We start from the raw sequence: 72,089 nt of genomic DNA on the forward strand, positions 1-72,089 counted from the left end.
GCTTTGTAATTATGGGGTATTGTATGTAGATTGATGAGAAAAAAAGGAATTTAATCCATTTTGGAATAGGGCTGTAACATAACAAAATGTGGGGAAAGTGAAGGGGTGTGAATACTTTCCAGATGCACTGTATCTCACTCCTCATACTTTTACTGGCGTATGACACAGTGGCATGTAGAGTTCCACTCACAGGAATAGGATTCCCTCAGTAACTCACAAGTTTCAGTGTCGGTGTACTCAGTGGGGCGTGTAATATTCTCTGGAATATAATAGCCCGTTTGGCTATAAGGCTGATGTGATACAAGCACTCCTATTGGCTGTTAAGTTAGCTGCAAGCTGATTGGTCCATCTGACGCATGAGGACGCAGGGGAACCACATAATCGTCAGTCTATGTTTAGCACTCAGACGAGTCACTACTGCGGAGCTAGCTACTGTATGATTGTAACCGTCACCTTTGAAATAAAGACACTGAACTATAAAGTCGTCGTCGGATCCCTCCATATAGACAGAAAGTCAGACATGGTGTCAGAGTAAAAGCGTGAAAAGGAGAAGAAAGAAGAAACAGAAAAGTCAGAATGGACGTCGCTGTTGTTCCTGCACCCCGCATGGACTGGGAAGCTAGCAGTCTGCCCGAAGCATGGCGCAAGTTTAAACTGCACGTCGAGTTGATGTTTTCTGGACCTTTAAAGAGGAAATCGGAGGAAGAAAAATGCAGCTACCTACTGATTTGGGTAGGAGAAAATGGACGGGACATTTACAATACATGGACGCTCTCAGAAGCGGAAGGAAAGTTGTTGGAAACATACTATGGTCGTTTTGAACAGTATGTAAAACCCAAAGCAAATGTGATCTTTGCGCGCTATAAGTTCCATGGAAGGGCACAGGCAGCTAGCGAGCCTTTCGAACAGTTTGTGACTGATTTGAGACTGCTTGTGAAGGACTGTAATTATAGAGAGAGTGAAGAGGAGATCAGAGACCGTATCGTTTTCGGAGTTCATTCACCAAGAGTGAGAGAGAAACTACTGAACATCGGTTCCGAGCTAACATTGGAAAAAGCAATAGACGTTGCTAGGTCTCATGAACTATCACAAGCACAGCTCAAAACCATTGCTAGCACCAGCACGGGCACGCACGAACAGGCTGTGCATGCAATCGGTCGGAATGCGACAAAGAAGAAGCATTGGAAAAGGCGCGAGGACGACACAAAAGGGCGCGCAGCGTCAGACAATGCCTCATGGAGAGCGAGAGACAACAACTGCAGTAAAGGATGCGAATGCTGTGGGAACAAGACTCACAGTGGAAACGAAACCTGCCCAGCAAAAGGCAAGCAATGCAAACGCTGCAGCAAATGGAACCATTTCACTAAAGTGTGTCTCCAGACCAGGAAAAGGCGTACACACTGTGGAGGAAAATGAGTCTGACAGATGCTCAGACAATGAAGAACTGTTCATCGACGCATTGACACAAGGTAAAGACAGTAAAAATATGGATCAAGTTTTCACTGATATGCAAGTAGGTCCAAACAAAAACACAGTCAGTTTTAAAGTAGACACTGGGTCCTCAGCTAATGTCATTCCCACACAAGCTTTCAGAAGACTGGGAATACAGAGTGCATTGCAGCCCTCCACTCGCCCACTATATGGCTATGGTGGTGAGCGGCTCGTCGTTCAAGGTAAATGTGACCTGAAATGCCACTACAAAGGCACCCAGTCAATGTTGAAGTTCTACGTTGTTGACACACAGGCACCACCTGTGCTAGAATTAAAAGCATGCCTAGACTTTGGACTGATCAAGCTCATACTGTCTGTATCCAACACACCTGAGGTGTCACTCATTGAGGAGTACTCAGATGTTTTCAAAGGAATAGGACTGTTTCCTGGTGAATGCATAATCCACGTTGACCCAAATGTAACACCTGTGGTCCACCCACCGAGGCGCGTTCCAGTAGCCTTATGCGACCGTCTCAAAGAGGAGCTACAGAACATGGAGAAGCGACAGATTATTGTGAAAGTCACCGAACCGACTGAATGGGTCAACTCAATGGTGGCAGCAGAAAAGCTACGCACTGGAAAGCTCAGAGTGTGCCTCGACCCGAAGGACCTGAACAAGGCTGTGAAACGACCTCATTATCCTCAACCTACCCTCGACGACATCACCTCCAAACTGGCAGGGGCCTGCTATTTCAGTGTCATGGATGCTCACTCAGGGTACTGCACGATAAAACTCGCAGAAGAGTCATCCAAGTTGACAACATTCAACACGGTGTTCGGAAGATACCGTTTCCTTCGTCTACCCTTTGGGTTGATCTCCGCCCAGGACGAGTTTCAACGGAAGGTTGATGAGACCTACGAAGGTCTGCAAGGAGTCACAGCCATAGTGGATGATGTCCTCGTATATGGAAAGAGCAAGGAGGAGCACGACAGCAACCTCCGAGCCATGTTGCAGTGCTCCAGAGAGCGAGGAGTGAAACTCAACCCGGAGAAGAGCACGATCTGCGCCACCGAGGTCAGCTATTTCGGGCATCGCATCACAAAGGATGGAGTCAAGCCTGACCCAGCCAAGATTGCAGCTGTGAGAGACATGGAGCCACCCAAGGACAAGGGTGACAAGGGTTGAAACAGCAGAGCCCGTGTCCAGCATAAGTTCCACATTTTGTGTTGTCTGCCCCTCAACAGTATCTTCGGCCTATACCTTTCAAGTAAGCTCCACAGCAATGGAATGTACCAATGAGGATGATGTGCTTTTTATATTTTTCAGGTTCATTCCATATTAGAGGGAAGGCTTTCATGCAAACACCTAGGTCAAATGTACTGATGGTGTACTCTTGTCCAGCTTCAGAGGATGCGACTTGGCTGCATCTAAGGCATTCTTGAATGGTTGTCAAATCGGTTATGGGAGCATTGATCGTGGGATAATACCCAATTGTGGTGAGGCATTTTGGAGAACGGCCAGTAACAGACACCCAACCTGACAGACCAGGGATGTGCTGATCGCCGTAGTTGATTTTACGAGCAATGACCCAAATTATATCACTATCTGATGATTTTGAGTGGTATGTGGATGTGTTATTTGAATTGGATGACTCCAAGTTAGCTGGTTCAGATCGTTTCCGCTTGTAGTAAGTTGGCAACTCCTGAGCAGGACTTTTAAATGATCGTTGTTTTTTTGGAGGTTGAGTGTTCGGATTAGTGTAGGCTGACTCTTGTGTAGGCTGTGTTGTGGCCAGGGCTGCTGCATCTGCACAGGACCCTTGATCTTGCAGGTAGATGCCTACAGCGGTATGAATGGACCCTGCCCCATATACATCTGACACTAGCTGATCAAAATTGTCCCAGTCACAATGGAAGACTGCTCCATCAGGTTGTCTCTTGATAACATCTGAGTTGCTGATTAATGAAGCACTTTCCACAATTGAATTTGCCAGAGCCGTTTCAAGTTCTATTGAGTATGTGTAGGACTCACAGTGGCCAAGTCTATTTATCAGAGTGGTGATGCTCTTGGATCGGAAGAGATGGCGTAGTGTCATACATAGTAAGATGTGTTTCTTCATCTTCCATTGACCTGCTGTAACTGCTCTGCAGATGTCTTGAGAAATTGATGATGCCAGATTGTCCTCCCGATATGATGGCTTCCTCTCACCGCAGATTAGGTTTAAAACAAATTGCAAAACCTCAGAAGGAATCTCCTCTTTTGGGTCAGGGAGATCCTGAGCTCTAGGAGGCCAAGGGAGTGGTTCAGAATTTTTGAAGGCTTTTAGGATTTTCTTGTGAAGATCATGGCTGATCTCTTTACTCCAATCAGTAATTCCCATCTCCTAAGCTGAACGCACTGTCGTCTTCATAGATTCACCATAAAGTGCTGAAGAATAATCATTTTGATGATAATTTGTCAGGCGGACAGTACTTTTTTTTGTCTTTTTGGGGATGGTGTGGGTGATATCTTAAAATTGAGTTGCAGCAAGCCCCAGAATCATATTTTCCTGCTTCCCCCTATGTATCAGGATACTCTGCCAAATTTCATTCTTGTATGACTATTTATGCCATTGTAGTACCTTAATATTTGCATGTACATAATTTCGCCAGGAACATGGCTCAAAAATTGGGTTTTTGGCCCCCTGTGGCCAAACGGGGCCGTGTTGGGGGTGCTCGTTATCAACTTCTGATGGCCCAAGGTATAGGCTAACAAGAAATAATAGTGAAAAAAAGGTAGCAGAAAACATCCTGAGGGCTGGTCCTGGCTCCCGGCCTATATCCGATTTGAGTTAGTCTTTTCCACCAACTGGTCCCGTAGCATGTCATCCTCAAACGTTTTAAAGTCGCACGTAGCAGCGAGTTCTCTCAGCGCGGACACGCACTGTGCCACTGATTCTCTGTGATACTGACTCCGTAGTCTAAACTTGTATCTTTCAGCCACCACGCTGACGGCAGGAACGAAAAACGTCGTCAATGCAGCTACCGTTGCATCATAAGATTCATCTTCGCAAGTCAAGTGTATAAAATAGTCTCTGCCCCTCAGCACCCAGGCTATGGATGAGAAGCGCGCGTATTCTAGCTTCCGACATTTTCTCCGCCGAAGCTAGCAGATACTTTTCAAAAGCACGTAGCCAGCTTGAAAAGCTTATCGAAGGCGCACCCGGAGACATGAGGAAAGGTGGCATTGGGTTCACATTCACAGCCATCGTCGCCAATATGTTGTGTTGCTAAGGGACTACTCGAAGACACACGCCTGTTAGCATACGCTTCTTTACTTAAACCCACGTCACACTCCTTCTCCCCTTTTACAGTCACTTACATCCTATTTTGCCCTCTAGCTCCCCCTACTGTCATCCAACGGTATCAACTCAAGACGTCACGGTGGAGTTAGGCTCAGACCTGAGGGAGAATTTACACTTTAAGTACACTTTAAGTATTATTTTAAATAAAATTGTTCGTTTAGTTCGCAAAAGGTATACTAAAAAAAAGTCTTTATTGAATTGCTCTGCTTGCCCGTGTTAATGGCCTCTCGTGCCACTGTGGGTACACATGCCATAGGTTGCTGACCACTGGATAAGAATACAGAAACCCTGCTAGGCTGTAATTTTCCACCAACTGACGTCACTTGATGGCCAGATGAAAACTCAGTTAATTGCCGGGCCAGAGATGCAGGAACAATTGGGAGCAACTTCAGGTAATTTTCATGTGCTATGCCTATAGCAGATAGACAGAGATAAGGCTGAAAAGCTGAATTTTCCTTTCAATAAATCTCAAGGAACTTGACACTGTGACACTGTATGATACCATAATTCACCTGTAATATGTTAATGTGAGGTTAGTATTACTTAACACTTTGGTGCAAAAGTCTGCGGAACCTCAAACTTAACACACGGTGGTCTAAAAGACTATTAGAACCAATGTATTTTTTGTATTTTTATATCATAATAAAGTTTTTTTATTCTAATAAATCTAACTTAATTGGACCACAGTTATTTGGTTTACATGTGCAATACATTTTATGTGATAGTATTTATGGATAAATTCAAAACATTGTCAACCCTAACAAATTGCAAAAAAATGAAATAAACAGTTGCCAAAATGATCATCCAATGCATTGATTTTTTCTAAATCTATGTTAATGCATGCATAGTTGAGGAAACAATTTAAATGCATCAGTCAGTAGAATTTCGAACCCAGCCACTGAGGATGCACAAGACAGTGCATCTTAGTGCCAGTCCCAAGCCATGATAAATGGGAAGGGTTGCGTCAGGAAGGGCATCCGGCGTAAAACCTTTGCCAAATCAAATGTGCGGATTATAAATCCGTTTTCCATACTGGATTGGTCGAGGCCTAGGTTACCAATAACTGCCACCGGTGCTGTTGGCCAGCAGGGTGCCGGCGGAAACTATGCTACTGTTGGGCAAAGGAGGAGTGGAGGAACGCACGTCCAGAGGCATTGGGAGAGGAGGAAGGCAGGAGTGTGGAGATGAGAGTCAGAACTTTGAATATTGGCACTATGACTGGTAAAGGGAGAGAGCTGGCTGATGTGATAGAGAAAAGGAAGGTATATTTTATGATATATTGTGTGTGCAAGAGACAAGGTGGAAGGGGAGAATGGCCAGGAGCATCGGAGCTGCATTCAAACTCTTCTACCATGGTGCAGATGGGTGGAGAGGCCCACTGCTCTTATACAATAGGATAGGTTAAGTGCTCAAGACAAATTTAATTGCAACCTCTACAATGACAAAAAGGAAGTGGCTTTCTAAAGGAAATGAAGGATGAATATGTCAAGAATATGATAGAGGTGAAGAGAGTGTCAGACAGTGATGAGTATGAAGCTGGAAATCAAAGGTGTGATGATGAATGTTATCAGCGCATATACCCCACAAGTTGGGCGTGAGAAGGAAGAGAAAGAAGAATTCTGGGGTGAGTTGGATGAAGTCATGGAGAGTTTACCAAAGGAAGAGAGAGTGGTGATTGGAATGGACTTCAATGGGCATGTTGGTGAAGGAAACAGTGGTGATGAGGGGGTGATGGGTAGGTATGGTATTAAGGGGAAGAATGTGGGAGGACAGATGGTGATGAAAAGAATGGAAATGGCTGTTGTGAATACATATTTCAAGAAGAGGGAGAAAAGCAGGGTGACGTATAAGAGTAGAGAAAGGTGGACTATATATTGTGCAGTGAATCCCTGAAAGGGATTGGAGACTGCAAGGTGGTGTGACAGGGGAGAATGTTGCTAGGCAGCATCAGATGGTGGTCTGTAGAATGACTTTGGAGATCAAGAAGAGGACAAGAGTGAAAGCAGAGCCAAGGAACAAATGGTGGAAGTTGAAGAAGGAAGACTGTTATGTGGAGTTCAGGGAGGAGTTCAGACAGGCAATGGGTCATAGTGAAGAGTTGCCGGATGGCCGGGCAACCGTTGCAGAAATGGTGAGGGAGACAGCTAGGAAGGTTCTTGGTGTGGCATCTGGACAGAGGAAGGAAGACAAGGAGACTTGCTTGTGTAATGAGGAAGTACAGGAAAGTATACAGGGGAAGAGGCTGGCAAAGAAGAAGTGGGATAATCAGAGAGATGAAGAAAGTAGACAGGAGTACAAGGAGATGCAGCATAGTGATGACAGAGATGGTGAAGGCAAAGGAAAAGGTGTATGGTGAGTCATATGAGACGTTGGACACTAAGGAAGGAGAAAAGGACTTGTACTGATTGGCTAGACAAAGGGACTGAGCTGGAAGGGATGTGCAGCAGGTTAGGGTGATAAAGGATACAGATGAAAATGTGCTGACAAGCGAGGAGAGTGTGTTGAGAAGATGGAGAGAGTACTTTGAGGAGCTGATGAATGAAGAAAATAAAAGAGAGAACAGGTTGGATGATCTGGGGATAGTGAATCAGGAAGTCCGGTGGATTAGCAAGGAGGAAGTGAGGGCAGCTATAAAGAGGATGAAGAGTGGAAAGGCAGTCTGTCCAAATGGTTGGTCCTGTGGAGGCATGGAGATGTTTAGGAGATGGCAGTGGAGTTTTTAACTAGATTGTTTAACACAATCTTGGAAAGTGAGAGGATGCCTGAGGAGTGGAGAAGTATACTGGTACCGATTTTCAAGAATAAGGGTGATGTGCAGAGCTGTAGTAACTACAGAGGTATAAAGTTGATCAGCCACAGTATGAAGATAGGGGAAAGAGTAATAGAAGCTAGGTTAAGAGGAAAGGTGATGATTAGTGCGCAGCAGTATGGTTTCATGCCCTGAAAGAGCACCACAGATGCAATGATTGCTTTGAGAATGTTGATGGAGAAGTATAGAGAAGGTCAGAAGGAGTTACATTGTGTCTTTGCGGATTAAGAGAGCATATGACAGGGTGCCGAGAGAGGAGGTGTGGTATTGTATGAGGAAGTTAGGAGTGACAGAGAAGTATGTAAGAGTGGTACAGGATATGTATGAGGGCAGTGTGACTGGTGAGGTATGCAGTAGGAATGACGGATGGGTTCAAGGTGGAGGTGGGATTACATCAAGCCTACATCAAGTTCTGAGCCCTTTCTTGTTTGCATTAGTGATGGACAGGTTGATGGACAAGATCAGGAAGGAGACTCCGTGGACTATGATGTTTGCGGATGACATTGTGATCTGTAGTGAGAGTAGGGTGCAGGTTGAGGAGAACCTGGAGAGGTGGAGGTATGCACTGGACAGAAGAGGAATGAAAGTAGGAGCAAGACGGAATACATATGCGTGAACGAGAGGGAGGATAGCAGAATGGTAAGGATGCAAGGAGCAGAGGTGATGAAGGTGGATGAGTTTAAATACTTGGGGTCAACTGTCCAAAGTAGACTGAAGATGTCACTTAGATGAGTGATGAAACATTTCTCTCAATAAACGTATCCATATGAACTGATTCAACCTTCTTTGACCTCAGAAAAGTTTCTTGAGTAATTAATGAAATTGTCAGGAGCAAAATATTTCTTTTGCAGAGATTTTAACAATCATGCAACAGGGTATTGAGTACATCCTTTATCCACAGAATAATTAGATTAGAGCAAACCCACCCCTTTGTCCCTGCTTTATACTTGAAATAATTTAAAAAAAACAAACACACAACACACATTTTATTTTGTGGAAACTATTTTCAGTTCAAATGTTTATAATGCATCCTAAGGAGGAAAAAAAACAACAAACAAACAAAAAACAAAAACAAAAAACAAACAAACAAAAAAAACAAATGCAAAGACATGCACGCAGTACTACACTGATACACATACACATATGCACTGCATCTACTTTAGGACATCAGAAAAATGAATGTCGGCAGGAGGTGAACATGTTCTACATATAGCATATTTACAATCACTTTGGGAGACAGAATAGACAGTTGAGTCATTTATACAGCAAACCATGCTCCATGCTTGATAGAGAAATTAATTTTTATAGTAGATAACAATTTGGTATCTTTGCATATAATCCACCACAGATATTACCCACGGGAATATGAAACTACTGTGCAGAGTTTGTCTGGATGTCTGGATAAGCACAGAGAGTGCCGTTGCTGCAGTACTTCTTGTCTGTGTCTTCTTCTTCTCCTCCCCGATGGCTGTGCAGGTCCATTTCACTGTCAGTTTGCTTCCACATCTCCGTCTCAGTGTCATCTTTCTGTTGCCCACGGGGCCAGAAAGGGAAAACACGCCGCTTCCTTTGAGAAAATAATATCAGTCATATTGGTAAAGCAAAAGGCTATGAGGTTATATATTTTACTATTAAAAAAAAGTCAATTCTACAGTATATCATTATGCTATGTGTTATGCAATTTTCACAATGTAATTAACTACATGTTTCAGGTACAGCTAAAAAAGAAAACTTACAGATTGTAATACCAAAGTGCACCTGCTGTGGTCAAGATGAGGAGTATCATAACAAGAACAATCATAGCCGTTGGTACAACTGAGGAAAGCAACAGAAAGTGGATGAACAATTGGTATACATCCTAAAAGACATTTATCACAAACGCTGCCTTCGAAGGGGTCTGAGCATCAGCAGAGATCCCACCCACACCAACCATGGACTGTTCTTCCCCCTGCGCTCTGGGAGGCGCTACAGGAGCCTCAGAGCCCGCACTACCAGGCTCAAAAACAGCTTCTTTCCACAAGCTGTTGCCCACCTGAACCTGGCTACCGGCTGAATGTCTGTAGATATTTTTAAATATTTTGTACTCCAGCTCTTTTTTTAACTTATTTTTAGCTTTTGGTCTTCATGTGTGTATATCTTATATTGTGTTTGCGGTGTTTGTCTGTGTCTGTCTTGCACTGTTTGGTGAAGCCACAGCCCTCATTTCATTTCTAACATGTGCCTGCACATTGTTTTTAATGACAATAAATTGAATTGAATTGAATTAACAGTCTTCAATAGCCTGCAACACATTGCCAATGTAGTAACTTTCCTGCCATGTACCAATACCATTGTGCAGCACAATACCAGTAGTAACCATTTGCTATGGCCATAGGCATAGGTACGGTTGGGAAGTTGATGGGGACAAGAGTTTCCTAACTGCTCACATCACATGACCATGTCACATGTACATCTTCAGAAATCTTCACACATGCATACGCAAACATCCTTTTTTATGTTAACATGTATTTCTACATTTCTTTGAGAGGTGAATTTCACATTATTCTTTTTAGACACTTACTTTCTAAGCAATGCATTTGCACAGTATTTACAGCTTGTTAGGTCCTGTGATCCATAGGGCTCTAGTTTCCAGGTCATAGCACAGTTGAAGGTGAAGGCATTAGTTCACAGCACAAGTCTATCAAGGTGTGGCCAATACTTTTTGCTAATTTCGGGACATGCTGCGCTGACTTTTCCTACATTGAAGAATTAACCAAATATGGAGGCCCAGAGGCCAGCCACAGTTCAAGCTCTGGCAATACACCACATTTTTGTTTGTTTTTTTTTCTTTTCATTTTTGCTGTTTGCCAAGTCAATCCTCTGTGTGAATATATATGAAATATACCACTGGAAATTGGGAGAACTACTTATGGATAATACCCCTACAACCATCCCCTACCTGAAGAGATACGAACAAACAACACTTTACCTGGAACAAACAATGTGGGGGCAGGCGATCATGGACCCAATAACAACACAGGAACTGTCCTTACAAACCTCTACTACCAGCTCTGTGGCTCGCAGATGTCCAGTCACTCAGGAATAAGATTTACGAACTCTTGCAGTTGATCCAAACCAATTTGGACTTCAAGAACTGCTCTGCGATATGCCTAACAGAGACATGGCTGGATGAGTCAAATCTGGATTCAGTAGTGTCCCCTCCTGGCTTCACAACATACTGGGCTGACAGGCCAGAGACTCTTACCCAAAAATCCATAGGAGGTAGAATATGCTTCTTGATCAATGACTGCTGGTGTAACAACGCCACTCTTCTTCATAAGCACTGTTCATCCCACTTGGAATACATCACCATCAAATGCAGACCATATTACCCCCCCCCAAGAGAATTCCTTACAAGCGTAACAGAGATCAGCGACTGGGTCATTAATTAGCTGATGTGTATCTGACCTGGAATTAGATCAACCTGAATGCAACTTCACGGTGTTAGGAGATCTCAACTGGACTGACTCATCTAAAGAACTCTAATTACAAACAACAAATTGACTGCCCCATGAGATAAAATCGGGACCACTACTACAACACGCATGCAAAAGCACCCCAGGGAACATCCGACCACGCAATGATACGCTTGGTTCCTACCTTCAGGCAAAAGGAAAGGTCTGTCAAACCCCAAACAAGAACTGTTAAAAATTGGTCAAAGGATACAACTGAAACACTTAGAGGCTGCTTTGAGTGCATTGACTTGAGCATTTTTAGTAAGTCATGTGAAACCCTGGATGAATACACAGACACAGTGACATTATACTAAGACTTCTGTGAGAACATCTGAATACCTATTAAATCTGTGACATCACTTGGTAACAATAAGCCCTGGTTTTCACATGATCTAATTGAATTGTGGAGAAAGAAAAACACAGCATTCAAAAGATCTCAGATCTTCAACAAGGAAAGCAAAAACATCTTATGCCAAAAAACTGGAGGACAAATTTGTCATGAACAACCCCAAGGCCCTATGGAAAAGTCTCCAGGAATTTACCAATTACAAAAAAAAAGTCACCTATCCCCACTGATGCAGACCCCTAACAACCAGCCAAGTTGAACGCTTTTTCTTTTCTTTTTTTTTTGCCTGATTTGAGAGGCCCACTACAAACACATGACCATTCTCAACCTCTCGCCTTCCACCACCATTCACAACTGAAACAAATACAGTGAGAAGGCTGTTTTGTAAGCTGGACAAAAACAAAGCAACAGGCCCAGACCATCTAAACCCAGCCATACTAAACCAATGTTCAGACCAACAAGCCCTGTCGCTGACCCATACTGCCCCCCCTCATGCTCAAGCACGCACGCACATATACCTCAGCTTTCTATTTTTGAAGTGCTTTGGGTCAGACCCTTTAGTTGACTGGTTAACATTGTCGCCCACGGTGCGGGAGATCCGGGTTCAAGTCCCGGATGTGGTGGTTCTCGGAGCAATGTATGTGCATATGTTATATTACTGTATATATATTGTGCCGTCTGTTTTCTTTTTACAGAGAGTTCTTAAACTGTTGATTGTAAATTATAAATTGTATATTTCAAATTGGAATGTGTGTGTACCTGTTGTACTTTGCTGTTTGCACATTTCGGAGCTCGTACCTTTTTTTTTCATTTCACTGCACTCTGGACTTGTACATGACAAATAAAACTCTTGAATTTGAATCTTGAATCCCAGTCTTCGCAGACATCTATAACTCCTCACTCAGCCAACAAAATGTCCCAGCTTCCTTCAGAAATTCCACTATCACCCCCATTCCCAAAACAGCAAGTATATCTGGCCTCAGTGACTACAGGCTTGTGGCCTTGCAATCAGTGGTCATGAAGGTATTCGAGCACATAGTCCTGGCACACATTAAATTAGTTACATCCCCCTGATGGACACACTACAATTTGCATATCACCCAAATTGATCCACAAATGATGCAGTCAAACTGGCACTGCACTTCACCCACCAACATCTGGAGTCCAAACATACCTATGCAAGAATTTTGTTCATCCATTTCAGTTCTTCTTTAATACTATCAACTCTTTCAAGCTGTTCAGGAAACTCCAGGAGATGAACATTAACACCTCACTGTGCCTCTGGATGCTGGATTTGTTGAAGCACAGGAGCCAAGATGTCAGATTCGACAACATCACTTCCCACTCCCTCACCACCAGCATGGATGTGCCATAGGGATGCATTCTTTTTTTAATTTATTTCTAGTTTTTCCCCATATCCCACCCCATTAACCCAATGGCATATGGCCGGAACGCTTGTTGAATAACTCCCCTGGCACATGTTTCCACAGGAAGGAGATAGGCGTAACACCAGCTTCCTTCAAACTCGTGTCAGCTGCTCTTGCCATTTTACACACTGAAGCCTCGCATGGATTGCATCACCTTCAAGCCGCGAAGGAGGCGTAGGGAGAATGCTTTCAGTTGCTTGGCTGCAGGCGCCCGGGTGGGCCAGAGGGGTCGCTGGAGAACGACGAGTCCCCGAACACTACACTGATCTACACCCACTATCCCTCGGGTAAGGGTGTCCTAATGAATGCCTTACCCCGTGGACGCTCTGGCCGTGACCGGTTACGGCGAGTCTGGGATACAAACCTCCCAGCCACATGACGAGCGGATTGCAAGAACGGCGGTTTATTCTGCTCTGCCACCAGAGTGGCAGGGATGCATTCTGTACCCGTTGTTCTTCTCCAATCACCAATGACTTCAGATCAACATCAAAGTCCATCAGGATTCTGAAATACGTGGATGACTCCACAATTATAGGATTGATTTCAAAAGACAATGAGGATGCCTTCCGGCTGGCGGTAGAGAAGTCAGTCAACTAGTGCAAGGAAAATGACATGATCCTGAACAAAATAAAGATTACTGAATTGATCATCAACTTCAGAACAAAACAATCAATAAAAAATGCCTATCCTCCTCGACAGCCAACCAATTACAATAATCGACTCCTTCCTTCGCACACTCATCAGCAATAACCTGAAATGGGACCTCAATGCCAACCATGTAATGCAAAAAGCCCAACCGAGACTTTATTTATGAGACAACTCAAAAAACACAGTTAGGCAAGGTCTACTGGTCCAATTTCACACAGCCATAATCCAAAGCATCCTGCCACGATCAATTACTGTGTGGTATGGAAATACATCTAAGCACACAATAAAGAAAATAGACAGAGTTATCACCAGGGCATCAAAGATCATAGGCTGCAAACTCCCCACACTGGACTTCATATACACACAATGCACCATCTCACGAGCAATCAAAATAACGGATAACCCTCTCCACCCAGCTCAAGATGTCTCACCTACATACTTACAATGTGCGCTACCTCTTTAAACCAGATGTGCAATACAAATGTTTGTGCAATACAAATGTACAATTGTAAATACACATACAACTGCTGTATACAAGTTACAATTATTGCTGTTATTGTTGTGGTTGTAACATAGTATGTAGTTTTGAGGTGGATGGTAGGTGAATATATAGTGTACTAGAAGAACCCCGCTACAATGTAGCGGTCTGGTTATCCACCCGTCTAAATCTCCCTCCTCTTCATCCTGCCAGCTAACCGCCTTCCCCCTGCCCCTAAACCCCCCCCCCACTCCAACTGCCTCCCCCCAAATGCTCAGAATCATCTAAAATGCTGAGAAAAGTGGTTTTTAGCCATTTTTAGAAAATGCATATTTTGCATAATTATGCATAATTATTTTAATTTTCTGCTATTTTTCTGGTCCTCTCTGGAACAATACCTACCACCTCCAAAAAAAATTAGGATCATAAGTGCATTTTTGCAAAAATGCATATATTTTGCATAATGCCAAAACATTTCTAAGTCCCAGAAAAATTTCTTTATATACAGTGCATCCGGAAAGTATTCACACCCCTTCACTTTCCCCATATTTTGTTATGTTACAGCCCTATTCCAAAATGGATTAAATTCCTTTTTTTTCTCATCAATCTACACACAATACTCCATAATGACAAAGTGAAAAAAGTTTTGTAGAAATGTTTGCAAATTATTAAAAATAAAAAACTTAAATATTGCATATACATAAATATTCACACCCTTTGATATGACACTCAAAATTGAGCTCAGGTTCATCCTGTTTCCACTGATCATCATTGAGATGCTTCTACATCTTGATTGGAGTTCACCTGTAGTAAATTCAACTGATTTGGAAAGGCACACACCTGTCTATATAAGGTCCCACTGTTGACAGTGCATGTCAGAGCAGAAACCAAGCCATGAAGTCAAAGGAATTGTCTGTGGACCTCCGAGACAGGATTGTATCGAGGCACAGATCTGGGGAAGTGTACAAAAACATTTCTACAGCTTTGAAGGTCTCGAAGAGCATAGTGGTCTCCATCATTCATAAATGGAAGAAGTTTGGATCCACCAGGACTCTTCCTAGAGCTGGTCGCCCGGCCAAACTGAGCAATCGGGGGAGAAAGGCCTTGGTTAGGGAGGTGACCAACGACCCGATGGTCACTCTGACAGAGCTCCAGCATTCCTCTGTGGAGATGGGAGAACCTTCCAGAAAGACAACCATCTCTGCAGCACGCCACCAATCAGGCCTTTATGGTAGAGTGGCCAGACGGAAGCCTCTGCTCAGTAAAAGGCACATGACAGCCCGCTTGGAGTTTGCCAGAAAGCACCTAAAGGACTCTCAGACCATGAGAAACAAGATTCTCTGGTCTGATGAAACCAAGATTGAACTCTTTGGCCTGAATGCCAAACGTCACGTCTGGAGGACACCAGGCACCTCTCATCACCTTGCTAATACCATCCCTACAGTGAAGCATGGTGGTGGCAGCATTATGCTGTGGGGATGTTTTTCAGCGGCAGGAACTGGGAGACTAGTCAGGATCGAGGGAAAGATGAATGGAGCAAAGTACAGAAAAATCCTTGAGGAAAACCTGCTCCAGAGTGCTCAGGACCTCAGACTGGGGCGAAGGTTTACCTTTCAACACAACAACGAACCTAAGCACACAGCCAAGACAACGAAGGAATGACTTCGGGACAAGTCTGTGAATGTCCTTGAGTGGCCCAGCCAGAGCCCAGAATTGAACCCCATTGAACATCTCTGTAAAGACCTGAAAATAGCTGTGCAACGACGGTCCCCATCTAACCTTACAGAGCTCGAGAGGATCTGCAGAGAAGAATGGGAGAAATACCCCAAATATAGGTGTGCCAAGCTTGTAGCTTCATACCCAAGAAGACTTGAGGCTGTAATCGCTGCCAAGGGTGCCTCAACCAAGTACTGAGAAAAGGGTGTGAATACTTATGTACATGCAATATTTCAGTTTTTTATTTTTAACAAATTTGCAAACATTTCTACAAAACCTTTTTCACTTTTGTCATTATGGGGTATTGTATGTAGATTGATGAGAAAAAAAGGAATTTAATTCATTTTGGAATCAGGCTGTAACATAACAAAATGTGGGGAAAGTGAAGGGGTGTGAATACTTTCCGGATGCACTGTAGGTGAAAAAATCAAAGATGCTCAGAATCATCTGAAATGCCGAGAAAAGTGGTTTTTAGCCATTTTTAGAAAAATGCATATTTTGCATATTAATGCATAATTATGCAAATTTTAATTTTCTGGGATTTTCCCGTACTCTCTGGAACAATACCTACTACCTCCAAAAAGAATTAGGATCATAAGTGCTTTAGTTTTCGGTCCCGCTATCTACACTAACTAACACACACACACACACTAACACCACACACACACATTCCGAAAATATATGAGTAGATACTTCTGGTACATAAGATAATATAGTGTAATATAGTGGGGGTATACGGCATTGTATATGGGCATGATGGGTTGTAGAGTTGTGGTATGGTATATGGTATAGTACGGGCAACATCGTATATAAGCTATATGGGCATACATTGTTGATTACTCAACCATAACAAAACTGTATAGTAGTGACATACCTGTTGTGCATACATGCCTGCCTCCAATGTCCTGTTGTTGTTCCAATTATTTCATCTGTTTTTTTTTTGTAAGTGAGTGATGTCTGCAAGTGCTAGAAGCTGCTGTGAACTGGAGTCAAATTCCTCGTGTCCATAGGCACACTTGGCCAATAAAGGTGATTCTGATCCGATTCTGATTAACTGGATATAATTTAGCAACATTAATATTGTTATACCTTTGCAAAAAAAAAAAAAAAACATTTTTTTGGCCTTTATATTTAGTGTTGAGTTTAGGTTTAAGATCTGAAGCAAACACAATATGTTGTTTTTTTATTATTGTATTGTTTGTTTTATTGTTTATTTATTAATTCATTGCTGGCAGCCATACCCACATGTACCCTGGCTCTGCCGAATGACGGAAGCTAAGCAAGTATGGGCTTGGCTAGTACTGAGATGAGAGACCTCCTGGGAAAAATTAGTTGCTACTGGAAGTGGTGTTAGTGAGCCAGTAGAGGCAGTCTTCATTCTGGTCATAAATATACAATAAATAAATAAATAAAAAATCCCAATGCAGTGACAGGGACACTGCTGTAGGAGATACCGTCCTTCTGAGACATTAAACTGAGGTCCTGACTCATTGTGGTCATAAAAGGTCCCATGGCACTTATCGCAAAGAGTGAGGAGGAGGGGGGGTTCCCCCGCCCCGGTTTCCAGGCAAAATTCCCAACCTGGCTCTCTCCATCTGGTCACCTAATCATCCCCTGTGTAATTTGCTTATTGATTCCTCCCTCTCCACTTCAAGCTGATGTGTGGTGAGCATTCTGGCACAAAATGGCTGCCGTGCATCACCCAGGTGGGTGCTACACATTGGTGGTGGTCAAGGTGAGAGCCCCCCTTCAATGTGAAGCAATTTGGGTGTCTAGATAAAGTGCTATATAAAAGTAATCTATTATTATTGTGAAGATTAGGAATCCCTTGCAAAACTGAAGTTTGGCATTGCATTAAAAATGTAAAATAATGAATGACAGCAAACAACACAAGGACCTACCTCCCAGAGACACCGCTGTAGAGTTCACAGACTTGAAGAGTACACTGGTGTAGTTGGTAGTGGTGGTATGAACAGAGCCAGAGGAATCAGAGGAGGTGGAGGGTCGGCCAGATGCTTCAGAGAAGAAACGAAAAGCAACAGAGTTTAAAGGAGTGACAGATAAAGGAGAAGAGCTAAGAGTGGCAATGGAGGTAGATGTGAGTGCACCGGAGGTGGAGGAGAGCCAAGGTGAACGTGCTGACTTGACCCATGGACCAACAACGGCGGTGTGAGGATTCGGTTTTGAGGCTTTCTTTGTTGACTTTGTTGAAAATGTAGAGTTGACATTTTGTCTGTACAAGGAAGTGGCAGCTGTCAGGGTGTGCACTGATGCCATCGTTGCCGCAGTTGATTTAGAAGTCACTGGGATGTCTGATGTTGTGCTCAAATCATTCTCTAAGTCTGGAGGTGATAGGACAGTTTTATTTATCTATTTCGAGCTGAAGTTCTTATTCAGAATGACTTATGATGTGCAAATGATGGAATAAGCTTCAAAAACATCACAAGCAACCAATCATTAGGAGTTAAAAAGGCATATAGCTCTGATAAAGCTCCTTTGACCGTAGTGTGATCATGTACATAAGAGAGATGTACCTGAAAAAGATTTAGATCTCAAGATAGTGCTGCAGGAGAATTTGTTTGTCTAAGTGATCATACATGTAAATCAGCAAAACCAGTCAAATAACCCTCATCTATTGAATAAGTGGTCCCGATTGCATCACGTCATAATTATTTTAAGTCACAAAACTGATAAAGAGATTGAAATTAAATATCAACAAAAATATACTATGATGTTTTTGTAGAGATATCACAATACCTGTTGCATTAAAGCAATATGCACAAAAGAGTTTTTCTGCTGCTGGGCTCCAGGTCACCAACCCGGTTTTGTTCTTGCCACATTTTGGGTCTCTTGTAATTCGTGGGATGACAGCAACATGCCCATCTATCCAGCCAAATCTGTTAGAATGATAAAAATAAACAAGTGCATGCAATTAACCGATGAGGTTATTTGACTGCTGACTATTTACTTTGTTGTTGAACTGAAATACTATTGTTGAACTCTTTCAGCAAGCTGCCTTAAGCACTCCAAGAGTGTTTTTCCATTTAGAATCTAAAAATCCACTTGTAATCATTGTTTACTTCAAAGACACAGGATCTAATGTAACACAAAGAGGGGGACACACACTGAGTAGGTAATGCAAGTAAATAAATTTGGTCAATAATATGTAATTCAAAAGTAAAATTGAACAAGTTCAAAGTTAGCAAAAATTTGCAAATAGTGGGTCACTACTAGACAGCATTCTCATGAGATTGTTGCACTGGTATGAAAATATTAACATACATTACATACAGATAATATATACTAACATATACAGGGCTAGAAATATTTGTCTAAATCGGTAGTATTGGATACCGTATTAGACAACACTACTAGCCAATAATTTACCAGCCTATAACCATACTAAGTACAGACGTGGTGTGAGTTGATATGCATATGAATACGTAATATCCTGGTTAGTGAGGTGACAGAGAACCAACCAGAGAGTTTTTGGCACCCTGTGCAGCCATAGTATCTCTCAAAGTAACCATAGGCGAGATACTGAACTGCTACAGAAATGCAGCAATAGCTGGCTGATCCTGTGCCCCAACCAGAGGGTGAAAAGAGAAGCCCATCCATCCATTATCCAAGTCACTTATCCTGCTCTCAGGATCGTGGGGATGCTGGAGCCTATCCCAGCAGTCACTGGGCGGCAGGTGGGGAGACACCCTGTACAGGCCACCAGTCCATCACAACAGCACCACCCACACACACACACACACACACACACACACACACACACACACCCACACACACACACACACACACACACACACACACACACACACACACACACACACACACACACACACTCACACACACACACTCACACCTAGGGACAATTTAGTATGGCCGATTCACCTGACCGACATGTCTTTGGACTGCGGAAGGAAACCGGAGCACCTGGAGGAAACCCACAGAGACACAGGGAGAACATGCAAACTCCACACAGAGGATGACCTGGGACGATTCACAAGGTTGGACTACCGTGGGGCTCAAACCCAGGACCTTCTTGTTGTGAGGCGACCGCGCTAACCACTGCACCACCATGCCGCCCGAAAAGAGAAATCCAAAAAAAAAGGAAAAGAGAATACCCACCTCAGGGCGTTAACAAAGGTAAACAACATCAAAAAAAGAGTCACTTGAAGATGTTGGAGGTAGATATTTCATATCATATGTCCTTGTGACTGTTTTTTTCTTTATACCCAATACATTTTTGGGGGGGGGATTTTTTTCCCCCTTTTTCTCCCCAATTGTATCCGACCAATAACCCCATTCTTCCAAGCTGTACCGGACGCTGCTCTACCCCCTCTGCTGATCCGTGGAAGGCTGCAGACTACCACATGCCTCCTCTGATACATGTGGAGTCACCAGCCGCTTCTTTTCACCTGACAGTGAGGAGTTTCGCCAGGGGGACGTAGTGTGTGAGAGGATCACGCTATTCCTGCAGGGACTTCACAGTGCTGGGGCGTGGAAAACTGGCGACGGTGTCCACTCTGACAGGAAGCGGAACGGCTCCTTGCAGGGAGATGCGGTGGCCGAGGAAGTCGATGGATGACAGGCCAAACTGGCACTTGGCTGGGTTGACTATGAGTCCATGTGCACTGAGCCGCTCGAACAACTGCCGGAGCTGCGTCAGGTGCTCCTCCGCGGATGCGCTGGCCACAAGAATGTCATCCAAGTAAACAAACAAGAACGGCATATCCTGTAGCACAGAGTCCATCAGCTGCTGGAACGTCTGCGCTGCCCCCTTGAGACTGAAGGGCATCCGCAGGAACTCGGAAGAGTCCAAATGGCGTGATGACGGCTGTCTTGGGCACGTCCCGAGGGTGGACCGGTACCTGGTGGTACCCCGCACTAAATCTACTTTGGAAAAGATGGTGGCCCCCGCCAGGTGGGCGGAGAAGTCCTGTATGCGCGGGACGGGGTACCGGTCAGGGGTTGTGGCGTTGTTCAGGCGACGAAAATCGCCGCAGGGGCGCCAACCGCCGTCAGCCTTCGAAACCATGTGCAGGGGGGAGGCCTATGGGCTGTCCGAGCGGCGCACGATGCCGAGGCGTTCCATGGTGGCAAACTCCTCCCTGGCGATCGCGAGCTTAGAGTCAAGGCGCCGAGCACGTGCATAGACCGGTGGGGCCGTCGGTGGCAATATGGTGCTCCACGCCGTGCTTGGCCACCGCTGACGAGAACGTATGGTGACAGAATAGTGCCAAAAAGAACTCGCGCGATAAAACATGCATTCGGGCGTATTATATTATTTCACACACGTAGATATTAACTGCGAGCGCGCAAATTATCTCTGTGCGCGCGCACTCAGAGGAAACTGCTCCCCGAGCGAGGAGGAATCTGTGACCAGCGCGCCAAACAACCACTCAAAAATCACTCGGCTCTCTCGAAGTTGATTTCTGCTCGCGCGAAGTGAATTTCTGCTCTCTCGCCTGAAAGTTTTGGCACTGTGAGGGAGGGAACAAGGGGCGGTATTGGCACTGTGAGGGAGGGAACAAGGGGCGGTATTGGCACTGTGAGGGAGGGAACCAGGGGGGGGGTCGGTACTTGCTCTGCTGTGATTGGTCGTTTCTGAGCGAGATTTGATTGACAGCCCTTTTCTCATGGAAGTCTGCTGAAACGAAGAAGACAACGGCGTCTGGGCAGAGGTTCCTTCAGGTAAGAAACCCTTGGCGGAATTCGGGCATTTGTGATGAACGAAAACAGTGGCTTGTGTAAAATTTCAACTAAGTATGTTTCTGAGAAATATGTTATTGTAGCTAAACATCAACATTAGTCTTTGTATAGTCTATAACGTTATTAGATAGCCCATAACGTTAACCGTAGCTAGCGCTAGCGAATAGCTAACGTTAACTTACAGTGTATATGTCAGGTTAACAAACATTTTTAACAAATGACTCTAAATATTGTTCTATTGTATTTAAAGTTGAAATTTTCAAGAGAAATCTCTTCTCACTACTATTTTGCTTCACTTCCCTTCATTTGTCAAAAATGATTTTTAACCTGACATAGGTTAATATTAGTTAGCTCCATGTCTGGCTGGCAACAATGAATATTACGTTATTAACTGAACTACATTAAATAGATATTATTAAATATTATTTTAGAAACATGCTGGTTGTGGCATTGGTCAAAAGTTGATGCATGTTCTTACGCATTTCTCCCCACCCCTCATGTTTGTGCCCTCAAACTCTGTCACAGCCTCTCTCCCTTGACATCAAAGCAATCGCCCCATCTCCCTTGACATCAAAGCAATCGCCCTCTTTCCCTTGACACCTGCTGTCGCCCTCTCTCCCTTGACATCAAAGCAATCGCCCTTGACACCTGCTGACCCCCCCCTTCCCCCCGGTACACCAGCTGGCCATCAAAGCAATCGCCTGCTCTCCCTTGACATCAAAGCACTCCCCATCACCCTTAAAAAGCCTCCACTGTGGACCAGTCTTCACTGGAACGTCGCCATTCATGGACTTCTGCCTGCCAGTCAACCTGCCACTGAGCCAACTCCTGCTCTACCCCTGAGATCGGTCACTTCAATAAAGACTTGATTTCTTCCCTTACCTGGTTGTCCCCTCTGCTTCTGGGTTCTTTCCAGATACGTGACAGTACGTTCCAGCCACTATGGACCCAGCAGACCATTCCACCACAGACCTGGCCACGGTCTGCCAGGCTGTAGCCAACCAGGAATCGGTCCTCGGCCAGCTCAGCCAGGTGCTACAGGAGATGGCTGACGCCCTCCGTGAGCTCAGCTCAAAGATCTCCGGAATCCAGACCCAACTTTGTGCCTCCGCTAGCCCGGGACCCGCCCCTCCAGCTCCGCCACCCTCAGCGCCCTCAACTTCGGCTAAGGAACCATGGGTTGCCCCGCCCGATAAGTATGATGGAGATTTTGGACTTTGTCGCCCTTTTTTGATGCAGTGTGAGATTGTGTTTAACCAGCAGCCCCATTCATATTCCACGGATGGAGCCAAAGTCGCTTACATCATGGGTCTTCTCCGGGGAAGCGCTCTGGATTGGGCTACAGCGGTGTGGGAGATGCGGGCCTCCACGTCCTCATCCTACGCTGAGTTCACCACTGCTTTTCGCCAGGTTTTTGATCATCCCGTGCGGGGAAAGGATGCTTCAAAAAGACTGATCTCTCTCCGCCAGGGTTCCCGCAGCGTCGCTGACTACTCAGTTGAGTTCCGTACGCTATCAGCGGAGAGCAGATAGAACAACGAGTCCCTCCAGGCCGGGTTGTCCAACGGTCTAAGCGAATCCATAAAGGACGAATTGGTTTCCTACCCCGAGCCTGGAGGGTTGGAGGAATTGGTTACCCTGGACATTCGTGTGGACAACCGTCTCCGGGAGCGGAGGAGAGAGAGGACGCGCCGCTTTCCGGGTCACAACAACTTTCCACGGGCCACACCTCCAAACTCTGGGGGCCGAGCTCGCTCGACTGAGGCTGACGTCCTCCGAGAAAGCCCGAGGCGTGACTCTTCCCCAGCTTCGGAGCCGATGCAACTCGGCCGCTTCCGGCTCAACCCGGAGGAGCGTCAACGCCGCATCACCGAGAACAGCTGCTTGTATTGTGGTCAGCCTGGTCACTTTCACGCCTCCTGCCCTCACCGTCCGTCAAAACTAGCAGGCTCACGAAGGAGGGGGAGGATCCTCGTGAGCCCAACTGTCTGCCCTCTGTCTCCTCGTCCACGTACCCAGTTGCAAGCTACAATTAGTTTTAAAGGTCAGTCCACTAAACTTTTGGCTTTAATTGACTCTGGAGCTGATGAAAGCTTTTTGGATGCAAGTGTTGTGAAGTAGTTAGGTCTTGCCACTGTGAGTCTGGACCAGCCTCTTGAAGCTAATGCCCTGGATGGACGTCTCCTGGCCCGGATAACCTCTAAGACCGAGACTGTGCGCCTCCTGTTGTCGGGAAACCATCAAGAGGAGTTAAGTTTTTTTGTTATCAATTCTCCATTTGTTCCCATTATACTTGGTCATCCCTGGCTGGTTCAGCATAGTCCCCATATTGATTGGTCATCGGCCAGAATTTCAAGTTGGAGTCCCGTCTGTCATGCCATATGCCTCCAGTCTGCTCTGCCTCAGTCTGTCCCCTGTAAGGTGTCAAGCCCTGGCTCCAGGAATGCCAAGCCCGATGCTCTGTCTCGTGTGCATGGGAAGGAGTCTGAGCCCAAGCTCCAACCTGACACCATCGTTCCCTCTACCTGTGTGGTTGCGGCTGCGGCTGTGGAACATTGAAAGGGAGATCATGGCAGCACAACAGACTCAGCCTGACCCAGGTAACGGTCCCCCTGGGCGCTTGTTTGTTCCAGATGCTGTTAAATCTAGTGTGTTGCAGTGGGCTCACTCTTCCAAACTTACCTGCCATCCTGGAGTAACCTGTACCCTAGCCTTCCTCCGTAGGCGGTTCTGGTGGCCTTCCATGGCGGAGGATACCGGGTCTTTTGTTTCTGCCTGTCCTGTTTGTGCCCAGAATAAGCCCTCCACTCGAGCCAGTGCCGGTCTGCTGCGCCCCCTGCCTGTTCCACACCGTCCCTGGCCGCATCTGTCCTTGGATTTCGTCTCTGGTCTGCCCGCCTCCGACGGTAACACCGTTGTACTGACTGTTGTTGATCGCTTCAGTAAATTTGTTCATTTTTTGCCCTTGTCTAAACTGCCTTCGGCTCGAGAGACTGTGGATCTGCTGGTCAGGGAGGTTTTCCGGGTCCACGGTCTTCCCCGTGGTATAGTGTCTGACCATGGTCCCCAGTTCACTTCTGCGGTCTGGAAGGCTTTCTGCTCTGCCATCGGTGCCACCGTCAGCCTGTCATCGGGGTTCCATCCTCAGACCAACGACCAGGCCGAGAGGGCCAACCAGGCATTGGAGACTGTTCTCCGCTGTCTGGTGTCTGCCAACCCATCCTCTTAGTCCTCACAATTTCCCTGGGTAGAATATGCCCATAACACCTTGCCATCGTCTGCTACTGGGTTGTCCCCTTTTCAATGCCTTTACGGCTATCAGCCCCCCCTTTTTCCTTCTCAAGAGGTAGACATTCTGGTTCCGTCGGTCCAGGCCCATGTCCGTCGGTGACGTCGGACCTGGCGGCGAGCCCGTGCTGCACTGCTCAGGGCCTCCGGCCGTTACCAGCGCTTGGCGGATCGTCATCGCACCCCTGCTCCGGACTACTCCCCTGGTGACCAGGTATGGCTCTCTACCAAGGACCTACCATTGAAATCGGACGCTAAAAAACTGTCCCCCAGGTATATTGGTCCCTTTTCCATTGTCAGTCATTAACCCCTCTGTGGTCCGTCTGAAGCTGCCCCGCACTCTCCGGGTTCATCCTTCCTTCCATGTGTCCTGCCTCAAACCTGTCTCTACCAGCCCTCTAGTTCCTCTGGCCCCCCACCCCCACCTCATCGTATGAGCAACAATCATCCGGCTTACACTGTTCGTCGTCTCCTGGACTCTCGTCGCCGCGGTCGCGGCCTGCAGTATCTCGTGGACTGGGAGGGATATGGCCCGGAGGAGAGGTGTTGGGTCCCTCGTCGCCTTGTCCTGGACGCGAACCTCATCCGAGACTTCCACAGGACGCACCTTGACGGGCCTGGTAGGTCGCCCGGTGGTGCCCCTCGGAGGGGGGGTACTATCACAGCCTCTCTCCCTTGACATCAAAGCAATCGCCCCCTCTCCCTTGAAATCAAAGCAATCGCCCTCTTTCCCTTGACACCTGCTGTCGCCCTCTCCCTTGACATCAAAGCAATCGTCCTTGACACCTGCTGACCCCCCCCTTCACCCCGGTACACCAGCTGGCCATCAAAGCAATCGCCCGCTCTCCCTTGACATCAAAGCAATCGCCATCACCCTTAAAAAGCCTCCACTGTGGAACAGTCTTCGCTGGAACGTCGCCATTCATGGACTTCTGCCTGCCAGTCAACCTGCCACTGAGCCAACTCCTGCTCTACCCCTGAGATCGGTCACTTCAATAAAGATTTGATTTCTTCCCTTACCTGGTTGTCCCGTCTGCTTTTGGGTTCTTTCCAGATACGTGACAAACTCATAGATTTCACCGAGCTTCTGTACTAGCAGCAGCATCTAGAATGGAGGTAAGTCGGTCAGCTGTACCACTTAGGTTAGGCTACCTACCTATGTATTAAATATCCATTGTCAAGCTGTAATATTGGGGAGTGAAATTAACTGCCAATGGAATTACTGTATGTCCACACACACACACACACACACACACACACACACACACACACACACAAACACCTTGTGTGTCACAAAACACATTGAAATGGTTCATTGTTGAAATATTAGCATGTCCTGTAATGTAGTTTTAGCTTGACTTTATGTATTTATTTTTTCACTTTCATTCTCTCTTCTCAGGACACCATTAGGAGACAGATCCTGACCCGGCTCCTGTCCAAGTTTGAACTGGGACTCACAAGAGAGCCTATCGATTTGGATTATTTTGAGTTTATGTGTAGGCAGGAGTTGTATTTGTGCAATGCGCTGTCAAGGCATGTTGATGTACCGACAGACATAGTACAGGCCCTAGAGAACTTTTTTAGGCATGTGAGGGACCACCTTGAGAGGCAACACACTGGTAGTGTCCAGCCCGATACAGTACCTGGGGAGGTGGGGCATCCCAGGTTTGATATTGATAGGGAATGCTTGGAGGAAGTCCTGGAGCTAGACCTCCCTGTTCCCTGCATCGCAAAGATGCTTGGTGTGTCAAGGAGGACAGTGTTTAGAAGGATGAATGAATTTGGTCTTTCTGCTAGACGTTACCATGAAATTGATGATGAGGAGCTGGATAATGTTGTGCGGACCATAAAGAATGAGATGCCAACTACAGGCTACCGCATGGTTAAGGGGAGGTTGCGGTCTATGGGTATCCATGTTCAGTGGAGGAGAGTGGCTGCATCATTGCACCGTGTAGACTCCCTGGGCATTCTCTCAAGACTGTCAGGCCTAGGCTGCATTTTGCGAAGGACCTACTCTGCCAGGAGCCCCCTTTCTCTGTAGCATGTGGACACAAACCATAAATTAATCAGGTTGGTACTTATGAATAATAATAGAATGGTATACATGTATAGGCTATTTATTGTGCTGGTGTAGTAATTACAGTCAAAACTTTGCTCCCAAGGTACAACATTGTGCTGTTTGGAGCAGTGGATGGGTACTCCAGGAAGGTAAATTATCGTTTTGTGTAACATGGTTTGTCTCTTGAAGCTAAAAAGATATTTTTGGTAATGTATTGTGCATGACTGCCTGAAACTTACCATAACTTAAAAGAATTTGCATTGTAATTTTATAAAATAGATAATGTGCCTCAATGCTGCCACCAACAACCTGGCTTCAACGGCATTTGCTGCCTTCAAGCAGGCTACGGAAAGATATGGCATTCCCTCAAGGTAAACCTTTTTTTTAAAATGTGAACATATTTGGCATGGGATCAGAAAGATCCACTTCATTTTGATCATTTCAGTTCAGTTCTTCACCTTAATACTTTCCTGTAGGACTGAATTTTATGTGCTCAAAGCTGTGTGGAGAGGTAAATGTTAAGTAGAGGTTGTAATGGGTCTCTTGTACTTGAGTCGGCTGTATGGCACTATCAATGTTACCAGGGCACAAGTTGCCACAATAGTGTCAGCCTCTTTCTAGGGATGGGTCGGAGCCTTTAAAAAGCTGACAAAGACTGTTGCCATGTATGCTGTATATTAACTTAATATACAAACACTGGTGTTCAGTGGTTTGGATGTTGAGATGTATCTAAGCCACACTTGACATGTTTACACAAATCTGACAAAACTTGTCACAAACTTTGCCATTTTGCACTACTTTATCTCCTGTGCATCATAGGGTCAGAGGTGATCAAGGCATTGAGAATGTTGACATTGCCAGGTTTACGTTCACTATGCGGGGTACCGACAGGGGAGGCTTCATGTCAGGAAAAAGCATTCACAACCAAAGGTTTGTCATGTCTGCCTCATTCATTAATTCTCTATAACAGTGCACCTCAGCGGCCATTGTGCCTTACTTATTAAAATTCTTCTGGCTGTTGTTAATTTGGCAGGGTTAAAGAGATTGTATTTGTCGTTGTCATTAGAATCGAACGTCTGTGGCGGGACGTGAAGACCTGTGTCACCTCCAAATACTACAATATGCTTCGGAGTCTGGAACAGGATCAGTTGCTGGATGTTTCTTCCACAGGTTCGAACCAAAATCACTTTTACGGAGCTTGTCTGAAGAGTATTGCTAATGGCGTGAATAACAATAACATTGTCAAAAAAGGTTATTTGGTTCTAAAAACATTTATACGTGACTATTGTGCTATTTTGTGTTAACCTTGATGCAAGCAGTCTTCAGAGGCAAAATTAATCTGAAATGTTTGACTGCCAGTACTGGCTAAAACCTAACCTTCATATTACCGACAGTGGATATGTATGCATTACTCATTTCATGGTTTAACCCCTGCCTTTACCTATCATGAACTCAACAGAAGACCTTTTCTGTGTCCACCTGGTCTTTCTCCCCAAACTGAAGATGGACCTTGAAAGTTTTGTGGAAGGTTGGAACAATCATCCTGTCCGAACTGAAAATGATAGAACTCCTGAGCAGTTGTGGTGGCTGGGTTTGATGACCACAGATATTGACCAGCCAGAAAACATTGAGGCATGTTTTCTAAATATTGTTAAGTGCTAAAACCTTGTATAGTGTCTGATAATTGGGTCAGGTTTTGGAATCATGTAACCTTGGGGGTGGTATTGTTCTATGCAAACAAGTACTATTATGTCAGATACATATTCTGGGAGGATAGACTACCAGCCACAAATGCCATGTAAAATTCTGCTTTTTCTCTTCTAGGATATTGAGGGGCCAGACATTGACTGGGATATTGCCATGGACCACAATGGTGAAACAGGAGGAGTTATTGTGGTTCCTCACATTGACTGTCCGGTGAGCGAGGAACAAAGGGAAGGTGTTCAGGCCCTCCTTGAGCAGAGCGACCAAGACATGGCCGCTAGGGAATTGTACCTCCTATGCCGCGAATATTTGAGCCCCTCTTTACTCCCACCACACCCCCCAAGGACTCCCCCACCCACTGGTCTCTGGTGCGACCCTGATTAATTGTATTAATAAACTGCTCATTCAGTTACATCAGCCTACCTCCTTGTGTGCCATGCCAGAAAATCTATTAGTTCTCTTGTAGATAATTTATCTAATTTAACTGTGCCTTTTAGGTAGCAGTCCACTAGCTTTCTGAATTGTTTCAATTGCAATAGATTCTTGGTCCTGCTTTGTACAATTAACAAAGTTGGGGTTCACTCCAATATGTTTGTAAATACAACAGTGTATGCAGAGGTACCTAGCTATGCTTTGCAGCATTTACTTATTCTGAAGTTTTTCTGAAGTAGGCCTATTAAAATCTGGCAAAACAAGATTAACAATAAAGCATTATTTGTAGGTCCAATGTTAAAACATCTACAGACATACAGCAGCAGATTTGGAACATTATTGATGTCAAAATGTATGACTTGTTCTGATATTACAGGGGACATACAACAGGGTGGTAGTTGAATGTCACATTCTACCTTGTTCCTTGGCTCTACTGTATTTAATGCAATGCAAGTGTGAATGGTACATGGAACTACCAAAATTGCTTTTAAACAATCTAGAGGCAAGTGATAACCGTAGCCTATTTTGGGGTGTATCAACATTTCCCATTTAAAATTTGCTATTCAAACTTAAACACTTTGGTAATTGCAAAAAGGTCCCTAATTTAAATAACACCTTGGTTTTACTTAAACCAATTTTGGGATGCTGTCTGTGACACTACATAGCTCTAATGGATAAATATAATTACAAATGTAGTCATTTTATGTACAGAATTTTATTTCAAGACAAGTTGACCGGGATAAAAATAGTAAACACATTCGGCCTTCTACCATTAACATGGCTGTGCCCGCTAAACTCATAGCAACAATCTACTGGCCAAGATACATTTCTTCTAGACGACCTGTTAAAATTATCAAGGTAAACAGTTTCTTGGCAGAATCTTTACTTCAAGACAGGCAGTAGAAATGTTGACAAACGAAAAAAATAGCAGCGGAGTTCGAAAACGAAGTGGTAATGGCGTCTTCTTCGGGGACTGGGAGTTCACTTTCCTGGGCTTTCTGAAAGGAGGGCTGTCAATCAAATCTCGCTCTTCAGAAACGACCAATCACAGCAGAGCCAGTACCAACCCCCTGGTTCCCTCCCCCACAGTACCAAAAGTTTCGAGCGAGAGAGCAGAAATTCAGTTCACACGAGCAGAAATCAACTTGGAGAGAGCGGAGTGATTTTCGAGTGGTTGTTTGGCGCGCTGGTCACAGATTCCTCCTCGCTCGCAGCATTTTTTTTCCTCGCTCGGGGAGCAGTTTCCTCTGAGTGCGCGCGCACAGAGATAATTTGCCCGCTCGCAGTTAATATCTACGTGTGTGAAATAATATAATACGCCCGAATGCATGTTTTATCGCGCGAGTTCTTTTTGGCACTATTCTGTCGCCATAAGAACGTAGGTGTGGTGAGGTCAGGGAACTCTGCGAGCAGTCGTTGATACGTATCTCCGGCGGCGAGCATGTTTGACAGGCTGAGCGTCCGCGCACCTCCCAGTGTGCACGCGTATGTAGCGAAAGAGACAACATCGATCAAGCGACAGTTTGTAACATCCACCAGCAGCCTGAAGGCGCACAGGAAGTCCGCACCCAGGAGGGGAACCGACACCGTGGCCATAACGAAATCCCGGCCGAAACGCCGCCCGCCGAAACACACCACCACATACCTGGTGCCGTAGGTACGTATGGGCGTGCCGTTCGCGGCATCCATCCGGGGGCCTTGACCGCCGGCCATGGTGTCCGCGGCCGTGCAGGCAGGATGCTACGCTGAGCGCCCGAATCGACCAGCAGCCGCCGGCCAGATAAGGCGTCCTTGATAAATAACAGCCTGCTGTGAGCGCCGGCGCTCATAGCTGCTGTTGAGCGCCGGCCCTGGCGTTTCCCTGGACGCTGAAGCTGCATGGCGGGCGACACTGTTTGGCCCTGGCACCAAACCTGTTGTGGTAATAACACAACCCGCTGTCACGCTGGCGGCGGGCAGCCACCGCAGCCGCGGTGCCAGCTGCGTCCTCCAGCGGCGGGGGCGAGGTCTGGGTGGGGAGCGTCGCATGAACGAACTGCTGCCGGTTGGCGAGGAAAATCCTGTCCGCTTCCGCACCCAGAGCGCGGTAGTCTTTGGTGGATGAGAGGGGGGAGCTGGCTAGCGCTGTGCGCACAGACGTTGGGAGCTGCCGTAGAAAAATATGGGTGAAAATGAAGGAGGGGTCCGCCGAGCCCAAAAAGGCCAACATGTTCTCCAGCAGCTCAGAAGGTTTGCCATCGCCGAGTCCGTTGAGTGACAACAGGCGATCCGCCTTCTCCATCTCCGACAGCTCGAGGAGCTGCAAAAGGAATGCCTTGAGTGCGCCGTATTTTCCCACAGCCGGGGGGGGGGCTTCCAGTAGCCCCATAGCTCGGGCCGTCGTCTGGACATCGAACGCCGCCACCACATGGAAATACCTCGTAACATCCCGCGTTATTTCTCCCAGCTCGAACTGGGCTTCAATGTGCTGAAACCATGGCCGGGGACTGTGCTGCCAAAACTCGGGCAACTTCACCGTCGCTGCTGAGATGCTAGCGCTAACATGAGCCATACCGTTAGCATCACTCGGAGCCGGAGCGGTGTCGTCATCGCTTTGGGTCGACATGTTCGTTGTCAACGTGCAGGGTCACCAATGTGGGAGTGCAGGAATGAGGAGACGGAGAGATCGAGTTGAGTCAATTCCGTTTACTCGCCACACAAAACAACACCGATACAGCACAATCTCTCGTGGCAACCTGCTAACCGCTAGGATGCTGCAAACATGGCTCACCCCGGAAACTCTAAGCAGTGACTACGTCAGCACTCTGAATGTCCGCCTTAAAGGGGCATAAGCCCCTGGTGAATCTAACCTCATTTGTGTATCACCACAGTTTCCTCGTTTACTCGTTTTGGGCCAGGGCATCATCAAAAGCGGCAGGATTAGGAGCCACGCAATAGTCATGCTCTTGCAGGCAGCTGCTGACATCCATCTCACTATTAGAGGAGTCCAGAGCTGGCAGAGGGGCGACAGCAGGACGCTCCCGGCGCTCCCACACACTTCGCCTGGGTGCGGGTTTGGAGTACTCATTCCACTTAAGAGTGTGGGGACAGCTCCTTTCCTTTCTTGAGTCTCCTTAACATACCCGTAGCTGGCACAGCGAAATCACCCGGTTCAAACTGCCGCCTGCACGCTTTTGTATTCTTGGTGACGGTAAATGCATCCCTCTGAATCTTCGCTAGCCACTTAGCTCTATCCGCGCAGTTACGAGGAAATGAATGGAAACTTAAAAGAGAATTATAGTGTGCCGAATTCGCACACTGTGGCACACAACAGTACTCAGTGAAGCCTGATTCACAGCGTTGATACTTCAATGCCCCTTTTTGCCCTGTTTGATTGATTGATTTTTCGGACAAAATTAAGATTTCGGACAGATAAGTTAGCAACTAACTAATGATTCAGTAGGACGTAAGCATCCGGTTGTACCAGAAGTTCTTATGCAAACAGACACACCCGGAAGTTCCACAGCGCGACATTAATCCACCGAGCCTAATTTGAACCGGAGAGCCCCTTGTTGGTAGTCAACGGAATAGACCGCTACGCTACCAGATACCCCATGCTCAATACATTTTGACCTTACTCTTCTTTTGGTGTTGTTAGAGTGACTAATGGACCAGAGTCCATTGGTACTGGAGTACTAATGGATAAGAAACCAGATCAACTTTATTCACCAGTTGAAAATATTCAGCAAAAAGTCCTGGTGACACTGGTGCGGGTATACACCAGCTAACCTTCTTAAACTTCTACTTATGCACGGCACAAGAACAAGAGGACCAAGTATACATTCAAATGCTATTTTCTACTGCACCAAACCAACTCTGCAATAATGCATGTATCAGCCTACTTGCATGTCTGCAGTCCCAGCTGAAGGGCTCTCTCCATCTGGGCTGTGGTCGCTATGCTGACGTTGAGATATTGGCAAGCGTCTGTCGCATTTTTTGCATTGAGGATGTATCTACCGCTCTCAGGTACCATGAAGATCCCAGCAAATCTGTCTCTTCTGGGTACAGCTGGACAAGGCAAATATATCAAACCATAAAAGACACAATTCTGTGACGGTTACATCTCACATCTCTTTATGGAGAGGAAAAAAAATTACCCAAAGTTTATCATTCAATATTTCACATCTCAATGTCATCTGATACAAACAAACCAGCCTGGGAAGGTGTCTACTGAAAAGCATGGTGACCTGTTTTAAATTTTTTTTACCATCAATCCTTTTGTAAGAGGGTATGGCCTTTTCCTAACAGCGGGTATCTGATTTGGTGGCAAAACTCTTCATATGTACTTCTAAAAGCATTAAATGTGAAAATTAAATGTGAAAATTAAAATTAAGTTAAATATAAAAAGGCACAGCCTTCTTTACAGCTTACGTATGTTTACCTTACTGAGTAAACGTACCTTTTTCTGTTGTTGATCTAAAAAAAAAATCTGCCACATTTCCAAGTTAATGTGGGCAGTAAAAACTGAATGCAGAGGTGTGTATTGTTATCTCTGTAGAATAAATATAAAAAACACTTCCAATTTTCCCACATTTACCTAATACTTGGAATTTCTAAATTTTCTATATCTAATTTCTTTATCTAATTTTTATATGTCCAGTTTAGCTAAAGGCTTTCTCTACATTGTCTTACTACTCCAACAGTAGTGATGTAGGCTTAAAATCTAATGTAAAAACTTTATGAGCAACAAAAAGCAACCAATGCAAGGGTCAGGGCCTTTGTTCTTCTATGTATGCCTGTAGCCATACAATAATGTACAAGGAGAGAAGCATTAAAGTGGATAAGACATTACATAAATGCTAAGGAGATGGACGGATTCTTCTCCAAGGTGCTGTACATAGATGCATTAAAAGCTGACATGTTATCATTAACATCACAGAATAAAATTGAGGAAGTCAAAGGCAGAAATCAAAATCCAATCTTCAAAATAAATTTTTTTCTCTGTGTAGGCAGAAAAAAATAAAAATAACTTACCTTTAATTTGACTGTGGTCCAAAGCCAGGGTGTGTACTGCAAGAGAAAGGAGAAGAAGGTTAGGGAAAAGCCAAATTCTGGCCATATTTGTTGGTTCAGCAGCTGCTATAGGATTTGACTGAAGTGCTCAAGAGTGAGGAAGAAAATAGAGCAAATGAAAGGAACGACTCTCGTGGCAAAATGTTAAAATGAATGTGTAACGGAAAAAGGAAGCGAGAAGGTCAAATCTGCTTAATGCCCCTCTATGTGAGAACACACACCTCAACAGGAGATGGCCCTCAGCAGCAGTTGCTCTGGATGTGCAACCCTTTTCACCCAGAGGTCACTCGTGTTTGGTCATGCCATGGAAGCACACCATGTTTGACATGTTCATATCCCTAAACGAATGCCAATTCTGTCTACACATTGCAAAGGTGAAACATTAAAAACATACATAGCATACAGTACAGAAACATATTACCAACAACCTTGCATTAAAACATACATTTGCCAATAGATATCCCATGTTGCATGATTCGTTTCATTATTAGGGAGGCAATAATTCTGTTTAACTCAGTGTAGCACCAAGCTATAAGTATTAACAACCAAGTCGTGATTGCAGAAAGAGCAAGGTTGTATTTCTTGGCAGCCTGTTAGTTATTGGATGCTTTTTCTGCCTTGCCAGCATATCTGCTAAGAAGTAAGGGCTAATCTGACAGGCCAGTCAGAGGGTGGGGGAGGACAGTGTACGGGTGGGGACTTTCCTTACATTGTTGCCCTGTTTTTTCCTCTCTCCCTTTTACGTTATCTCCGTCTCTGTGTCGCCAGCCGTCTCTCCTTCTGTCTGTAGCTGTTGCTTTCTCTCTCTCTCTCTTCCTTCACTCTACCCAATAATCAAATCCCTCCACTATTCAATGATACTGTTGTGGTCCTTACAGTGTGTCTGCTGTCTGGTGGGCCACATTGCTCTATGGCCTACAGGTTAAATGCTCCTCTGGGTTTAAATCAACAGAGGAATGTCTGTCCCGTGGCGTGCATCAAAGAACACCCCACCCCCACCACCACCATCGGTTCACAGACATACCATCTCTGTTCTCTTACCACGAGTGCATATATTTTCAGGATGGGTGGTAATCACATTCCAGCCCTGGTGGTGTTGGGGTCACTGTACTACTAGAGCTGCACAAAACCGCAATACAGTCTTAAGTAGATATTAATACTGTATTATCATTCCTCAAGAGCACCAAGTCAAGCAGTCAGGTTTATTTATACTCAAACTACTCTTATTTAATGTAGATGTAGGTGTTTTAATTAGTATCTGGTGTATAATCAATACTGCAATCGAAACCACCTACTTGGTTGGGTAATCTGTATATACTGTATAAACTGCAAGGAATCTATGAGCGTGCGACCATCTCTTTATACTTTTGCATGTCTCCATGGTCCTTGTGTCAGCACCTCAAATAGCTACGTGTGCTCCTTTTTGCTTTTTCATCTGTGTATACCCCCACAAACATCCTTATGTTTATGACCAGTGCAATGTTGTAATGTTTGAATACTATACAGCAGAGACCCTTTTTGGACAACGTAGTGTCTCCTAATAGTCAACTGGTTAAATTTTTATTTTGTACTCTATAGGTAATGACTAAAAACTGCTTTCTGTCTGAGTTGTGTAGGTGAGTGAGACACACATTCACCGGATTTGGAGATCTGTGGGGTTTATTTTTCTTCACAAGGGGAAAAAAAACAAAACAAAACATGGGCATCAGTCACATAACTTGTCCTCCGCATCTCTCCATACAGCTCCGAGCATACATGATCACTCAGTTTGTCATGTAAGATGTAGTATATGGCTTATTATGCATATTGACCGCAGTATAAAATATAAACGTGTCTCCCCGCCTGCTGTCCAATGACTGCTGGGGTAGGCTCCACTATCCCCGCGACCCTGAGAGCAGGATAAGCGGTTTGGATAATGGCTAGATGGATGGATAATAAACATAAAAACAGTACAAAATATAATGAATGTGTAGTAGTGTGATGTTGTTGCACTGTATTATGAACAGGGCATGGTATATTTCGGAGGAGGTAGTGGGTCTGACTCTGCGTTGTGTCATAAATGAAGACAGACTTTCCCGAGATGCGCGTATGTGATATGCTCTCATCCCGCGCCTGTATTTGTGTGTAGAGAAACATTCACGTTATGAGTTTCTTACATGCTCTCATTCCGTGCCTTTCTACAATAAATCCCAAAACAAAGAGGAAGTCATGCCAGCAGAAACCAGACAAGTGCATTTCACAATAAAATGCTTGCTACCTCCGCTTGGATACATCCCCCGCGATTTCCCAGAAAAAGGTGCCCACTCATAATGTGAGTGGGCACATAATGTGAGTGGGCATCAAAGGCTCAATGGTGTTTTAAGCCCCCAACGTACTCTTCAAGGCAGCGCTGCATGGAAGGCACTCCCTGCCCCCTACAGTTTCAGCCAATCACAGCACTGGGGCTAGATTTCAACTTTTTCCCTCCTTCTGCACTGATAATACTACGAGCAAAGTGTCATGTTGTGTCAAGCCTTCTTCGTATTTTAATAATAGCGATTTTCATGTGTATTAGCAGTAGTGCGAGTAGTGCCTCTAGTGCATCCATTCAAAAATCCATTTCTCCCAAAAACAAAAGAAACGTCAATCTTAAAAGTGCAGCGTTTGACGTAAATATCCTTTTAAACAAAAGTTTGACTCACGTACATTCACAAAAAGACCCTAGATTGCAATTTGGCGACAATTTTGCTTTAACTTACTTAGCTGCTATGTCTATATGTCTTACAACTTATCTAGCAACAACTGGATGCCCAAAGGACCAGTCTGCTTATTTAAACAACTGCGAGACAACCTAGTTTTAAGTGAGCTGCACAAAGGCATGGTTGAGTGGATGTCTTTCCAAAACTCCTTTAGGCACCCAGACCAGCATTTCACTATGCAGTGCAGGGGGTCAGTTGAATTGTCAAGGGCAATTTCAAGCATGCACCATGTACAAGGGCAAGTCATACTCATTCCCAGTGTATGCTATCAGAGGGCAGTGTGTCAATAACTTACTCAGCCGTTCCACTGCAGCAGAGATGGGCCTTGTGAAGTGAGTCGAGGAGGACCATAATGTTTTTGGAGAGCATGGCACTCTCAAGACAGAGCCTGTAAAGCTACAGTTAAAGGACAATGCCACACCATATGCAGTGCACACAGTGCGCAGGGTCCCAATACCGCTAATGCACAAGGTTAGAGAGGAGCTGAGCCGGATGCAGGAGAACGGCATTATAGAGGAGGTAACAGAGCCAACAGATTGGTGTGCCCCTATGGTGCCCATCCTGAAAAGGTCTGGAAAAGTGTGAATGTGCATGGATCTAAAGAAACTGATGAACAGGTCGAGAGAGAGAGATTCATCTTACCTAGACCAGAAGAGATCATAGTCAAGCAGAGCAGAGCAATGGTGTTCTCCAGCCTCGACGCAGGCTTGGGATTTTTCCAGATCCCTTTGCACAGCGACAGTGCCAGGCTGACGACGTTCATCACTCCATTCGCCAGGTACTGTTTCCGACGCTTACCTTTTGGAATAATGAGCGCACCAGAGATATTTCAAAGAAAAATGACAGAGACACTGCATGGCCTACAGGGAGCAGCTGTGTAAATGGACGACATAGTCGTGTACGGAAGGGACATGGAAGAACACGACCTTCGGTTTCAGAAAGTCCTGGAGAGAGTCGAGTCTGCTGGACTTAAGCTCAACAAGGAAAAGTGTGTGCTGAGGCAGAAACAGCTTCACTTCCTGGGACATGTGATCAATTCCACTGGCGTGCGACCAGATCCAGCCAAAGTGGAGGCTATCTGAGAGCTTACCACACCAGAGAATGTGCAGGACCTGAAACGAGTCCTTGGCATGGTGAACTGTCTCGGTAAATACGTGCCAAACCTATCCAGAGTGGGCCAGCCACTGTATGAGCTGCTAAGGTCCAAGACAGCATGGACCTGGGGGCCAGCATAACAGACAGCATTTGAGAGGCTTAAAGAGCTCCTGATGACATCGCCTGTGTTGACATTCTACGACATCAACAAACCCACCACACTCTCAGCTGATGCAAGTAGCTATGGGATTGGTGGCGTGCTACTGCAGCTCCATAGGGAAGACTGGAAGCCAGTAGCATACTGCTCCAGGAGATTGACTGATGGGGAAACCAGATACGTGCAGATTGAAAAAGAGTGTTTGGCATGTGTCTGGGCCTGCGAGCGGTTTGAAAAATACCTCTATGGCCTCGAGAGTTTCAAACTAGTGACAGACCACAAGCCCTTGGTCCCACTAATGAACAGCAAGGACTTAGACAATGTTCCACTTCGGTGCCAGAGACTTCTTATGCGGCTCATGAGGTTTAAACCCATAGCTGAGTATGCACCTGGAAAGACACTCATTGTGGCAGACACACTGTCAAGGAGCCCTGTGCGCCACACGAATAACAAGAGGGACACACTGAGATGTGGAGTGCTACATCGCAGCTGTCATTGAGAACATGCGTGCTACTCCACAGAAGCTGGCCAGCATCAGAGCAGCCACAGCAGTGGCTGAGACGTTACAGATGGTGATCAGACACACCAGGTCAGGGTGGCCTGAACACGTGAGTAAAGTCCCAGATAACTTAAGAGAGTATTTTCCAATGAAAAGTGAACTTTCAGAGTATAATGGAATGGTTACTAGGGGATGTCGAATAGTGATACCTGACACATTGAAGACAGACATTCTTGATACGATTCATGATGGACATCAGGGCCTCACAAAATGTCGGGAGAGGGCAAACGCCTCTGTCTGGTGGCCGGGCATTTCCTCACAGATAAAACACAAGGTCTTGTCATGTCAATTTTGTTGTAAGTCAAGAAGAGCACAGAAAAAAGGAGCCATTGATCTCTACTCCGCTCCCTGACAGGCCAAGGAAGCGTATAGCTCTGGACCTGTGTGAGTACAACAAACAGAAGTATTTAGTTATCTCAGACTACTACTCTAGATACATAGAGATTCTACATATGACAGCAACCAGTGCTCAAGTCACTCTGAAGCTAAAAGCAACATGTGCCCAGTACGGCGTACCGGATGTGGTCATGAGTGACAATGGGCCACAGTTCTCAAGCACCGAGTTTGAAGACCTGGCCCGTGAGCTCGATTTTAAACATATCACCTCGAGCCCGCACAACGCACAAGGAAATGGTCACGCTGAAAGGGCCGTGCAGGCTGCCAACAGAATCCTGAAACAGAAAGACCCTTTCATTGCACTCATGTGCTACAGGTCAACTCCGTGCAGCACCATGGGAGCCAGCCCAGCTGAGCTCCTAATGGGCCGGAAGATCAGGACGACGCTTCCTACCCTTGAGAGAAACCTGCAACCTAGATGGCCTAATTTGCAACGGATCAAGCAGAAGCACAAGGCCGAAAAGAAGAAGCAAGCCTTCTATTATAACCAACATCACGGGGTGAGATCCCTACCTCCACTGCAGCCAGGTGGTCATGTTTTCACCAAGCTGGACCACCAGAAATCCTGGACAACTGTAGTAGTGACCAGTGAGTGTCCCATCACACTCTTACCTCATCCAGACACAGCAGGGTGGAATGTTCTGACGTAACTATCGCCATCTCCAGGTGATGCCTGCTGCAGAGCCAGCTGGGAGCATAGCGCCTGTCTCATCTGTTTGCAAGGATGCCAGTCAAGAGCCCTATGACAAAGTTGGACATGGGACTGGTCCACACCCCCCCAGTGTCAGCATACATGGTGGTACAGAGAAACTGTCACAGACCAGGTCTGGACGGCTCATTAAACCAGTTGTTAGACTGGACTTGTGAGTGACTGTGTTCTCACATCTCATGGCCTTTGGGGGGATATACATTTATGAAAATAGGGGGGAAGAAAAGGGTGAACAAAAGAAAAAAAGTTCCAGATGGTAAACTATATAACTAACGAGTTATTTGGAAATGTCAAAAGTTCCAGAGTGTAATAGGTTGTGAAATGTTAAACTGAATGTTGAAGCCTTATTGTTGCTCTGTGTGGTAAGAGTTTTATTGATGCTACAGAGGAATAGCACTGTTTACATAATGTTTAACATAATGTTATATCTGTTTACTTTAAAAGGTGAAAGAAAAACTAAAAGGGGGAGATGTCATAGTATTACAGTTAATACGGTAATGCACACGACAGTGATGGAAACTGTGAGATGTGGCTGTACATGAAGGGGGTTTTACGACAGTATACTGCGTGAAAGTCGTGTTGCACACATGTGATCTGACCTATTAGCTGAATAAAGTAGACACTTAACCTGCTCCGTTTGACTGGACATTCCGTGATTTATTACACAAATCATTAAATAATTTTGCCCACATCAACTAATTTTCTTTTATAGTGAGAAAATATTAGAAACATAGGCTAAAATAAATACTTCAAACCAGCATACCTTCATGTAAGGTGGGCACTTGATAGGTATACAATAAACTACAAGTGCTAGTTTAAGGTACTTTTCAAAGAGGAGTAGAGGAATGAAAACACCAAAACACCTATTACATTTTACTCAACGGCCGGCATTTATTTTACTGTAACATTAAACACAAAATAGAAAATTAAAAACAAACCTTTCAGAGCTCTGACGACATAGCCCCCCCAAAAATAAAAGTAAACAATGTTCATCTACCCGGGTAGTATGTTTTTGTATTAAGTGTGGTGAGATCTCAGCGCTTATCTGCCCGATCAAATGAAGACATGTGGAGTAGAACGCCTCCGGTTGCTGGCGAGATGTTCCTCTTCACGCCCTCTGCTCGTCTGCCGCGGGCGATATGTTCAATAGACTGTCCCACATCATCAACTAAACATGACCAGATCTGACACTAATATCACTCAAAAATCCATATCCATGAACATATAGCAGCTTACAATTGGTATACATTCGATTCTCTCCATCGCTGCACATGTGAAACAGCTTCTAATAACACTTTCGTTAGTTTAACTTGAGATTAACCCCCCCCCCCACACTGGTTTTTGCTTACGTTGGTACATCTCATCTGCTTGTGAAACAAATCCATTATGCTGTTTGCTAGCAACGCACATGGCGAACACTTAGTAAGACACTCACCGGAGAAAAGAATACAATTCTCGAGAATCCCCGTCAGAATGTCAACCCCGTTCTGTTTGTTACTTGCTTAGAGGTGGGTTCTGTGGAGAAAACCCTCTAACTATCTCTTTAATTCCGTTTTTTCTTTGAGCTAAAGGTTTCAACTTTATCTTACTACTCCCTGCTGGTTTCCGACTTCGCTCTTCCTCTCCCTGAGAAACGTTGCAGTAGGTTTCACTATCTGCAGCGCCACTACTGCCCTCTACTGGACTAAAATAATATGCAGCTGAAACATATAATTAAAATATACCTAGAAATGGGAAATTAGACCGTAAATAACCTAACCCTGCTTGTAGGTTATTTTTGAGTGGGTTACATCCTCCCTCCCTTAATCTGCATGCATCCTTGCATGTTGCACCCTACACTACCTCAGATGTTAAAGGTGTTAAATGTCATATGTAAGGTACAGAATCAAAGGTAAGGGTTTGGGAGAAAGCTTGGTCTAACCCAGTTAAAACTGAGTGCATAACAGTGACTAATGGGTTCCCTAAAGTTGGGTAGGTCAGCTTTTTGGGAGCCATTTTATCCCTGGATGATCTTCTTAATGGCACCTCAACCTCAGGAGCAACCTCAGTCCTCTCTGACTCTATTTGTTCTTTTACATTTCCCCTTTCCTCGGTAATCTTCATGACTGTATTTTTGGGGCTACAAAGCTCACTCAGGTCTGTGGCAGGAACATTAGGAAGGCTTTCCTCAGCTCTTAGAATGTCAGGTACCGATGAGTGTTGAACTTGACTTGCCTTGCTGTTTCCATCATGTCCAATATTCTCAGGTTGGAACACTGGAGCTTCGGGGTTTAGTGTAGACACGTCAAAGCTCATGTTGGCTTCCTGACTCTCAGGGACAAACTCGTTTTCCATCTGAGCATCCTTGTCATCTAAACCTTCAGTGTGAGACTTTTCCTCAAGTCTGGTTCCCTCTCGTAAAATCCCATTGTCCTGTTCAGCATCAGCTTGGGTGATTTCTGTTTCAGTCAAAGGCTGGTCATAAAGGGAATAATACTCGACATCATCCTCCATTTCAAACACATCCCCTTCATCTTCAACTCCATCCGCACCAGTAAGTGGTGAGTTATTAGGTTCCTGTCTGGACTTTAACTTTTGGGGATATGCTTCTGTGATGGTGGATGGGAGAAATCCACACGGCAAGAGCAGGTCTCTGTGTAAGACTCTTTCAGGTCCACTTGTGTGTTCCCGCACAACGACATAGACAGGGGAGTCTTGGATCTGTTTAACAAATTTGAATATGGTTTCACTCCATCAATCAGCGATTTTATGCTTCCCTCTGATGCCGACATTACGCACAAGGACTCTGTCTCCAGCTACCAGTGTGGACTCTCTTACTTTGCCATCAAACCTCCACTTGTTCTGTAAAGCATTCTTCAGACTGTGTTCAGTAGCTAGCCGATAGCTTTCCATTAGACTCTCTGTCAATTTCTTTACATATTCAGAGTGGGAGTTTACTACTTCCGTCTGGGTTCAGTCCAAAAGCTATGTCGACTGGAAGTCTCGGTTGCCGACCAAACATCAGCTGATAGGGGGAATAGCCTGTAGTATCATTTTTAGTGCAATTATATGCATGGACAAGGGGCTGCACAAAATCTCTCCACCTCACTTTGTCTCCCTCTTCAAGTATTCCCAGCATTTCAAGGAGTGTTCTGTTGAATCGCTCCACGGGATTTCCACGTGGGTGGTAAGGCGTTGTCCTTGTCTTTTTTATGCCAAGTAGCGTACACAGGTCTTTGATCAGGGCTGATTCAAAGTCGTAACCTTGGTCGCTGTGCAACCGCTCAGGGAACCCATAATGAATGAAAAAAATTATTCCATAAAGCTTTCGCCACTGTTCTTGCCTTTTGATCGGCTGTTGGCACAGCCACTGCATATTTAGTAAAGTGGTCCGTTATGACCAAGATGTTCTTTGTTCCTTTTCCATCTGGCTCCAGTGAAAGATAGTCCATACAGACCAACTCCAAAGGACGGCTGGTCTTTATATTCACCAGGGGAGCGCTTCTTTCTGCTTGTGCCTTTCTCTGTATACACCTCTCACAAGTCCTGATTTCCCCCCCACATCCATGGCCATTCGGGGCCAATAAAACCGGGCACGAACCAAATCCAGTGTTCTATCAGTACCCCTGTGTCCAACAGCATCATGCAGGTTCTCTAGTGCTGTTTTCCTGTATCTTGTGGGAAGGACAAGTTGATGGAAAGGCTCACCTTGGCTTATGCGCTTTCGATATAGGACCTCATTTGAGAAGAACTGCTCCTGTAGGAATTATATTCCCTTCTCCCTATTTAACAGATGTTCTGAAGAACTGACATTTCTCAGGTGAAAACTTTAAACCGAATTCTTTAATCTCTGGAGAACTCTGAGTAATCGGTCTTCATGTTCTTCAAGTGTAGCTGAGAAAAAAAATAACATCGTCAAGAAAAACCAGGACTTCACGCAAATTAATTCCACCCCATGCACTTCTCCATTACCCTCTGAAAAGTACTGGGGGCATTTGTAACTCCCTGCGGCATTCTATTAAATCCCCAGAACCCCATTGGTGTCACAAAAGCTGTTTTGCATTTATCTTCCTCTTCCATCTCCACTTGATAATAGCCAGACTTAAGATCAATAATAGAGAACCACTTTCACCCAGTCAAAACTTAAAAGGATTCTTCGATGTTGGGTAAGGCATATGCGTCTTTGATGGTTTGTCTGTTCAGTTTTCAGTAATCAACGCATAACCTTATGTCACCGTTCTTTTTCTTCACCACAACAATTGGAGAGGCAAAGGGGCTTTCTGATTCACGTATGATGTTAGCCTCTTGAAGCTCCTTTAGATGAAGTCTGACAGCCTCGTAGTCAGAAGGATGGATTGGTCTGGGCCTCTGTTTAAATGGAGATGGGTCTGACAGTCGTATTCGGTGTTTAGTTTCAGTGGTATGATCAAAGTCGAGGTCATTTAATGCAAAAACCTCTGAGACTGTGTTTAATTTCCTGGTGATTCTTTCCTTCCACTCCTCAGATAAGGGAGTCACAGCAAAGTCAAAAGTGAGCTTACCAGAATCAGATACATGCATGGAGTTGCACGCTGCAAAAGATGGGGTAAGGTGGGGTGGTTCACTTGATGTGACTTTGGCATCATGAGCTGGTAGGGATGACACAGCCTTAGGAAAAGAAAGTTTAGCAATGTTGTGGCCTTTGGATACTTTGATGTCATGTGCGATCTCACTTTTGACCAAAACAGGCATCTTGAAGGATGGAAATGGGGGACTTATCATAACGTAGCTACAAAACAAGAGACCAGCAGGTAGGTTTTGTCACGTGAAGTGAATCAATAAAGTTATAATATTGAATGGCACGTCTGCGCACGCGCATAGTCGATACAGGCACGTGAGGACAAGCAGGAAATACAACAAGACAAGTCAGTAAATCAGCAACGTGTGTCTGCGTCCGTCATTAATTAATATAGTTCATTTACGTGTACGAAAACGCTACAGGTTTGATTGAGGAGGCTCCTCTAAGAGGGTCATATCAGCTGCTACTGGGATATTCCTTACATATCCGTTTAAAGACAATCTTTCCCCTGCAGGAATTATGACACTCTTTTTGCTCTGCAGCTTCACAGTCTCAACTCTGCCATTTTGTTGGTTTATTTTGTATCTGTGACACAAATGTTTCGCAAGTGGAGAACAATAATTGCTCTTGGCCATGTGTCTTACACACTCATCCTGGATAAGTGCACAGTTTTCGTACAGGAGGTCCAGTGTGTTGGTGCCTATCAACAAGGGGACATCCATATTTGCTCTATGGTCAGGCACAACAAGCGCAAGGGTGTGAATCTTTACATTTTTTCCCATGATGTCCTTTGGAAAATCAATATGGGTTTGGATATAACCCAAATAGGGTACTTCCTGGCCACCAGCACCCTCTATGTCTAAAAGGTCTTGAATGGGGAAAATGGGCTGATGTGAAAGGTGACTTTCATGGAAAGACTTTGAAATAGTGGTAACCTGGGAACCTGAACTGAACTCCCTCAATGATGACAGTTGATGTACATTTTGGCCCTATCAACCCTCTTGAGAGAACACCATCAAAGGACTGAGCTGGAGAATGAGTTTTACAGGTGACTGGTTTGGTTTCTTGACTTTGCGTGGGACGTTTCGGTTTACTTCCGGGTGCAGTTAGTCCCTCCACTGCAACCTTGTCCAGTTTAAATGTCCATATTTGGTTTGCCATTCATCTTGTCTTGCTTTCAGTTCCTAATATTTCTGATCCACCAAAAGCTTATTTGGAGGATTTTCACACTGCCTTGCAAGATGGCCATCATTACCACATTTGAAACAGATCCAAGCCTTTGACCTAGGTTTTGGTGCTATTCGTTGGGCTTGAATTTCGGCTGCACTAGCTGAAGGGGTTTCTTTGGATGGATTTGTTTTGTTAGCATGTTTCTGCCTCCTTTGCTCTCTCTTTCTGGTAAGTTGCATTTTTAGTTCAGCAACTTGCTTCCATAAGTCCTCAGTCTCTGTGATGTATGTTTGGAGCACATTTGTGCTTGCATTGTAAGAGAAAGGCGCTTCATGCACGAGTTACATATTCACAGAAGATTTGGGCTTTGTGATCCCTAAATGACGCTGCACGCAATCTTGCTTTGCAGCCCTCCTGCCTTCCTCTGTCTTTCCGATTTCAGCCCTAACTGCAGTTCCAGGATGAGAGACTGATCCCAACATCCATGCTGAAACTGTCGCAATAACTGCTTATTAGCATCTGCTTTTGCAACGCCACCCCTCTTTATAGCTGTAGCAAGCAGCATCTGCAATCGCTGCAGGTATTCTGAGGCTTTCTCTCCCATATTTTGATGAGTGCTAAAGAACCTTGCAAAGATCTTTTCCCCATCCTCAACTAAGCCATATGCTGAATCAGGAAGTTTCACATAATCGCGAGGAGCTGCATGTGGGCCTAGCTGTCTGATTAAATCAGACGCTGGTGGAAGCAGGCTTTCTAGGGTTTTACGCCACTACATGTCGACAGGGGTTTTGTCCTGGATCATAAGCTCCACATGGAGAGACCATGTCTGAAAGTCCGCTTCATTTGGAGGCTTAGGAAGTTTGCCTGAAAAGGGATGAAGCCATCTGGATCCCTGACTTGATGTGCAAGAGTTGTCGTTTTTAATGACGTTCTACAATTATCTTTTGGACTTCAGGTGGATTGAAAATATCATTGTTTGAGGCTCCTCCGTTTACTAGAGCGGACTGTGTTACTGTTGTCTGTTTTTTTGCTTTAGTGGTAAATTTAGGGGAAGCATGCTGAGTTTGATCAATCTTGGTGCGTGGTTTATGGACTAAAGGAGTCTTATTATCATCAGAATCTGGTTCACTATCAGAGTTTGAGCTGTCACTCGAGTTTAAGAGGTTTGCCCGCACTATGGATGGGGATTTCTTAAGAGTAGGAGCCACTTTATAAGCCTTATCCACACGCCACATAATGTTAGGGTCTCTAGCACTAGGAAGGTACTGTGGAAGGTCAGGTGCCAGGTTTGTGACTGATTCCTCAGATTCGAACTCCACTAGAGCTTTAACACCATTATCTTGTCCTGTCTGTCTCACCCCAAGAACTTTGTTTACACACCCAAAAGTTGAACAAAGTTCGGTTATCTGTTCATCGGTATCAGCCGTGGTAATACCCTCAAAATACACAGACTTATTCAAATTTATACCATAGACCTGTTCAGTGTACATGGCTGCATAGAATTTCACACAATTTACAAAAGTAACTAAAAGTGTTGACAAAAAATAAATAAAATAAAATACTACGGTTTGAATTAACAGGTTCAACCGGCAATATAGAATTTTAAAAAAAATACCGGTCTCAATTTTTTCCACCTACTCCTCCTGGCTGGCTCGCCAAACTTATGTAAGGTGGGCACTTGATAGGTATACAATAAACTACAAGTGCTTGTTTAAGGTACTTTTCAAAGAGGAGTAGAGGAATGAAAACACCAAAACACCTATTACATTTTACTCAACGGCCGGCATTTATTTTACTATAACATTAAACACAAAATAGAAAATGAAAAAAAAAACCTTTCAGAGCTCTGACGAAATAGCCCCCAAAAATAAAAGTAAACAATGTTCATCTACCCGAGTAGTATGTTTTTGTATTAAGTGTGGCGAGATCTCAGCGCTTATCTGCCCGATGAAATGAAGACATGTGGAGTAGAACACTTCCGGTTGCTGGCGAGATGTTCCTCTTTACGCCCTCTGCTCGTCTGCCGCGGGTCCGTTGGCTATTTGTCCAATGGACTGTCCCAAATCATCTCAAGAAAAAAACCCAATCTGCATAGCAGGGCAACATTCAATGACTTATCAACTAAACATGACCAGATCTGACACTAATATCACTCAAAAATCCATATCCATGAACATATAGCAGCTTACAATTGGTACACATTCGATTCTCTCAATCGCCGCACATGTGAAACATAGCTTCTAATAACACTTTCGTGAGTTTAACTTGAGATTAACTCCGATTGGTTTTTGTTTACGTTGGTACAGCTCATCTGCTTGTGAAACAAACCCATTATGCTGTTTGCTAGCAATGCACATGGCGAACACTTAGCAAGACACTCGCCGGAGAAAAGAATACAATTCTCGAAAATCCCCGTCAGAATTTCAACCCCGTGCTGTTTGTTACTTGCTTAGAGGTGGGTTCTGTCGAGAAAACACTCTAACTATCTCTTTAATTCCGTTTTCTCTTTGAGCTCGCGTTTCAACTTTATCTTACTACTCCCTGCTGTTTTCCGACTTCGCTCTTCCTCTCCCTGAGAAACGTTGCAGTAGGTTTCACTATCTGCAGCACCACTACCGCCCTCTGCTGGACTAAAATAATATAATTAAAATATACCTAGAAATGGGAAATTAGACTGTAAATAACCTAACCCTGCTTGTAGATTGTTTTTGAGTGGGTTACATTCACAAGAAACAAAACAAAAAACATTAACACGGGCATCAGTCACATAGCTTTTCCTCCGCATCTCTCCATACTACAAAAAAACAAACAAACTCACGTACTAAACATCGCATCGCCTACGAGGCCGTTAAAATCCAACCATTACATGCTGCCTATTAACCCACGAGACCAGCGTGTGCAAAGCCCCGTTGAAGCTAGCACGAATCTAATTAAATTAGCCAAACACACATGAATAATACGATCTAAATCAAAATTACAAGTCATTTATACAATGGAGGATAGACCAATAAGTTCGTCAGCACCTCACCATCTGTATGACCATGGTATAACTTTAAGCAAAAGGGAAAAAAAAGAAAATATATGGCTAGGTAGAGAGGTTCCCGGCGTTGCCTGGGGAAAATGTTCTCATCAAAACAACCAACACGATCTGATCTTTACGATATAATCGATGATGAAATATATGATAATTTATGATGTTGTAAACTACTAATAAGACACGTTAGCCCCTAACTAAATCGTATCGAATCCCGCACCGGGCAAGAAAATAACCGGTTACAATATTGTAGCGAATTCGGGGGACAACGCAACCACAGGAACTGCCGCGGCCGGGAAGCGAACCCGTATCGCCCGCACCGCAGGAAACATCGCTAACCGCTAGACTAAAGGCTCAGACCCGCCAGCTAAAAGCCAGCGTGTCCACTTATCCATGCACGTTACACTACCCCCCTCTTCCGGGAAGCGCGTCCCCGCGCTTAAGCATATCAGCTCCTTCACGCCTCAGGGCGCCTACGCTTCCGATGGCCTTACGGTCGCTCCATCCCACTTCTGACACCAATGTAGCGAATTCGGAGGACAACGCAACCACAGGAACTGCCGCGGCCGAGAGGCGAACCCGTATCGCCCGCACCGCAGGAGACATCGCTAACCGCTAGACTAAAGGGTCAGACCCGCCAGCCAGCAGCCAGCGTGTCCACTTATCCATGCACGTTACAATATGATACATGTGATGAACGAATGTCGAATAAACTAATCTTATTAAGGGAAATTATAAAATGTCATAATTTTCAATCATCAAGTTCTTTGCCAATGTGTGTATTAATCACCCAGTGCTCCAGCGCCTCGGGGTAAACCAAGTTGCGTACCTTCAGGCTAGCATTGACAATGTTAGGTGTAGTGCCTCCCTTGTCCACTGGAAGGAATGGCCGGAAGTCTCGATAAAGCATCGTTGGAATGCCTCTTTGCCCCGGGAAAATGTTCTCACCAAAACAACCAACACGATCTTATCTTTACGATATAATGGATGATGAACGAATGTAAAAAAAAAATTTGAAGAAAATATATAAGATAATACAGAGAGCACTAGCAAACGTCATTCACCAGCTCCGAGCATACGCGCTCACTGAGGCTAGGCTCGGAGGTGTCACACTAAAACAGCGCCCCCGGGAACAAAAGATATGCATTTAGAACAAGCCCCCACGAACCGGCAGCCATCTTGAAGTCAGTGCGCGATTACTGGCCAAGCTCAGTACTGCAGTTTGGGGCCGGAAGAATGTGTGGAATGTGCTTGTGAACGCGCTGGCCCCAGCCCAGCCTGCGAGCTCCTAGCTAGGTATCCCCGCAACACTACGTCACAGCCCCCTTTCCCCCAGTCAGTGGCAATTACCCAGGTGCACTTGAACTCGCTTGAGGATACAGAGAGAGGACGAAAATGCCTACTCGTGCTGCCTTCAACTGCACGACCCGAACTGAGACGAAGATTACTTTGTACCAGTAAGTGAAATTTCATTGGCAAAAAGTAAAATGTAGCTAAAATCGTTATTTCAAAGCATGCTCGGCATGCTAGCTAACGTAGGCTAGCTTGTTAGTGCTAGCTAACGACCCTCAGACTCTGTTGACTTGACTAGAACTATTCTCACACTGTAACATTACATAGAATCTCATCCAGTGCAAACATAATTAAAGCTTTATTGTTGATTTGTGGAGCCGAAGTAACGGAGAAGACCGTAGGTTCACACTTTAGCCGTGTAGGCAACTTTCTTTAATCCACGGTAAATCAGCGAGACAAACAAAACCCACAGCTCGACTTAGCGGAGGTGGCAAGAATAACCAGAAAACTGGCTGGACAACCATAACTTAACCCTGCGTTAACCTGCCAGGGCAACCATGACTTAACCCTTAGTTCCTGGGTTGTATTCTGTCCCCAATACGTGTCCACCACATGAGCCCCCCCAGAATTCGCCCTAGTAATCGAAGTCAGGCAGGCGCGGGTGGACGACAGGCCGTCCGCGGCGGCTCCGGATAACAGGGGCCGGAGTGTCTGTGGGAGGCATTGACGCAGGCCTGTGGAGGTCGGCCTGAGGAGCAGAAGAGGCAGCTCGGGCCTCCACGGGGGGAGGAGGCGGAGCCGGGGGACGACCGCGACGAGGAGGTTGGGCTAACTCCAACGGCTGCGTCAAGTCCAGGTGTGCGGGTTTAACTCGGTCCACTGAAACATGCTTGGCCGTGCCCCCAAAATCCACCACCAGGTGCTTAGTTCCCCGTTCCAGGACGCGGAAGGGGCCGTCATAAGGGGGTTGCAGAGGGGGGCGGTGTGCGTTGTGACGGATGAACACGTAGTCCGCTGACTGCAGACCTGGGGGCACCTGGGACACCGGAGCGCCGTGTTGGGCGGTAGGGACGGGTGTGAAAGCTCTGACCCCGTCCAGCAAGGAGGCTCGTTGGTCCACAGCTGACCAGGGACGCGTTGCATTGGGCATGAAATCGCCTGGGACTCGCAGCGGCGTGCCGTACACCAGCTCCGCAGAGGAGGCTTGTAGGTCTTCCTTCGGGGCGGTCCGCAGGCCCAGCATGACCCATGGGAGCTTGTCGACCCAGTTGCAGTCCTTGAGAGTAGCCCGAAGCGCAGCCTTCATGGACCGGTGGAAGCGCTCACATAGGCCGTTCGCCTGAGGGTGGTAGGCGGTAGTGCGACGAAGCTTGACGCCCAGAGCCTCACCCACAGCATTCCATAGCTCTGAGGTAAACTGTGGCCCGCGGTCAGATGAAAGGTCGGAAGGCGTACCGAAACGTGAGACCCACGACCCAATAAAAGCCCGGGCCACATCAGCAGACGTCGTGGATGCCAGGGGAACAGCTTCAGGCCAGCGCGTAGTCCTGTCCACCACAGTGAAGAGGTAGGTGAACCCATGGGAGGGGGGTAGGGGACCAACCAGGTCGACGTGGACATGGTCAAATCGTCTCTCCGGCACTGCGAAGCGTTCCAGGGGCGCCTTAATGTGGCGGTGTATCTTAGCCCGCTGAAAGGCAACACACGAGTCGGCCCACGCTTTCACGTCTCTCTTAAGTCCCTCCCACACAAACTTAGCAGAGGTCAGGCGCACGGATGGCTTACCGCCTGGATGAGAGAGGCCGTGCACAGCTTCAAATACGGGGCGTCTCCAGCTGTGCGGGACGATGGGCCTGGGCTGTCCTGTGGAGACGTCACACAGGAGGGTGACACCTGTGTCGCTGAAAGGAACGTCCTGCAGGCGGAGCCCCATGTCGGAGGCCAGGAGACGGAGGATGCTCGGGTCCGTGGCCTGGTCAGCAGCCATCTGTGCATAGTCAAGGCCTAGGTGGACCGCTCCAATCACTGCCCTAGAGAGGCAGTCAGCTACCTGGTTAGACTTACCAGCGATGTGCTGGATGTCGGTAGTGAATTCCGAAATGTAGGAGAGTTGTCGCTGCTGGCGAGCGGACCATGGCTCGGCCGTCTTGGACATGGCAAACGTGAGGGGCTTGTGGTCCACGTACGCAGTAAACTCGCGGCCCTCTAGCAGGAAACGGAAATGCCGGACGGCGAGCCAGAGACCGAGGAGTTCCCTGTCAAAAGTACTATACTTGCGCTCTCGGGGTGTAAGCTGGCGACTGAAAAAGGCCAAAGGCTGCCAAGCCCCCCCCACCCACTGTTCGTGAACCGCACCAACAGCATAGTCCGATGCATCCGTGGTTATGGAAATAGGCGCTGTAGGTGAAGGATGCGCTAGCAGGGTAGCCTGGGAGAGCGCAGCTTTAGTCTCGGTGAACGCACGGTCCCGCTCTGCTGTCCAGTCGACCGCCTGGTTGGGGGACATGCCTTTCAGCGCCTCGTACAGTGGCCGGATGATAAAGGCGGCTCGAGGAATGAAGCGGTGGTAGAATGTCACCATCCCGATGAACTCCCTGAGCGCACGAGCTGTTTGGGGGCGCGGAAAGGCCGCCACCGCTTCCACCTTTGAGGGCAGGGGGACCGCCCCGTCCCCAGTGATGCGGTGCCCGAGGAAATCAATGGCTGTCAGCCCGAACCGGCACTTCGCCGGGTTGACGATCAGCCCATGCTGGCTGAGGCGTGTGAAGAGGGCATGAAGATGGGACAGGTGTTCTTCCTCGGAGGCGCTGGCGATGAGTATGTCGTCCAAATAGACGAAGATGAAAGGAAGGCCACGGAGCACTGAATCCATCAGCCGCTGAAAGGACTGGGCCGCGTTTTTGAGTCCAAATGGCATTCGTAGGAATTCAAATAGGCCGAATGGGGTTGTCACCGCTGTCTTGGGGATGTCTGAGGGGTGCACGGGAACTTGATGATAACCACGGACCAGGTCGACTTTTGAGAAGACGCATTTGCCAGACAGGTTTGCAGAAAAGTCCTGGATATGCGGGACAGGATAGCGGTCAGGCGTGGTGGCGTCATTTAGTCGGCGGTAGTCCCCGCATGGGCGCCAACCTCCATCAGGCTTAGCGACGATGCGGAGTGGGGACGCCCACAGGCTGTCAGAGCGGCGGATGATCCCCATGCGTTCCAGGTGCTCGAACTCAGACTTGGCAATGGCGAGTTTGGCGGGGTCGAGACGCCTGGCTCTGGCGTAGACCGGGGGCCCCTTCGTAGCAATGTGATGCTCCACCCCATGCTTAGCGGTGGGTGCATAGAAGGTAGGCTGGGTGAGGTCAGGGAACTCAGCGAGGAGGCGGTTGAACTTGTCTGCCTCTGAGAGAGAGTTGGCTAGACCTGCATAGGCCGCTTCCCTCCGCGTACATGCGAAGGAGGAGAAGGTTAAGGCATCGACCAGACGGCTGTTCTGAATGTCCACTAGCAAACCGTAAGCGCACAAAAAATCAGCTCCGAGGAGGGGAAGCGTTACTTTGGCCATGACGAACTCCCACGTGAAACGTTGTCCACCAAAACACAGTTCTACAGACCGCACGCCGTAGGTGTGGATAGGGCTGCCGTCAGCCGTCGCCAACTGGGGGCCCCGCTCCCCGCCCATGATGTCGACGTCAGTAGCAGGGAGCACGCTTCTCTGTGCGCCCGTGTCACAAAGAAATCGCCGACCGGAGATGGTGTCGAGGATGAAGAGTAGCCTGCTCGTATCGCCAACACTCATGGCCACTACTGAGTGTTGGCCCTCTCGTTTCCCGTCGGCCTGTAGTTGCAGGGGGAACGGCACCGTTTAGCTTTCGCACCAAATCGAGCGTGGTACATACAGAGTCCAGAGGGCTTGTAGCGGTCTGACGCTGTGGCGCCACCGTCGGGCCACGCCCGCGATGTCGGCGGGGGGCCAGTGAAGGTAGGAGCCAGCACCCCGGCATGGGAGGAACGTTGTGTAGCGACGAAGAATCGGTCAGCCTCCTTTGCCAGCTCACGGGGATCAGTGATGGTGGAGTTAGCGAGCGCAGTCTGGACGTGGGGCGGCATGTTGCGCAGAAACAGCTCCATAAACAGGAAACATGGCTTTTCTTGACCCAGTAGGTTTAACATCCTGCTCATTAGCTCCGATGGTTTGCCATCTCCCAAGCCCTGATTTGCGAAGAGGCGACGTGCTCTCTCCGTTGTTGACAGTTCAAAAGTTTCAAGGAGGAGATGTTTAAGTGCGGCGTATTTACCATCGGCCGGTGGGTTGGTTATGAAACCGCTTATCCTGGAAGCCGTAGCGCCCCCCAGCGCTGCCACTACGTAGTAGTACCTGATCTCGTCTGCTGTTATGTCTCTGAGCGCGAACTGTGCCTCAGCCTGCGCGAACCATGTAGCCGCGGAAGACTCCCAAAACTCCGGCAGTTTAATTGCAACGGCGTTCGTAGCCATAATGTGTGTGGTTTCAGAAAACTTATCCGAAAACCGACGTCGGGGTCACCAGTGTAGAGCCGAAGTAACGGAGAAGACCGTAGGTTCACACTTTAGCCGTGTAGGCAACTTTCTTTAATCCACGGTAAATCAGCGAGACAAACAAAACCCACAGCTCGACTTAGCGGAGGTGGCAAGAATAACCAGAAAACTGGCTGGACAACCATAACTTAACCCTGCGTTAACCTGCCAGGGCAACCATGACTTAACCCTTAGTTTCTGGGTTGAATTCTGCCCCCAATACGTGTCCACCACAGATTGATATTTTCAAAATACATGTTTACGTGAAGAAACTAACGTTATAACATTAAGTCATCAATTAAATCGTTCCTCAGTGCTAGGCTAATACTTCCATGGTGCTAGCTAGGTAACGTTAGGTGCCTCACTTTTTGAATGCATCGATATGAAAGCTGGTTCCTCAGACAAGTAACGTTATAATTAAATTTACTGGATTAACGTAAACGTTTCTTTTGGACTATGTTGTGATTAGTATCAAGCTTTTAGTATCAAGCTACTTTGACTAGTTTATTCAGTGTGCTTTTGTGATTGCTTGATGAGCGTTGAAGCTTTTTCCGACAAAAATCCACCTTAAAACATAGGCTACACAAATATGAAATGAAGCTGTACTTACACAGGTTTACTATTACCACTTCATCTCAGTTATTATCCCAAAGAGAACATTGGAAGAATTGATAACTTTAACTTCAGACCACAAAACAATACAAAAGTAGTTATTTAGGACATATTGTTATATGACTTACTGCAGTGGTGGATCTAGAGATTTTTTCCTGGGGTGGCAAAAGGGTGGCAAGACTGTGTCCCAGAGGTGGCAGCTGCCACCCCTTGCCACCCTGTAGATCCGCGCCTGTGAGGGGGAGGGGGATTCTAAATCGGCGACTTCTGTTTGAGATGAGTTTGGCGCGGGTCTCATTGACCTTCACCATGCATGTACATAAAATATACTTTAAAAACATATTATCTGATTTATAAATGGGGTGGCAACAGGGGTGGCAAGACTGTGTCCCAGAGGTTGCAGCTGCCACCCCTTGCCACCCTGTAGATCCACCCCTGACTTACTGGTGGGGGCTGCCATGTCTGGCCTGGGACCTGTTGTAGTAGTAGTAGTAGTAGTAGTAGTAGTAGTAGTAGTAGTAGTAGTAAGGGTAGCAGTAGCAGTAGACGGAGTAGTAGCCATCTAAATGAAAGTAATTTGAGAAGTGTCTTGAGACATTCAGGCTAGCAAGAAATGACTATAACAAGGACCACTTATTAACCACTGATAGCTGTTTATATTAACGCCATGCATATTAGTAGCATATTGCCTATTAACCATTATAAAGCATATACCAATGCCTTATTGTGGCTTACATGATCATATTCTACAACTTGTAGGCCATTAAATAAGTAGAATGATCTTGTGGAATAAGGAACATAACGTTAGTTAGCTAGCTAACTTTATCTGATGAGGTGGCAAGTACATTGGTCAGAAACAGACCATAATTAGCTGACATACCATATTAAACAACAGATTTATATTAAATTAATATACATCTGTTTTAATTGACATCATTGTATAGCCTATATTCGAATTTTACCTTGGAATACACTTCTGTGGCGATCGCTGGAGTGTCGGTGGTCAGCGTGGATGGTGATCAATGACTGATTAGCTGGGAGCGCGTGCATGCAGGCTGGGTCGGCAGGCTCGCGCAAGATCGAGCACATGAACGGCGCCCAGAAGTAGGTTCCTAAATAGGTTGCTAGAGGTAGGTGGTGAATTAAATGGCGAATTAAAAAAGAAAAAAACACTCATATGTCAAAACCTGACAATATACAGAGATGATTCCGACTTTGGTTAGTAGCCACAAACAATTTCCTTTCTCGTAATTATTTTCTCTTTCCCCATGCTGGCGGACGTGAAAAAGTATTTTTGGCCCCAGGTGCAGTACCGAGCTTGGTCCCTATTAAATGCGCTACTGAGCACTGGCTTCATGCGCCATTGAGCAACTTTCATAGGAATGAAAGGGGGGAGGGGGCCGTTCCCCGTAGTGTATCCAGTCTATAATACATCCATGATTTAGAACCGCTAGGGTGGAACCTATTTACAGGTAGGAACTAATTTTGGGGAAGTTCACAACAATTAAAAAAAGATTTCAGGGAAAATAAAGAAATAGAATAAAATAAGAAATTTGGCTTGGCTACATATACAGAAGTGTCCTGTTATTATTCCCTGACAAGTGAATTTTACCATTTTACTGTACATAACATGTATTAAAAATGTTTTAACGTGTATAAACATATTGCATCCCACATGTTTCAAGCGAGAAACCCTCTGAGTAGAATGTTTTTTATATGTGCAAACTTGGCAACTAAAAACAGATTTTTAGTCTGACTGACCATTTTTATACAGCCCACTAGGTCACTAAGTAAAAGGACACAAATACAGATAAAATAATAAAAGTGAGAGACAAAATAAGCACAGCACAAACTTAATGAAAAAGGAGTGTGTGTGTGTGTGTGTGTGTGTGTGTGTGTGTGTGTGTGTGTGTGTGTGTGTGTGTGTGTGTGTGTGTGTGTGTATGTGTGTGTTAAAATGGATGTGTGCCTCTCGTATGCACTTTTGTAAGTGGATATGAATGCATCAGGTAATAATGTCACCATAGACTGAGACTATGCATGGCCCACCCTGCTGCTGACTTCCTCAAATCATCAGTACAGGAGACCTTTTTTTTTTTTTTTACTCATAGTGGCAGGGTTTCCTTGCTAAGAGGCAGGGAAAAGTGCACTGTTTGGGACAGGAAACCATTGTTTACTGTGGGGCCGATAAACAGTGCCATGAGCAAATTCACACGTTATGTGTTGACCTGCCGAAAATCTGGCTCATGGGACTTTTAAAGCCATTGTCAAAACGCGGCTGCCAACCAACCTTTGAATCCATGCCACAGCTGCTCTATCAAGAGTTCCCGTTACACACACACACACACACACACACACACACACACACACACACACACACACACACACACACACACACACACACACACACACACACACACACACACACACACAAAGGAAATCTTTTCCAAAGGTTTCCAAGGCATCTCTGCATCATAGATCTTCTTGTTTTTATATCCTATGCCGTAGAGTCCTTTGCCTAAAACAGCAACTTTGAAGACCCCTTTTTGCCTGCAGTAGAGGAAACAGGTCATAAAGTGAAAGATTCTCAAGATGACTTGTTGCAGTGGAAAGTACAGTGTGTTGCTGCGGGGCTAGCATTGGGCAGAGATGTGTGTTTATCTGTTGTCAATATACTTTTCCTTTGAGTGTTCCTCTGGGTGTTGTAATCCTTATCAGGCACATCCTGCCCACCCTCTGCTTGGTGTAAAAGGCACTTTTAATGGGCAACATGTTCCCATCGTAACACAGAGGTAATCAAGGAACATGAAAAAGACAGCATCCTATGGCTTCACTAATTGGCACACATGTCACGAGCATGGTACTGTAACCGATGCAGAACGGTTCAGCAGGGTGGTGTGGTTGTTAAATATAGGTCACATTTACATGTGAAGACACTGGTTGAAGACCTGGGTCTGAAAGCATCCTCAGAAGTGTCTTTGAGCAAGACATTGAATTCCTTCCAGTTAATGAGCTACTACCCTGTCCGCGGATGCCCATGAAGTGTTGCAGGTAAGACAAAATCTTCCCTAAATTGTGTTGGAAGTGAAAAGGCCCGACAATGAGTGAGGTCAACTCCAACACAAGCTGTCTGAAGTCATTGATAAATACAATGTGAGGTGCACAAAAAAACCCCAATAAAACAATACTCAGTGGTTATCAAGGCAATTTCACAAGTAATTGTAAATATGTTGAAAGGCATGTTACTGTGCATTTACTTTATGTAGACAAACTCAATTTCAAGGAGAAAAAAATGCACAAACAAAATTATAAGAGGTGCCCTCACCTCTGAACTCTTCTCTGTACCATTAAATGGAAAAATCTATTAAAAGATTATCCTAAAGAGATTATAATCAGAATTAGAACTAGATACTCTCCCTATTTCAGAATCAGAAAAGCTGAAGAAACTCATTCTAAAATGATAAATGATATTTATCATTGTAATAAGTTTCTAAAACAAAGATTTAACACAGACAAAAACAACTGTATGTTTTGTGATTCTGATATTGAAACGTTAGAACATTGTTTTTTATGATATTAGATTTGGATATTAAATAGATATTAAATGATAATAATTATGATAATAACAATTAAATTATATTAAATGATAATAACTATGATAATAATAATTAAATATTAATAATGATTAAATGACACTTGTTTTTATGATATTAAATTTGGATATTAAATCGATATTAATGATATTAAATTTGGAGTCATAATGCAGGACAAAAAATTGGAAATGATGTACAATAGCCTAGTTATTATGGCCAAACAATTTATCCGCAGATGCAGATTTTTAATGCCAGACCACTGTTCTTAGTCTTCAAAATTGAGTTGATAAATTTTAAGAAAGCATTGTGATGCATAAAAACTAAACACGCCTTGCTTATTTACAAACAAAAAAACCCAATACATATATTGATCTTTGATTAGACATCTGAACCTCTTTTATTTCATTTATTCATTGCTTGTTATTGTTGATTTTGTTTTCTATTGTATGCTTTGTGTTATAATATGAAACGCTATAAAAACTGTCTTTAATCTGTACTGATTTTTACTGCATGGCTAATTTGTGTTGTGATGGCCAGAATTTGAGTCAAAATAAATAAATAAATAATTTAAAAAAGACAATTATGGCCCCACTGACGTGTTGTTGCCAAAACAACTAAAAACAGTTGCTATTTTCTTTTTGAACTACTCAAATGACCACGGCAAACAGTTCAATTTCCATTCTACTGTCATTCAATTTCTATGGATATGACATGCAACAAAGGTCGCCAGCTGGCCATGTGACATTTGGCTCCATCATTACATGTGTATAATAGGCTATATAATGAATCCGGTGCCTTATACACATGTTATAATGCCACAAGCAAAATTTGAGAAAACTAATGACTATATCCCAGAGAAGGGAATATTATGAGCAGTACAAAAGTTGTTTTATGGTTATATCTGTTATTGTTTCATACCTTTGGTCTTTTTATCATATTAGGCTATGTTATTCATTGGGTGCTCTATACACATGTACTAATGACACAAGCAAAACTGAGAATTCAGTTTTTAGACCACAGTCTGTTAAATTTGTAGTTCCACAGACTTTGGCACCAAAGTGTTAAGTAACGCTAACCTCAAATTAATATTTTACAGGTGAAGTATGGTATCATTCAGTGTCACAGTTGCAAGTTCCTTGAGATGTATTGAAGGGAAAATTCAAAAACATTCAGCCTTATCTCCGTCCATCTGCTACAGGGATAGCACATGAAAAACACCTGAAGTCCTTCCCAATTGTTTCTCCATCTTTGAGCTGGCATTGAGGTGTCGTGATGTCAGTTGGTGGAAAAACTACAGCCTAGCAGGGTTTCTACACCGATCAGCCAAAACATTAAAACCACTGACAGGTAAGTGAACATTATCTCATTACAATGGCACCTGTCAAGGGGTGGGCTATATTAGGCAGCAAGTGAACAGTTAATTCTTGAATTGATGTGTTAGAAGCAGGAAAAAATTGCAAGCGTAAGGATCTGAGTTGACTTTGACAAAGGCCAAATTGTTATGGCTAGACGACTGGGTCAGAGCATCTCCAAATTGGCAGGTCTTGTTGGGTGTTCCCAGTATGCAGTTGTCAGTACCTATCACAAGGGGTCCAAGGAAGGACAACCGGTGAACTGGCCACAGGGTCATGGGTGCCCAAGGCTCATTGAGTGTGTGGGGAGTGAAGGCTAGCCTGTCTGGTCTGATCCCACAGAGGAGCTACTGTACCTCAAATAGCTGAAAAAGTTAATGCTGTCTATGATAAACAGGTGTCAGAACACAGTGCATCACAGCTTATTGTGTATGGGGCTGTGTAGCCACAGACCAGTCAGAGTGCCCATGATGATCCCTGTCCACCGACGAAAGCATCTACAATGGGCATGAGTGTCAGAACTGGACCATGGAGCAGTGGAAGAAGGTGGCCTGGTCTGATGATCACATTTTCTTTTACATCATATAAACAGCTGAGTGCATGTGCGTTGTTTATCTGGGGAAGAGATGCCACCAGGATGCACTATGGGAAGAAGGCAAGCCGGCAGAGGCAGTGTGACGCTCAGGTCGGTGTTCTGCTGGGAAACCTTGTGTGCTGGCATTCATATGGATGTTACTTTTACACGTACCACCAACCTAAAAGTTGTTGTAGACCAGGTACACCCCTTCATCACAATGGTATCCCCTGATGGCAGTGGCCTTTTTCAGCAGGATAATGTGCCCTGCCACACTGCATACATTGTTCAGGAATGGTTTGAGGAACATGACAAAGAGTTAAAGGTCAGTCCAATCAAGCATCTCTGGGATGTGCTAGGAAAATAAGTTTGATCCATGGAGGCCCTACCTCACAACTTACAGGACTTAAAGAATTTGTTGCTAACATATTGGTGCCTGATACCAGACGACACCTTCAGAGGTCTTGTGAAGTCCATGCCTCGATGGGTCAGAGCTGTTTTGGTGGCATGAGGGGGACCTACACAATATTAGGCAGGTGGCTTTAATGTTTTGGCTGATCGGTGTATACTTGTGTAACATGACAATTTTCAGTGAGCATCATTCTTGTTTGAAATTTAAATGTATAAATGTAAATTTAAATCTATTGATCACCATTACTGATAGTTGCTTCATTATCTTCATTATGTTATGTTTAGCTGCTTACATTGGCCAAAATGTACCACAACTTATTACAATACAGGCAGCTATTTCAGCATCCTCACACATTGACCTTTTGAAAAAAAGATGATACTAATGACACACGCAAAAACTGAGAATTCCATTTTTTCAAATTCAAATTCAGTTTCTAGTGACACATATTTCTGCCCATATTCTGACAGCCCATTATTCCGAAAACTCAATAGTCTGAAAAATGTCCCATTGGATCGAAAGCCCATTTGTCTGGATGGCCCATTATCCAAAAAATACACACTCTCCCTGCCCTGGAGTTGCTAGTTCAGTGACTGCCGGTGTTACACCAAAATCTGTGACCCGCCGGATTATGTGACCCTGCCCTTAAAATGCCCTATTTTGGCCATCTCCCCAGATGCTAATCCAAATCTTAACCACACCAACCCTCCGTCAAAGTTAACCATCTCCAACAGAATGCCTAATCTTAACTACTACTACTACTACTACTACTACTACTACTACTACTACTACTACTATGATGACTACTACTACTACTACTTTCGGCTGCTCCCATTATGGGTCGCCACAGCGGATCATCCATTTCCATTTCTTCCTGTCCTCTGCATCTTTTCTTCCTGTCCTCTGCATCTTCCTCTGTCACACCAGCCACCTGCATGTCCTCCCTCACCACATCCATAAACCTCCTCTTTGGCCTTCCTCTTTTCCTCTTCCCTGGCAGCTCCATATTCAGCATCCTTCCCCAATATACCCAGCATCTCTCCTCCACACGTGTCCAAACCATCTCAATCTTGCCTCTCTTGCTTTGTCTCCAAACTCTCCAAACCTCAGCTGTCCCTCTAATATAATCGTTCCTAATCCTGTCCTTCTTCATCACTCCCAATGAAAATCTTAGCATCTTCAACGCTGCCACCTTCAGCTCCGCCTCCTGTCTTTTTGTCAGTGCCACTTTCTCCAAACCATATTACATAGCTGGTCTCACAACCATCTTGTAAACCTTCTCTAATCTTAACCATTTCTAATTTTATGCCTAAATTTAACCGCATCGACCTGACTGCCATATCCTGTTTGAAATGGCATGTTTTAAAAGCATGGTCATCTAATCTGAAGGATCACAGATTAGATGACAGATTCTACTGTGGGCTGTTCAAGGTGTGGAATTTGTTAAACAAAGAGAGACTGAGACAACACGGCTCTTTGTTTTGGCTGCTCCAGGAACCAATCATACATGGCATCCGTTTCAGTGCAGTTTGTCAAGTGGGGCCAACTCTGCTGAGGCGGTTCTGTGTGTCAGACGTAGTGACTCTGGGACATGTAGTTCAGCTTGCAGGCCCAGACATGGACAATGCAGCTCCTCTTGCCTCCCATTTAGAGCTGAGCTCAACTCGCGTCATCACTCTGCTGCTTAACAAATGGAGGAAAGCTCTCACAAATGGTGAGTGGACACTGTTGATCCAGTATTATAATGGCTCTACTAGACCTGATTAGGATGATGTTTTCCCTTCAATGAACATTTCCCCAGATTTTAAGGACTGTGCAGGACCTCTTTTAAAAAGTGAGAATCCCTCTGTGTTTTCTTTTCAGGATCTAAATGGAAGGTCAGTGTACAAAATGTTTGTTAAAGGACAGGGACAAATTGCATGGTAAACCTGACACCCCATGGAGGGCTCACTTATCTGAGGGACAGTGTTGGTCCTGAGTGGAGAGCGCTGTACACACCACCATTGGTCAAAAGAGCTGCAGACCTGCAGTGGAGGGTTTTACATGGTATCGTGGCTGTTAATGCTTTTGTCTCTGTTATTAAGTCTAATGTTAGCCATGAGTGCCCATTTTGCACTAATTGTGAAACTGTCTTTCATTGTTTCATGGAATGTTGTCGACTGCTGCCACTTTTTACATTGCTGGAAAATGTTTTCAGATTGTTTGGGGAGGTCTTTTCCAAACCCATGTTCATTCTGGGCTACAGGTACTCTAAAAAAAACAAGGCCAGATGCCAGCTTTTTAATTCTATTCTGGGGAGTGCAAAGATGGCCGTGTACCTGAGCAGAAGAAACGGAATGGAGGAAGCTGAGGATGATGAATGATGCTGTTTTTGTGTTTATAAAAATTTTAAGAGCTCATTTAAAAGTAGATTTTTGCTACTTCAAAATGATGGAAGATCTGGAAAGTTTTCACAGTGTGTGGTGTTACAAAAATGTGCTTTGCTGTATTGTTGATGATGAGCTGATCTTAGGGAGTGTGCTGAGATGATTTAGATTCTGTGAATCTAGTGTTACTGACCACATTGGTCTTGATGTTGTAACTTTTTTGTAATTTTTATTAAAGTATTGTTGAAAATCAAAATTCTCTCTCTCTCTCTCTCTCTCTCTCTCTCTCTCTCTCTCTCTCTCTCTCTCTCTCTCTCTCTCTCTCTCTCTCTCTCTCTCTCTCTCTCTCCATAGGCCAACTTGTTTGTTTGTCTGGAACTGCTGGACTTGACTAGATGGTATCTGGGTACCTGAGTACTGTTTCTCCGCCTAGTGCCTATCATATTACCTGATAAATTATGAATGACCCTCCGTTAGCAATAGGATCCACCTGGTGAAGTAAATATGAAACCAGAAACTTCATTTAAGGCAGACATACACTCTGAATACAACTCAGGAGTCCCATCCACTTTCAGAGCATCTGTGCCACATCTCATTTCAGACCGTCATCAGGACAGATCCTACCTTCAATATGGCACTCAGGGCCACGTCTCATGGAGATCTGCAGACACTGTCCCCCTCGGCAGGGAAGTCAACACTGGACAGCAGCCTGTACAAGTCTTTCTCTATGAGCAGCAGTAATGTGAATGCAGGGAGCCGGTTGGGGAAGGGGTCAGTGGAGGAGGTCAAAGGTTTCTCGGGGCCATGCAGAAGGCCCGTTCGTGCAGTGCGGCCGGTGAGTGCCCTCAACACCAGTGGCTCCTTCCTCCGGATCAACCACCTGCAAGGGGAGCTGGTCAGAAAGAGGAAGGTATAAGGACTCGAGGCAAGAGTGGATGTGCATTTGAGTACTAAGATTGTATTCATCATTCCTAAATAACAAAAAATGTCTTTGAAAGTAGTGGAAAAGGAGTCCATCAGATTTTGGCCTGGGGTGTTTTAATGTGCCTCAAACTTGCTTTATGAAGTTTTTTATTCCTGCTATTATCGCGACCTTTGTAGGAATGCACTGTTGTACAAATAGCCTCACCAGTTTTACTTTACATTTTTGTTTTTAAAAAGGAGTATTATAGTAGAAACAGATAAGTCATCATTAAATGTATGTCACACTTTCGTAAGCTTTGGAGAGGGATATTCCTTCAAAGATATAAACTGAGTCTTGTTTCTGTCATTGTCCATATTGGCTGTGAAATAATTTTACTCACTGGCTTGGACATGGGACCACTGCCGGACATGCTGTACAATGGTACTTTACTGAGCCATATAATCATTAAACCTGTCCTTTCAACCAAATAGGAAAAAACAAAAACAATTCTAGCACCTCAGCTAAACTGTACTGATTTCCCATCATCTGTGACTTCTCAGGTGCACTGGCTGGGAAATTTGTCAATAGTTACTATTGCAGGTTGGTTTCCAGCAAGTTGAACCACGAGGAGCTCAGCAATGCAATCAACCACCGTTGATGATATTAGACATTTCCAGTAATAACTTTTAACTTTGATTTTCATTTACACTTCCAAGTACGTGGTTCAGATAATTAGGTTGAATTAGATTTGTTGAAGCATGTCTGACGCTAGTGTCCCATGGCTCCATATGACAATGTTGTAAAGAGGTGTCCAGCAGTGATCCCATGTCCAATATCTATACAATGATACAGGTGAGTTAAATTATTTCATAACTGATATGTATGATTGCAAAAACTACAAAAGCAAGACCCAGGTTGTAACCCCCCCCCATAAAAAAAGTATTGAATTCTGGGAGCTATATCCAATTACCCAGTCAATAGGCTATCCACTACCCACGGTCATTATTCAAAGTAATTGAAAGATTCAATTTGCTGTTATTTTAGTAGGCTAAATAGGCTACACTTTTTTTTAAATCAATGCCATAAATAATTTTGTAAGAGTAGGATATACTTATGATAGTGGAGCTGTCATTAGGGGTCCAAGCGGCAAAGCTGCTGGAACCCTATTGTATTTGTTAGGATTATTATTATTATTATTATTATTATTATTATTATTATTATGCCCTAAAAGTATCTGGTTCTCAGAAACCATTCCAGCTACAGTTCCTAAACTTGGCAGATAGGTTGCACACACACACACACACACACACACACACACACACACACACACACACACACCGATTGGCCAGATGGTAGCGCTATAACAACAAACTTTACATTTTGGTCTATAACTTTTGAATCACGTCTCAGAAACAAAAATTTTTTTTTCCTGGATTCTGTGGGTCCAGACTAATATAAAGATCGAAGCCCCGCCCATTTGAGCCCAGAAAGATTTTCCGCCATTTTGAATGTTGTCCAAATCTTTTTTTTTTCTACTCCTACAAATTTTGAGCAATTGTCACCAAATTTGGAACAGAGCGTCTCTGGGCCAAGCCGTAAAAAGATAAATTTTTCGACTTTTGATATTCCATACGGTTTCATTATACAAGCCAATCACATTTTATCAAAATGACTAATTTAAAAAAAAATGCAATAACTCATGAACGAGTTGAGATATCAACCTAAAATTTGAGACACATTCAAGAGATTTCACTAAGCTTACGTATTAAAGCGCATTGTGCTTAACATCTAGGGGGCACCACAAATGCGAAAAGTTTATCTCGTAATCAGATGCATGCATTCGTACAATATTCGATTTGCACGATCTTGGGTCATGACTCCAGTCGATGCACAAAATTTGGTAATGACTGATTAAAGTGCATGTGGCTTCTTACAACAAATCTAAAGTTCTAGAAATTTCACATTCCAAACTTTTTAAAAAAATCACCTTCAACACCTCCACTGATGTGTGACAAAAGTTTGCCTCACTGCAACCTATGGTCAATTCAGAAGTCCGTCACTCTATATTTTCCAAAATATTTTAAATAATTATAAATTAACATCTTTATCCCCCCAAGTCTTCATTCAAATGTAACCAAAATTGACAAAGAGATTGTGCAGATGCTCTATCACATGTTTCAAATGGTTTTCAGATATGTTAAATGATGAGTCTGCAGTGAAATTCAGTGTTTTACTGTAATTAGTACTGTATGCACAACATTTTCTATTTTGCCAATGTTTGATCAAACCTCACCAAAAATATTTGACAATACACCCGGAACCAGCAGAATGGTGTGTGATTTTCCCCCCCCAGAATGTTATCACCAACACTTCAATTGTTGTGCATTTATTGAGCTTAAACAGACAAAAATACCCCAGGCTGGCAACTGTGACGTCATTGCGTCAAGTTGTAAAAAGGTGTATGCAACACTATTTCCCCAGTGGCGCAGTCAGGAAGTCATCTTCGTGGGGCATATAAAGATTGCTAGCTCAAGTCCTGAGACGTCCAGTTCAAACTTTGTGATTCATGCATTGCATGTGGCATGTTTTCAAATTCTTCTGAAGGTCATATTAAGTCAAAGACTGCCTTTTATTCTCCGCCATGTTGAATTTTGTCCAAATCTGTTTTTTCACTACTCCTACAAATTTGAGCAATTGTCATCAAATTTGGTACAAAGCATCCCTGGACCAAGTTACGTTTTTGGATTTTTGATATTCCATATAGTTTCGATTATACAAGCCAATCAATTTATATCCATCCATTATCCAAATCCTGCTCAGGGTCGCGGGTATGCTGAGGCCTATCCCAGCAGTCATTGGGCGGCAGGCGGGGAGACACCCTGGACAGGCTGCCAGGCCATCACAGGGCTGAGACACACACACACACAAACACACACATTCACACCTAGGGACAATTTAGGTCCTGGTTTCGAGCCCAGGTAGTCCAATCTTGGGGGTCCTGGTCGGTCTCTGTGTGGAGTTTGCATGATCTCTCCATATCTACGTGGGTTTCCTCCGGGTGCTCCGGTTTCCTCCCACCCCAGATAGCAAGATTGCTGTGGCCCGGACCCGTCCCACATCCGACTTTCATCTTTCTTTCATCCAGCCCACATACCGTGTGGAATGATGGCACTTGGGCAGTCCACTGTTGTTTGCTAGATCTCGGCCAGAACAAAGCCATAGCAATGCCGCATGTGCCGCATATTTGCCAAAGGTGGCCCATATTTGTTTTGTGACATTTGGGCGATATTCCCCATTTACCACACAGTCCACTTCAGGGTCACATCCACATTACATGTTGCCGAGAGCATCACATCTTTGCCAAAAGAGGCCCACATTTGATTTGGCATATTTGGGCCATATTTGCTATTATACATGTGGGCCACTTCAGGCTCACATCCATTTTGTCAGGGCCAGAAGAAGGCCAGCAGTACCACATCATTGCCTGAAGTGGCCCACATCCGGTTGCTATCTGGGACAGTCCAAAGACATGTAGGTCAGATGAATCAGCTGTACTAAATTGTCAATTTATATCAAGATAGCCAATTTTTCAAAATTTGCAATAACTCATGAATGTGTTGAGATATCAACCTGAAATTTGAGACACATGTTCAGGAGTTTTCACTAAGCTTACATATTAAAACTCATTATGCTAAACTCATTGCCGGCAGCCATACCAACATGTACCCTGGCTCTGCCCATTGATGGAAGCTAAGCAGGTGTGGGCTTGGCTAGGACTTGGATGGGAGACCTCATGGGAAAATGAGTTGCTGCTGGAAGTGGTGTTGGTGGGCCAGTAGATAGCAGTGATGGGAACACTGTGCTGTAGGAGATGCTGTTCTTCAGATGAGATGTGAAAATGAGGTCCTGACTCACTGTGGTCATAAAAGATCCCATAGCACTTATCACAAAGAGTAGGGGGCCCTCCAGTGTTCTGGCAAAATTCCCAACCTGGCTCCCTCCATCTGGCCACCTAATCGTCCCCCCATGTAATTAGCTCAATAATTCCTCCCTCTTCACCCCAATCTGATGTGTGGTGAGCGTTCTGGCGCAAAATGGCTGCCGCGCATCACACATGGGTGGTGGTTGAGGTGAGATCTCCCCTTTCATATGAAGTGCTTTGGGTGTCTAGATAACGTAATATATAAATGTAATCCATCATTATAAATGCTTGGACCCCACCCATTGCTGCTTGCGGCTATATTGTTGGATCTGTGTTTGATTTTAATCAACTTACTGGTAATGTGATCTTGCCTCAGGAATGTGAAGATCTGAAGAAAGAGAACAAGTATTTATCAAATGAGATTCACATGGAGCGCATCATGATGCGCACAGAGAATGAGTTGACCATGAGGAACCTACGAAACCTGAACCAGGAACTGCAGGCTCAAGTCAAAGAGGTGAGGGGCTTAGGTCAAGTGACCTGCACTTCCATCATGAGCTGGTTATTGATACTTTTCCAAATCAATAACTGCATCTTATGGATTATACTATAGTACATTAGTTTTCTTTGAGAAAGTAATCTTTACAAAGAGAGACCAGTGCTATAGTTTTGAATGTGTGAGATGTATTTAAAACAGTTACTGAGAACAATGTCTATTTCTCAGCAATTTTAACCTTTTAAATAGACTTTTGATTCTATACTGTATGATACTGGATTATCTGTAGTACCCACTTACCAAAATATATCTGTTATTAAATAAATCCGATTGTACCAATAGAGATGGTTTGCAACCTGTTTTTGAACAAGGATGCATTCTTATCACAGTAAAGCTGGACACTTCTCATTTGTTTTCATATCAAGTCAATATCTGATGCATCCTTGATCTTTTGTGTTTGGCTGGTTTGTTTTCTGGAAATGCTTTACATTTTTCAGTCTTTCCATGCCTTTGGTTTGAAATCATCCATTAGATATTTAAAGGTGTTATGCTAGGATATAAAATTGGAGACGAGAACTGAGGATGTCTCATGTCCAAGAGTTTACAAGTGAGTAAATGGGCAGGACTAAACTTGATTCAATTTGAACATGTGGCCTGCCTGACTTGACTGGAGATTTTACTAATTTTGATTTGGGATAGACTTGCATGGTTCTCAAGCAAAACCAGCTGCTCCCACCTTTGGGTACTGCCATAGTGGGCCTAAATATGACTTTCTTCTCTCTCTCTCTCTCTCTCTCTCTCTCTCTCTCTCTCTCTCTCTCTCTCTCTCTCTCTCTCTCTCTCTCTCTCTCTCTCTCTCTCTCTCTCTCTCTCTCTCTCTCTCTTTGTAAATCAAATCCCACCAGAGAAGCCCATCTAAGACACGCCTGAGTAACAAAATTTACTGGTCACGATTATCTTTAAGTTTCCTCTACAAACATTCATGTCTCCTTGCAGTTTTGAAGTCTCAGGCTCCACTCTTAAAAGCCTTCGTGCCTCAGCAGGATCCTGAGGTTCAAATTACATCTCGAAACAATGGAGCACCTCTACTGTTTCCTGACCTCGCCCGCTCTTCATTCACTACACATTACCCCCCCCCCCGCTCTCTCTCTCGTACCAATGCAGCTGAAGCAGAAGCTGTATCAGAGCCAGCAGAGGGCGACGTTGTGCTCGAGGGCTGCAGAGCAGGCAGAGATGTCTCGGGGTGAAGCAGAGCAGAGCAGGGCGCTCGCTGAGGCTCGTGCCCTGGGCTGCAAACATGACAAGGTGCAAGCAGAGGCAGACAGGAGTCACCTGAGTGAGCACCTGCAGCAGCTTAAGAAGGAGGTACACACACACACACACACAGGTGCCGTTTACACCTATAACAAAAAAGCTTGCACCACTTTTACCTCGCACATATGCATAAAAAGCTTGCACACACACTAATTTTGTTCGCACGTGCAAATAAAAAGCTCACACACATACCACTGTTACTTTGCACATACACTACTTTTTCTCGCACATACACGTAGAAAGCTCGCCCATACGCTACTTTTACCTCACACGTAAACTAAATTTTCTCACACATAACAAAAAAAGATCATGCATACACTACTCATACACCATTCTTACCTTGCACACTGCTTTTGCTCGCACATAACAGATTAAACACTTGCACATACACTGCTTTTGCTTGCACATGCGCATAAAAAGCTCACACACTTTACCTTGCACATTTTCTCACACATAACATAAAAAAAATTCATGCCTACACTTTTACCTTGCACATGCACATAAAAAGCTCGCAAGCTTTTAATGTGACATTCGAGCAGATAACGTTATGTGTGTGCGAGGTAAAAAGTAGTGTTTGAGCTAACATTCAAATGAAGACCCAGCAGAACAATGCTATTGGCTGATAATTTTCTGATAGGCCCGCCATCGTCCTCTTTTCGAAGATAGCAGGCAGGTTGGACTGGGTAGGCCAACCTGCCTGAAACTAGAGTTCACAACGCCGAAACTAGAGTTATGGTGTGGTCACTTTAAATTACAGGCGAGTACTTATGACGTACACAAGTGGCGACATCAGCGGTAACGTAGCACATAGGGGTGGTTGAGGCAGTTGAAGTGTGTACAATTTAAGCGGTCTACTGTGGAGTTTATAGGCACGATACATGGTGTCAGAAGTCGGATAATGGCTCAGGGGCCACTATCACAAAAAAGAGGATGAGGGGAAAGCATATCATGACCGCAATGCCCAGCGCCTCCCTACATTAAATCCAGGTCAAACCGTCAGGGTGCAGACTGCACGTGGTTTTGACAGGTTAGCAAAAGTAGAAAGCCCAGTCCCTCAGCCTAACAGCTACATAATAAAATCCCAAGGAACCAACTACATCAGGAATCGGCGACACCTTCTCTGAGTTGATGAACCCCCACCGGCCATCTCTGAGGACGACCTGCCACAAATTCCCGCTTCAGCAGCACCTGATAGAGAAGCTGTCCGCGCTGACACCGTACCACTCACAATGTCCATTGCCACACTAGAAATCACCTCAAGTGATTCAGGTGGTAGACCACCTGTGATGACTCACTCAGGAAGAGTCAGCAACCCCAACCAGCGTTACCGGGATTACATCACCACTTCCCCAGTGACTGATAAAACTAATGTGTGCACTCTGAGAAATATTGTTCTTCCAGTGATGATAACTGAGTTTCCTTGTTAGTTATTCTGTACCTTATTAGTTACATATGCCATCTCATCTTTTTCTAGCAGGTGAGTTTGTCACGTTCGTGTTATGTGCTGTACCCCACTCATGCTGTTGTGTTCAGGGATCTGTGCCACTCAAGTTATGCAACATAGCGGTTGTTTGTGTTGCTGTAATGTATCTTGTATTACATCTAGAAGAGTGGGAATGTAGAGTTATGGTGTGGTTATGGTGTGGTCACCATAACTCCATAACACCATTGTGTACTTATGACGTACACAAGTGGCGACCTCAGTGGTAACATAGCACGGAGGGGTGATTGAGGCAGTTGAAGTGTGTACAACTTAACCAGTCTACTGTGGAGTTTATAGACACGATACACTCATCAAGCCTTAAGTCAAACAGTTACCATAATTAACAGCATTTTGGCAGCACCGCAATCTTTGTCGCTACTCGTCCGGCACCACATTCTAATACTGAGGAGGAAATACGTACTGTCTGTAAAAGAACCAATGTTAACTGCACAACAGCATGTGGGGTTAATGTGGCTGCAGGGGAAATGCCTGCTCTGAGACGGTCAATGCGCTGCAGAACTAAGGAACTTTGGAAGCTAGACCTCAGCAACGTTGAGCAAAAGGTAATTTGTCTTTTTTTTATCATTATAAACTTGCAAGTTTGTGTTTTTGTTAGTTAACCAGGTAGCGGGGGCGCCGATCTTATGCCGAGTTCTGCCTGCCCACCGAGAATGGCATGCACCTCGCGGGAGCGCGCAAAGCTAAAGGGAAAACTACCAGACATTTTAAAGATTTTTCAGGCAAAGTACTAATCTTCTTTGTCAGGTTCATCAGTGGTGATATATGATCCGAAGTCTATAGCTTTTGAAAGTTTAGAGTCATCGATATTTTATTAGACTCAGTGGTATATATAGCATTTCCTTGATACAATTGGTC

General features: G+C 44.9%; 1 protein-coding gene across 1 annotated transcript; it reads right to left on the reverse strand.

Moving 5' to 3' along the window:
- Positions 1 to 8,568: 8,568 nt before the first annotated feature.
- On the reverse strand, positions 8,569 to 55,823 carry LOC130114712 (lymphatic vessel endothelial hyaluronic acid receptor 1-like). Its single transcript, XM_056282597.1, has 7 exons — positions 55,763 to 55,823; positions 33,911 to 33,946; positions 32,779 to 32,944; positions 18,451 to 18,590; positions 17,595 to 18,035; positions 9,321 to 9,399; positions 8,569 to 9,151 (listed from the first exon to the last, which is right to left on the reverse strand). The coding sequence occupies exons 3-7, from the start codon at positions 32,907 to 32,909 to the stop codon at positions 8,956 to 8,958; spliced, it is 987 nt and encodes a 328-aa protein (XP_056138572.1). The 5' UTR covers positions 32,910 to 32,944; positions 33,911 to 33,946; positions 55,763 to 55,823; the 3' UTR covers positions 8,569 to 8,955.
- Positions 55,824 to 72,089: the final 16,266 nt, after the last annotated feature.

This window comes from Lampris incognitus, chromosome 6 (assembly GCF_029633865.1).
Source record: "Lampris incognitus isolate fLamInc1 chromosome 6, fLamInc1.hap2, whole genome shotgun sequence".
NCBI lineage: Eukaryota > Metazoa > Chordata > Actinopteri > Lampriformes > Lampridae > Lampris > Lampris incognitus.

Bases quoted from the DNA above. Each gene is read 5' to 3' on its own strand.
- LOC130114712 (XM_056282597.1), bottom strand. From the start codon at position 32,909: ATGGTACCTGAGAGCGGTAGATACATCCTCAATGCAAAAAATGCGACA. The intron at 9,400-17,594 runs GTAGGTCCTTGT...TGCTTTCCTCAG, and splicing joins TACAGCGGTGTCTCTGGGAG to TTGTACCAACGGCTATGATT. The intron at 9,152-9,320 runs GTAAGTTTTCTT...ATTTTCTCAAAG, and splicing joins GCACTTTGGTATTACAATCT to GAAGCGGCGTGTTTTCCCTT.